Source organism: Solanum verrucosum, unplaced genomic scaffold (assembly GCF_900185275.1).
Source record: "Solanum verrucosum unplaced genomic scaffold, falcon-dt-bn FXZP01000267.1, whole genome shotgun sequence".
Classification (NCBI taxonomy): Eukaryota; Viridiplantae; Streptophyta; class Magnoliopsida; order Solanales; family Solanaceae; genus Solanum; species Solanum verrucosum.
This window is the reverse complement of record NW_026019869.1, coordinates 314,934-387,022: the sequence shown is the minus strand read 5'-3', so window position 1 is coordinate 387,022 and position 72,089 is coordinate 314,934. Positions and strand designations below refer to the sequence as shown.

At 31.3% G+C, this 72,089-nt stretch overlaps 4 protein-coding genes across 5 annotated transcripts; 2 read left to right on the top strand and 2 right to left on the bottom strand.

The window, feature by feature from the left end:
- Window positions 1-6,470: 6,470 nt before the first annotated feature.
- On the bottom strand, window positions 6,471-7,875 carry LOC125819027 (uncharacterized). The gene is made up of 2 exons (XM_049498546.1): window positions 7,746-7,875; window positions 6,471-6,876 (listed from the first exon to the last, which is right to left on the bottom strand). The coding sequence occupies exons 1-2, from the start codon at window positions 7,865-7,867 to the stop codon at window positions 6,648-6,650; spliced, it is 351 nt and encodes a 116-aa protein (XP_049354503.1). The 5' UTR covers window positions 7,868-7,875; the 3' UTR covers window positions 6,471-6,647.
- Window positions 7,876-37,015: 29,140 nt separating this feature from the next.
- Window positions 37,016-47,031, top strand: LOC125818883 (putative DUF21 domain-containing protein At1g03270). Of its 2 annotated transcripts, XM_049498406.1 has the most exons (14): window positions 37,016-37,125; window positions 37,301-37,552; window positions 37,650-37,726; window positions 38,192-38,275; window positions 38,367-38,480; window positions 39,002-39,085; window positions 39,259-39,330; window positions 42,870-42,937; window positions 44,167-44,254; window positions 44,352-44,425; window positions 44,494-44,872; window positions 45,135-45,181; window positions 45,317-45,389; window positions 46,664-47,031. In XM_049498406.1, the coding sequence occupies exons 2-14, from the start codon at window positions 37,303-37,305 to the stop codon at window positions 46,721-46,723; spliced, it is 1,470 nt and encodes a 489-aa protein (XP_049354363.1). In that variant the 5' UTR covers window positions 37,016-37,125; window positions 37,301-37,302; the 3' UTR covers window positions 46,724-47,031. The 2 variants fall into 2 exon arrangements, with proteins under 2 accessions (XP_049354363.1, XP_049354355.1); XM_049498398.1 differs by lacking the exon at window positions 37,016-37,125 and having other exon boundaries at window positions 37,158-37,552.
- A 2,111-nt stretch (window positions 47,032-49,142) lies between these two features.
- On the top strand, window positions 49,143-57,268 carry LOC125818871 (uncharacterized). The gene is made up of 9 exons (XM_049498388.1): window positions 49,143-49,303; window positions 49,795-49,865; window positions 50,590-50,743; window positions 50,889-51,754; window positions 53,210-53,383; window positions 53,480-53,596; window positions 54,443-54,622; window positions 54,716-54,762; window positions 56,609-57,268. The coding sequence occupies exons 2-9, from the start codon at window positions 49,818-49,820 to the stop codon at window positions 56,922-56,924; spliced, it is 1,902 nt and encodes a 633-aa protein (XP_049354345.1). The 5' UTR covers window positions 49,143-49,303; window positions 49,795-49,817; the 3' UTR covers window positions 56,925-57,268.
- Window positions 57,269-58,395: 1,127 nt separating this feature from the next.
- Window positions 58,396-58,610, bottom strand: LOC125819037 (small polypeptide DEVIL 14). Its single transcript, XM_049498553.1, has one exon. It carries the CDS (start codon window positions 58,591-58,593, stop codon window positions 58,447-58,449), a length of 147 nt encoding a protein of 48 aa, XP_049354510.1. The 5' UTR covers window positions 58,594-58,610; the 3' UTR covers window positions 58,396-58,446.
- Window positions 58,611-72,089: the final 13,479 nt, after the last annotated feature.

The following is a 72,089-nucleotide window of genomic DNA, read 5'->3' as shown; positions in this document are numbered from 1 at the left end:
ACCAATTACATATATACAATTATTTTGATAGATATACATATACAATTAGACAAATATACATATACAATTCGCATCTCTCCACTATTTGTCCTCTCTCGCTCACCTCTCCCCTCCCTCTCCCAATCTTGCTCGCCTCTCTCCTCCCTATAACATGTAACTACGAATCGTAATTAGCAAATTATAGCTATGAAGTATTATTAGGCTATTTTTGAGTGGCTATATGTAAAATTTCTCTTTTTTAATGTTGATGTGTGACCGTAAGGGGGTGTCAGTGATAGTTTCGGAAGATTATTTTATAAAATTTATATTATATTAATTTTTTAATTATTAAATTTTACAAAAATTAGTTCTTTTTAAAATATTTTCTTATTTTGTTTTTTTTTATCTGTAGGATTCGATTGATTTTTTATTTTTCTTTTAAAATATTTTACACAAGATTTATAAGTTCAAGTTAGAAAATGATATAATACTTATTTTCGTAGATTGTTTTACAATGATAATCAATTGACAATGAAAGACGACAAAAATAGAATTGTATTTTATTATTTTATACTAATAATATGAAATAAAGTTAAGCGAAATCAGAAAATTTTTAGATAATATAGGGGAAAAACGAGTTTAATTAAGATGAGATTCAAGAATTTAGTCTATTAAGATACCTATTTGTCCATAAAAAGTAGAAGTAATTTTTAGGAAAAAATGGCACGCATGTAATCTCTTTTTATTAATTGGCAACATTTAGCCCCTTTTAATTTTTATAAGAAAAAAAGGTTTTTTAAAATTAAAATTGGCATAATTTAGCCCACATTATTCCATGGGAAGTTATTTATATTTAAATTAATTATTTTTAAGTTTGGTGGCAACATGTGGCAATTTTATTGGGAAGTGGGTCTTTGTTCCTTTTTTTTCTCCTTTTGGGATCACCTCTAACCATTTTCAATGCTTTTAACTTTGCTTTATGTGTTTTTCAGTATGTCAAATCTAGTCCAAATTATTTATGCATATCAGTAATTATGTCTCTCGCATTGTATACAGCTTTTGGATCATGATATTTGTACTGTATTTCTCTTTCAAGTATAGTTGAGGTAGCAACTCGTTGCGACATTAGTCTATCCTTTGCAGGATAAGTGTTCAGCAATGAATCGTCTAACTTTGAATATTTTTTACTTATATGTAATGTTGAGCATTTTAATTTTCAAGTGCAATCCTCATTTACACACTGAAGGAAGAATCTGGAATGTATACAAAGTTGTAGTGAATGAATACACACACACACACACATATATATATATATATACATGAATGCATTGTATACATGATTGTTCATTCACATGATAAAAACTCATTCATGTGATAAAAGATTATTCGATTCAGTGTTTACATTTTTAGTGAATGAATACACGAATATGTATACAACGCATTGTATACATGATTGTTCATTCACGTAATAAAAACCAAATCATTTGATAATAGATAAAATATGCAATCTCCCAAGCATCCATGTCGTTATATTCAATTACATTCAAATTGTATGTATTGGTGTTACCATGAGCTATTATTTGGGTATTGACCTCCCCATATTCTTCTCCATTAATTGAAAGTGTATGATGAATATCTATAGCTTTCCAAGTTATGCACAATCGATAGTCTTTGAAGTTTTCTGAACCTTTCTTCAATTCGATGTATACTCGTAATCCCATAGTGTTTCGTATCAACATCGGCATAGATTTTTCATCAATTTTATAATGAAAATCAAACGAATTCAAGAAAGTTTCAACATTTAGATGGCTTGAAATCAAGCGAGTGAATCCGTTAAAATCAATGTTTGTTGTAATAACCACCCCCTCCATGAAATAATTTACAAAATTATTTGCGCTATTCCATTCTCCACTATGATGAATCAATACTATCAAAGATGCCATTTATTTGTTGATGTTTGTAGTAGAACCTCGTTGATTTTTTATATTGGATACATGAATTTTTATGAATTCATGGAGTTTATGTATACTGAATATGGGGAGTTTATATGATTTCCCACGTTCCGTTTTTAATGTTGTGTGGCGGTTAGTTTCATAAGAAGAAAAAAAAGAAGAAAGAAAACTCTATTAGTAGCCGTCTGTTAATATGAGCTAATTTGTGCTTCTTTTTTTTTTGGTCTATTAAATGCTATTAAATTATGGGCTATTTGTTGCTAATTTTCCATAACAGTTGTATATATATGTCATTTACACAATTTTTAGGGGGAAATTCAAAAGGTGTTTGGCTATATAATTTGTCGCTTTTTAATGAATATTTTTGAGCAAAAAAATCCAAATTCCCGAAACTAAAAGAAATTTAGATTTTGGACCAAATTCTATTTTTTGAAATATTTAAAAATTTGAAATTTACCCATAATTTTTTATATTTTATAAAAACACCCTACCATTTATTAATTCAAACTTGACTAACTTGAGAAACGCACCGTGAAGATACACATTAAGCTTATGTATTGTGTTTCTGTTTATGATATGTTTCTTATTTTGACTCTCGAATATCTAAAGTTATTGTTCAATAGAATTTGTTAAAAGTAATGTAAATATAAGGGCAAACTGCATATATCCCACTACTTTACATCCCAATTACTAGAAATCCCATTAGTTTTCAATATTACTTCCTATATCATTTTTTATTCCTAAGATACATGGGTAATAATCCTTAAGATACATGACTCTATTAACATTTAAAGGAGGGATACATGTTTAAAAGATAGGATACACGTTTCTTAATTAATTTGAATTAATCGTGGGAGATAATCCCTTAATTGAAGGAGTAAGTTATGGGAGATATAACAACCATAACGTATTTCATGGCTCCATTTCATCATCAACCGATTTGTATATCAAATTATTTTCTGAACTTCTTCATCTTCTTCATCAAATTAAGATTCTTTTCAACCTATAAATTATCGAATTTTCTTTTGATTATGGCGAATATCACAATATTGTTGAGGCATTCCGGTTCATGGGTATCTGAAATTGAATATGAAAACTATAGAATTGATGGAATACTTTTGAGAGATAATGCAAACTACAACAATCTAGTCGATGGTATATCAGCACAATTAGGAATCGATTGTACTTGAAAAATAATGGAGATCAGATACAAGATGGAAGGCAATCTAACTCCAATGGAAATCCGAAATGAGATGGGCATGAGGTTTTTTATGGAACTGAAAAGACGTCAAACAAATTGCGGGATGTATCCATTGTGCATAACAACAAAAGATCACAATTTTGGATGTGGTATTAATGGTGAAATTGGGTTTGAGCCAGATACATCAATTGTTCAAGTTGGAGGTGATGACATGAATGTATCTGGCGTAGCTCTTAAGAGATTCGTAGTGTAGATGCATTATGTATTTTGGATATGAATTCGGATCATGTTATTGGTGACTGTAATAAAAAATTTGTTCAAGTCAAGCAGTTGTATAAGGACAAGAAGACTATTCTGGTTGTTATGCAAAAATATGCCATAGACAATCGATTCCAATACAAGGTTGCAAGATCCGACAAAAAGAGGTTAGTCATGTTTGTTGTTTTAGTGGCTGTATCGTTTCTGTGTATCTGGTATTATGTGTAAGAGTCATAATTTATATTGTGTATCTCGGAAAAATAATATGTATCTCGGACAATAATTTATACCACATTATTTAAAGTAACGATCTAATGTTTAAAAGTAATGAAGTTTAAATCATGTGGATCTTATTATGCGTGTATCTAGTATAATAATGTTGAGCAGATATATGAAAATAAATTTGCCATAATTTTATATCTCGAGCAACTAAACGACCTGAAAATAATGTAGTACATATACATGAGAAAAATGTCTAGAGATTTTATATTGTGTATCTCGTAAAAATATTATGTATCTCGAATTTTGGTATCATATATGATTAGTTGGGCATGTATCCTTTTTTGTTATGAGTAGCATTATAGTGAATTCAAAAAAATGTTAAGTTCCATCAGTTTGTATCTTGTATATTTAATAATGTATCTGGTAGCCTCAACTATTGAAAATGAGTGCCTTTGTGTGCAGTTATTTTTTGAGATGTATGTCTGAGGAGTGCCAATGGGTATTCAAAGCATCATGTTTGAATGATACAACTATTTTTCGAGTAAGGTGTTTCAATAACGATCATACATGTCCGTTAAATGATAAAGTGATGTCACAACGTCAAGCAACAATTGGTTTAATAGCTGGAATAGTTACTCCAAAATATGAGAATCATAAAAGAAAGCATACTCCAAAGGACATTCAGGAAGATGTTAAACGTGACTTGGGAGTTGACATTAATTACATGAAGGTGTGGCGTTCGAAGGAGAGAGCTATTAAGATGTTAAGAGGAGGTCCAACTGAGGGTTACATTAAGATGTCAAGCTACTTGTATATGTTGGATACTGTGTATCCAAACTCTTACATCTGAATGCATAAGTCAACAGATAATGAATTCATGTATCTATTTATAGCGTTGTATCCTCTTATAAAATATTTTGAGCACTGTAGGCCAATTGTTGTTGTGGATGGAGCTCACCTAAAAGGAGCTTATAAGGGCACATTTGTTTCTGCTAGCACTCTGGATGGAGCAGGTGTGTTAATTTTATTAAAAGAATGAATATCTTATATGTGTATCCGTCTTTGATTGTATTTACTAATATTTAACAATAACTATAATGTCATGTATCTGTTTGTTTTACAGGGTGTATATTACCGCTTGCTTATGTGTAATTGACTCTGAGAATGATAATTCTTGGACGTGGTTTTTCGAGCATTTCAGAGGCGCTTTTGGTGAACGTGTCAACATGTGTGTTGTGTCAGATCGTCATGAAAGCATTATAAAGGTTGTAAGTAGAGTGTATCCTTCTGTGCCTCATTATGCTTGTGTTTGGCATCTTTGGCAGAATGTGTGTAAGTATTACAAGAAGAGCAAAAATACATTAAGCGATGTGTTTTATGCAATGGCAAAGGCATACAGACAAGAAGATTTTGATGAAATGATGAAGAAAGTAGAGGATATGGATCATAGAGTGAAGGATTATCTTATGTTGGCAGGATATGAGAAGTGGGCAAGAGTATATGCACCTGTAAACAGAGGTAGGATGATGACATCCAATATCGCAGAATGTATCAATTCGTGTTTAGTGGAGGCACGAGAACTACCAATAATTGATTTTCTGGAGCAAGTTCGAATTTTATTTGGAGATTGGAATTGCAGAAATAGAGAAAAGGCAACATATACATTTACTACCCTTGGAAGAAAATTCCAAGAGATGTTAGTTGTGAATGAGGCAAAGTCTTCACGTATGACGGTACGTATTATTTGTTATACTATATTTTTCTTTATATGATATTACTGTGTGACGTGTATGGATTAAAGAAAATTTAGATACATTACATCAAGCGTATCTAGATACATGAAAGATGTATCTAAAATGTTTTGCTTGTAATATTATGAAATTTATATAACTAATGGCAGTATTGCTACCTTTCAGGTGAGACCTTCTTCTGAATCATTGTACGGAGTTGATGATAACGGACGGAGATACATTGTTTGCTTGATTAGTAAAACATGTAGTTGTGGAAGGTTCCAATTAGACGAGATACCGAATTGCAGTTTTAAGAAAAAAAAAACATAACTGAGTTTGAACCATACTGCTCAGAATACTACAAGCCATCAACACTAATAAGTACATATGAGATACCAATTGGTCCGTTGCCGGATGAAGAAGATTGGAATATACCTGATAGTGTGTTAAACGAAGTTGTTTTTCCACCTAAATACAAGTGACCACCAGGGAGGCCAAAGAAGAGCAGACATAAGAACATGAGTGAAAAAATATCATCAAGTACAAATTGTTGTGGACAGTGTGGTCAAGAAGGTCAAAATCGACGTACTTGTAGTTATTTTCCAATGAAGAGATGAATTTTCTTTTTTTCATATACATTTGGATGTTTTTTTAGTCTTGTTGGTGAAATTTAGTATTTCTGGAATTTGGAATGACTTTCCATGGATTCTATGGCAAGTATGATAAAGTTTTGGCATTTTTCTGTTTTTGTTTACAACAAGTTATTGACAGAAATGATACATTCGATCGATTTTATCAATGATATTGATTAGGAAATCCTATTGAATACGCGTATATAAAATCATATGTAACAAATATGACTCACATTGTGTAAAGAGGTTGTGATATTGATAGATATAACATTCATGTAGAACAGATACATGAAATAGTAGCATATGAATACTATTTCAGCTCCACTACACTTAACGAACCATCAATATATAGTAGGTGGAACCGACCCACTTCTATACAAATTCAGCTTCTTTCCATGATCATTAAAATTTAACTAAATCTATATGTCATACTAAGCAAGATAAGTAATGTCATGAATTTAATACGAGCTATTATAAATAAACAAAATTACATGTATAATCTAAACAACCTTTTATATAAAGATAATCAAAATATAGGTTCATAACCTTACAAAAAGGACAAAATGGGAATGAGAAACGACTTAGATACGTTATAACCACGTATCTTAATGTATCTAATAAAAATAACCTTAGCAAGTTCAATAAAGGGGAAATCTAAAAAAACTTCAGATGACTAATCTATATTAATCTTTTCAATGCCATCTGAATCAACAAACATGTTCCTTGGCTTATAAGGATCTTCGTTATCACTGACTGAACCAGACGAGGCTTTTTGATTTCCATAATTCCATAAAAGTGCACCGTATCTCGAACGGTGTAGATTGACATCAAAATTTGCTAATGGTAGCGACTGTCCATCAGTCAGATACTCAGCATATGCAGCTGAATATAATCCACAGTCCCTGAAAAATCAACATTAAATTAATAATATGAACAATTATGACTAAACATAAATAAATATATATACAAAGTGAAGAGATGCACACATTGAACCACTGGACTGTTGAACAATATTACTTTGAAATATAATTTCAAAGGAATCTTGGACTGTTTTTCCATTGTACGCTTCAAGATTCAACCAGTCAACGCGCTTAGATTTGTCAAAGAAACCACTAAGAGTCAGATAAGAAGGCAAAAGAAATGCAATCTTAGCAATCTCTGCTTTTATCAAAGAGTTGTGACCAGCAGCCACATGCGAGTCATAAACTCTGATGCTGAGTTGCACAACTGCCAGCACCCAGTGAAATTCTTCCTTGCAATTAACAGGAATATACACCTCATCAACTTGATCCCAAGGTATACCAGCAGGTGTCCCAAAACCGTTAATGTATGAACAAATAGAATTTCCTTGGGTGAAAGCATTCTGACCAGGAACTTGAGCTTTATACGTGTGATAAATCTCATCCATGAGGGACTTAAAATGGCACATTGCAGTAGTGTATCTGGGATTGCCGTTTGATTGGAACTTTGACTTCTTCCTTAAATAGTAGAAAATAACATCCATGTGCTATAAAAACAAAATAATGAATTGATGAAGATGGTTAGATACATATTACAAAATAAAATCTGTTGTTGATCTTAATACATAAATAATTTTGTTCCAGATACATATTACAAAATGAGAATACTTATGTCTGATTATTGAGATCATATCATATTAGGATCATAACAGTAACATAATGAATTATATTAAGAGATACATCATGTATCTAAGTTGTATACACGACACAAACTAAAAAGCTATGTAATTTTTTTAAAAATAAATAACTACCTCAGCATTCCAATAATTGCCTGCAACTGACATGGTGTAAAACCAATTTTTTGTCTTTGCAAATGCGACAACAAAGTCGAGATGTTGATCGAGATCAAAATCTTTCTTCCTATAATGCTCATCCTTTGTTTTCCTGAAATGTAAAAGAAATTGAAATTATACTTTTCTAGATATAAATCAAACAATCAGCTTCTTATGATATGTGATACTCAGAAATAAATCACATATACGTACTTGTTGGCATGAGTCTTTAGAAGCCCAGCTTATAACCACATAGAATATTCTTGAAACAATTCAAGCGGATGGGGGCCAACGATGAAATATGATTGAAATGGATGAATTTGAGAAAAAGTATCTAATACAACTTTGGTGCCTGATCCAGATCCAAATTCAGTAACATATGGTGATTTGTTCCATCTTCCAGGTAGCCTATTCCTTTGAACTGGCGTCTCTGTGAACACTGTTGATGTACGTACAACAATTTTGGTTTTCGGTATCTGAGATGGAAGGGCACTGTCACTAATTAAAAATTCAAAATTGGTGTTTGTATCTGAAGGTACTGCACTCAATGGGAGTACACAGATTGGCTCCAACTGATCTTGCTCCTGTGAAGTTGATTTGCGAACTTTTGAATTGCTTATAGGTATGTAATTTGATACAACTGGCACGTCTTTATCAGATTCATGTAATTCCTTAAAATAAATATAAAATCAGTCAAATATACATCATATAGCTAGCTATCTGAATTACTTGTATTTCTTGTTAATTTGGTATACCTCATATTGACCTGCTTGATGTATCTCGTCTGTGAAAGCCTTTTGTGTTCGACCAGATACATTAGATTGAACCATGTAATCCTGATGATCATCCTTTGATATTCAAACTTACAAAGTTGTAATTTATTGACATTACGAGAAGTACTGTATCTATAATATATCATGCAGAAATGGTGTATCTGTGTATGGTAGTTGTGTATCTGATAACTAAATGAATAAAATGTGCATACTAAAGAATTGAAAACTTGTGTAATGATATAGACATATGATATTAATGAATAAATAATCATGAATACATGAATTATTGTTGATACCTTTGATACGTAGACACCCTGAACTTCTTCTGTGGTAGCTTTCTTTGTGTCACCACTGCCATTACCTTCACCATGTGTATTGTGTGGAACTGCATTATTGTGTGAACCATCACCATCACTACTTTGAATAGCACTTCCTGGACCCTAAAAAAAATTTAGATTACATTAAAGTTCAAATGTATTATGTGTTATATTTTTAGTATATTATACAGAATACTGTTAGATAACCTTATACTCCATATTTTTCTTTTCTTTGATAGCGTCAAATATGACTTTGAACATGTCTTGCATGTACATACGCAGATCAACAAATTGTTTTTCCACCTAACAAACAAAAGAATTAATGCATTTGTTACAAACTTAAAACACACACACACACACACACACACACACACATATATATATATATAAACTGAACACATTTTTACCATATCCTTTAAGTTGTTGATATCCTTCCGAAGCAAAGAAAACTCTTTTTGACTGGAACTGTAATCCTCTTCTGTGTTTTTGGACTGTGGACTTTGCACTTGGATGTTGTGAGTTAGCTCGTGATAAGAAGTAGTGCACTCCTTTTCAGCGGACTTATGAGGATTATCGAAAACTGAACTAATTAAAGGTTCTTTTCCCTCGCTGATCACTGTTTCAAGTGTATGACTACACATATCATGATTGTCAAATTTAGCAGCATGTGATGTGCCATCCAACTTTTGTTTCTTATGCGGCTGCGCTGATGAAGATCCAGACAAATTAGACACCATGTACACATTTGATGGAGGTGGAGTAGTAAAATCCTCAAATCCATCAGGAACAACAGAAGTGACAACTTGATTTGGAGCAATGTCAGATACATGAGTTAAGTCATAGACTGCCAATGCAGTTGGAGACGGAGAAATGTTACTAAATGAGACCTGAAAATTTACAATATATGTTTCAGATGCATATTAAAAGAATAAATGGAAACATAAAACAATAATAGCTACTAATTGTGAAAAATAACATCGCAACATATGAAATTTGATTAATACAAAAGGATACATGTATCTGACATCATATTTAATAGACATTACCAGATAAATATACTTACTTTGTCGCATGTGTTGATAAATATGCTTTCCATGATGGTGTTGAATTTGGGCATTGGATCAATAACACGTCAGTTCAGAATTCTGGGAATTATATTAGCATGACGAACAGCTAATGTGGGGGGGAGTCGCATGCAGCACTCGTAAATTCATACTTGTATAGCATAAGGCATTCCCGCTTGACGATACAATTGCTTTGTATAATTTAATTTGTGCCTATATGTTCTCATCAATTCTTTGAATGATATCTTTCCCCATGAAAACTGATTGTATGTCCCATTATCAACAATCACAAAATCTCTTATAGGGATAGTATCATTCTGCTATGAGAAGATAAAATTGTATATGAAGTACATTATCGCAATCTTTACAGCATCTTCATTGTTACTTCCCCACCTCTTATCATTGAAGCACTTATTAAGGTCCTCCTTCTTTACAATTTTAGCACCATAAAAATAATCGACTAACAAACTACTGTTAGAATTATCATCAACCTGGAAATCATTTTCATTACTGGTGCACTTGAGCCCGGTAATCAGAGCAAACTCAGCAATAGTGAAACGCAGGATAGACCCATTAGCACATATCCAAAATTCATTAGGATTATCTTGATCAACTTCAAGTGTCATTAAGCAACGATGTAATTGTGCTTGAAATGAGCATTCTGGAATATCTAGATACATCCCAAAACATGTCTGCCTAAATATGTCAAGTTGTTCAACAGTAAGGATCTTCTTAAAGTCTTTAACAATGCCATCCTTTATAGAACTAACAATACGCAGAGGATGAACAAGGGGGGTTTTAAGAAACAACTCATACTCCTACAAAAACACAAAAAATTGTATACTATGTGTTAGCATCCTTGTGTATCTCGAGTTTGTATTTTAAAAAGTATACAAGATATTTACTCTATATTGTATAATTATTAAGAAATTGGGAGATTATATAACTGTATAAATCACTACATTGAGATACAACTGACAGTCATATCAAGATATAATTCATAAACCCCAAATTCATATAAAAGATTCAAACATATGATAGACACTTGAAATATAACACTACTATTCGGGTAATATTCATCATATGTAATTTCCCAAATCAAAAAATGTTTTAAAATCTCAATATACACTAAAAAATAAAACATTTTGCATGTCATATCCATGAATCTTTGTTATAAAATAACAATATATTAAAAAACAGGGACCCATACCTGTATCTGGTTAGCATCCATTGCGTACTCTTGTTGAACTAAAGATTGATATCCTACAGCCATTACAAAATGGTTAATGAAAAGAAACAAATAAAAAAATCTTTTATGAGAAATTTATTGTTCATTAAAAATACTCATAACAATATTCATACTATTTTCTGAATTATGAGCCATTAAAATGGAATGGAGAAATAACAATATAAAAACCCTACAATAAATCGGCTAGAAAAAATCTAAAGCATCGAATCAAATACATGATACGATTGAAAACAAATATACAATAGGAAAAACTAAAGAAAATCTTACTTTGCCACTTTAATTAATGCTGATTATGTAGAGTTTGATTTGAATTTGGCACATGCAAAAGGGAATAAAAATGATTAAGGAAGAAGGGATACGTGTGGAGTGGGAATGAGATACAAACTTTTTTTGTGATAGGGGTAGGAAACGTTTAATGAAGAAGAAGAAGGGGTAGTGGTGGGATACGTGAGGTATCTATTTTGGGATTGGGGAGGGAAATGGCTGAAAAGAATAAAGAGAAATTAATTTGAATTGTTAGTGTCCTACTAATCGAGGAGATGTAATTTTAAGATAATTATACATTATCATTTTTAAAGGAATTGTGTATCTGATTATTTTTTTTTAAAATATGGTATATTTTTTAAAAGGTGGTATTCTATGTAATATTTTTAAAGTAGAGATAGAATATGTATATGTGGTAGTTAAGTATGTCTAGATAGGTAGTTTTTCCTAAATATAATGAATGGATGCTCCTTTGTAAGCAGGTTGGAGATTATAATCTATGAGTTTGATTTTTATCACGAATCATATTCAGATAATACAAATTTACGGATATTCTTAATAATTTTTAGAATCTGAAGGTATAAATCATATTTCCTTAAAAAGTTGAATATTTTTCTCAAACATTATGATTTATGATAACACATGATGAAATTTTATCCAAAACTTAAAAAAATGACTTGTCAAAAATAAATGAAAAATATCTATTATCTTCCAGTTTGCTACTTAAAACTATTGGAATACATTATAACTTAATATTTAAGATGTTAAAACTAATTTAGTTTCACTAGGAATAGCATAATATAGGTTTTAGAGTCGGGACTTAAAATAGTCCTTTTCATTACTCTAGATCAAAGACGAAATATTTATATTTCGTTAAACTTAATAGATAAAATATATTTATTAGTATATATACATATATTCAGTACTTAAGTTTGGCCTTTTTGAGTTAATCTTTATAAAATTAAAAAATCTACCTAATTGTTCAGTACGGTTCATTTTTTTGTGATTTATCTTTATAAAATTAAAAACCTACCTAATTATTTGATACACAACTGTCTTTTTTAATTTACTTTTTATAGAATTAAAATTCTACCTAATTATTTGATACAGTTAAAAAACTTATATAAAAACTTGTGGTTTTATTAAAATTAAATTAGCTATCAGTTTGGTTTGGTGAATAAATCAATTTTTAAAACAAAAACATTGATACCCATACTGATTGTTGTCATATTTTTTTTTCATATTCTTTTCTCCTTTGATATTTTTAGACGTATTATGTTACAATAGTAATAGTATGTTTGAAAAAATTGTGAAGTATTATTTTATTTATTGTATGCGCGTTACAATTTCTATTCAAATATGTGAAAATAATATGATAAATTAAAAATATGTTAATCCAATAATAAAATATGAAATATGTGACTATTTATAATTGCCATGATATTGTGTTTGAGAAAAGTACTTCATAAGTACTAATATGGGTTGTGGTGCACAGGGGCGTAGCTACATTAGTGTTAGGGTGTCCAAATTGGACACCCTTTATCGGAAAATTATATCATATATTAAAGTAAAACGATATAGAAAGTGGTTAAATAAAGTATTCTGGACACCCTTGACATAACAAGGTGTTATAGCCTAGTTATTTTAGGTGCCTTGAAAGAGCCAAGCCTTTACGCCTTTGTGAATTCGAATCTCGCTAACAGTAGTTTTAATTACGTAGTTTAATATACTCGTACAATTCTTGGACATCCTTCGTAAATTTTCTGGCTACGCCACTGGTGGTGCAGTGTGACACTGTTTCACTTTTAACATATCTAAGGTTCGAGTCATGGGTATGGAGAAAATCTTGTTGGAATCGTCATTCCGAATGAGCCCAGCAATGCGCAATCCGAATTTAGTTGAAGCTCCAATATAAACTCGGACATCGAATAGGAAATTAAAAAAAAGTACTTAATAAGTTCAAGCAAATCATGTATATTTATCTGGGGCAAAAATTATGATTTGTTTATGAAAATAATATCTTGCTATTCTAAAAGATTATTTTAATTCTAAAAGATCATTTTAATTCAAATAAGAACACTTAGTGTTATTTGTTGAAAATAAATAATTATTATAACTAACTGTATCATGAAAATTTAGTTTGTTTCTTCAACTTCAGCTAGTGCAGTTAGTTGAGAAATATTATTTAAAATATCTTATTTCATAAATCAATTCCTTTTATTTTAATTTAATGTGATACTACAAATATTACAGTAGACTACAAAATTATTATTACAATAATAAAATTGTCATGATCCAAACCGTCGTGATTGACACCCACACTAATGTTAGGGTTTTGCCCTGATTTTCTTACCTTATTTGAAGTTTATTTTTTTCTAAAGGAAAAGACAAAACGTTACCATAAATGTTTTTACTTTTCCTGAAAGGAAAATATAATATTCTTTCATATTTTGTTTATTCTTTCCTTTTAGGAAAAGGTTTTGGAGTAGATAATCCTTTTCTATTAATAAAAGGTTTTAGGACTATAAATATAGGTTTGTTTCTTCTAACACAATAACAATAACATATACATGTAGTCGTTTAAGAGTCTTGTTTATGGGGAGATTTTCTCTCTATAGTTTCTATGATTTTGATTAGTTTTTAATTATGTAGGTCAAGTGGTCATATCATATAATAATATATTTTCTTTAGTATAGTTTTATGTGTCGTCTAATTTATCAACCATATGATTTGCAAATTATAAGCTTCGGCATGACACCATAATCACCTTCAGAACCCAACAACTGACCCTCCGGTGGAAGAACCACTACTACGATCCAACTACATAACTTAACCAAATACTACGCATTTAAAGATATGGGAGCAAGTTTAAATGACAATAAAAATGGAGTCCCATAAACTCCAAAGGTTTAAACAATTAACTAACCAAACTAATGCGGAAATTCAACCCATAAAACCTGAAAGTCATTGTACCAAAACTCTACTAATGACAAGTCTAAGAACAAGGGGTACAACCCCGAAACTAAACAACACCTTAAACTAAAGTTTGAGTCCGAAAAGAGTGGACTTAAACATCAAAGATCCATGGCAGCCTGAAAGAACTGGCTCACCCTTGAATCCGGTCACGCTTAATAGCCACCTAACTGAGGTCTATCAATAGCCGTCTGAAGATGTCATGTACTCAACAAAGAACAAGCAAGTGTAGTATCAGTACACAACCACAGTGTACTGATAGGATCACGCGGCTATCCCAATAACTGAAACACATGCAAGTAACCACATCATTATAAAACATGCATATATCTAACATATTCAATATTAGTCATCTTTTCAGGATCAATGTAGCATCACACGTTCTCAATAATACACGTTGGCTATCAATTTAGAGCAACATACAGTCTTCCAATATCAATCATCATTAGATATGAACGTAATCATCACAAGTAGATACACAACACAATTCAATAGTCCTCTCACGGAACCCAATTCAATGGTCCTCTCATGGAACCCACACCCAAACTGTTAGCATACCAGAACGTGGTACTTGATCCAATTTTTATGCCGAAACATGGCAATCGATCCCATGTTTATGCCGGAACGTGGCAACTGATCCCATATTTATGCCGAAACGTGACAACCGATTCAAGTTAGTGTGTCGGAACGGAACACCCGATTCCTTCAACAAATCACAATCACAATGTATATTCTCACAATTATACAATAAGAGGTGATTCTTGGCATTTAATTATTCAATTATCCTCATTTCTGATTAGGGTGATCAATAATGCAACATTCGCATACATACATGTATTATAATGAGAAATTACAAACATATATCACACCAACATGAAATCACAACCATCACCTACCTCGAATCCAAGCTTGAATCCCCTAAGGCACTTGAATCTTCCCTTTCCGAATTCTTTTCGCTTGTTCTAGGTCTACAAACAATAATTTAGACGCAAGGATCAACAATCAAGACCCAATTACCCGGATCATAATCAATAATATCAACCCTATGTCAAACCTTGATCCCCATATCGAGATTAGGGCTTTTTCCACCATTAACTTTGGATCAAAACCTTTCCCCAATGATAATTACCCAAGAAACTACGTTCTACGGATCGAAAAATGGATTCGGGGAGTTAAAACCTTACTTTTAGCCTCAAGAATGGTGAAAAATGGTCAAGAACTCGTCTGGGGTCGTTCCTTAGCTCTCAAAGTCGAAAAGTGCAGAATAAAGACGTTTTGGGGTTTATTTACGACCTTAAGTTGCGTCGAACCCGCCATAGCAGTCCTCACCCCGCTACAGTAGCCCTGCCCTGGGGACAGAAATCTCGCCCCAGCGGCTTGCACGGAACCAGTGGGTTGTTTTAATAATTCCAAGAGCCCCATTTCACAACACATTTTTAACCAACGACGCTCAGAAAATACCGTTCACGCTAAGATCGATTTCAGGAGTTCTACTCACCCGAATTCAATTCTGTAAAGTCGTACAGATTCCTTAACGATTTATCTAACCACTCATGTAATCAAAATCACAAATAAATCGCCCGATTGTTACCAGATTTCCCTACACCTTAACAACTCTGATTTCGTTCAAATCTGGACTAGGTTGGAAACTCCAAAGTTACTACTCAAAAGTTTTCTGGCCCCAATTCTTTCCCCATTGAATTTTCTATTACGACGGGAACATGTCGTTACAAAAATGTAAACTCATAAGTAGAAAATACAGTATTGTAAGTATTGATTAGTGATATATCACTAATATTAGTTTTGGAAGAATCTTAGTGATTTATAGTGAAATTTTTATAATTGACATATATAGGACTAATAATTATAAGTTATGACATTATTCTTTATCTTTCAAGTTATAACAATAAAAAATTGCAGGTTGTAATATTTTAGTAAAATAAAAAAATGATTTAAAATAACAGTAAAAATTAATTAGTGTGAAAAATAAATAAGGTAAAAACGGATATATTAGTAGTAAATAATTTGAATTCATTAATGATAATTAATATGTGGGATAAAAATAGGAGATTCGTAAAAAAAGAAATATTTGTTTCCCATATTTAACTCAAAGCAGTTAAAATTTGTTCAAAACAGATTTCTTTTCTTTTTTTGGAACGTTTCTCTCTCTTCTCAATTTTTTCTCTAGTTAGTCGTCACTCTCATTTAATTCCTATTCGTTCTTTGCGATTTTTATTTGTATTGGTATACTAACCAAACATAAAAAAATATAATTAAAAACAGTGATATTGAAAAAAAATATTCAGATTTTGTTTGTGTATAATACTTAATTATGGCGTTATTGGAATGAACATTTATTCTTTGAAATTACATAAAATTTGTTTGAAAATGGTATATATTTGGTATGAACATTCATTTTTTTTGTATGTTTCTGGTTTTAAAAAATTACATAAAATTTATTTGAAATTGGTATACTGGTTTGTAATGACCCGAAAGGTCATTTTTGGAAATTTTAAACTATTTGTTTAACTTGAGTTAATTAATCGATAGTTAGTGGGCTAAAGTGATCATTTATTTAAGACCCTCTATTATTTGGCCCACAATTATTATAATAAGTTAGGGGTTTGTCACTTTTTAATAAATAACTAATTTAGAAAAGAAAGGGAGGCAGAAACTTACCTAGGCGGATGAACGAGATGAAAAAGAACGGCCAAACTTCAAGATTCAGGTAGGTACGCCTTTAAACAATGAATTGAGTGTATGCGTAAATGTGACATTTTGTTAATTTATTATTACTATATGTTAGAGGTAACAATTTAGTTTTCAAATTTGGTTAAGATCGTTATTCCTATTGGTGGGTGTGTCATGTTGGTGGGTTAATGTATGCAAGATTATTAATGGCTAAGGTGTTTGGTGGGTATAAAATGAGGAGGTTATAATTTTGTTTGCAGTTGGTGAATGGCGGCAGAATGTTGGTTAAAGGGAAGTGTGATTTGGTAGGATATAGTCATTCAGTAATTATTATCAAATTATAGTATAATAATTAGAAGGATAGGATGGAGAAAAGGATTTTGAGATTAACTTGTGTCAATTTGAGTTCTGGAAAGTTTTGGTTTTCCCCTAATCTAAAAAGCTATGTGCATAATTCGGGTTTTTAGTGTTTCTCCAATTCTTTCTTATAATTATCATATTATGATTCAAGTTTTGATATATTAAGGTAGATAATTGAATATAAGGAGTAATTTATAATATGAATACTATTATAATTATGATATTGGAGAAATTATGACTTAACCGTAGACTTGAAATTTGGAAATATAAGAGTTGACATGTTAATTGGCACCAAGATATAGGAACTTGATTTTAGGTTTGGGTGAGCTCTTGGGTCTAGTTGGACATAGAGTAATATGAATATTGTTAATTTCGAAATCTTATTGTGGTTATTTATTTGAATAGATTGTATTGATTTGGAAGCTCAACGAAAAGGGAAGGCTCAAGTCTCGGAGTGAATTGTGAATCCATTGAGGCAAGTGGATTTCTAAACCCTTGTTAAGCGTATGGAATTCGTGTATTTCCTTGTGGTATATGTTTGGGAGTAATGTGATCAATTGTTTGTGTAATGTGTTGAGAATTGTTTGAAAGACTTGTTGAATCATCGTTGAACTTGTGATTTGTGCAATGTTATGAAAATGGTCATCTCCTCATTATTTGTGTGAACATGTCATTTGCATTATTCTGAGACATGGTTGTGACAAGTGTTATGTGCATTGAGAAAGAATAAGAAATTAAGGAGGATGTACCATTTCGAGGGACGTATCGCGCGCCGCGATGGATACTATATTTCGAGGGACGTGTCGCGCGCCGCGACGGATATTATATTTCGAGGGACGTATCGCGCGCCGCGATGGATGCATGGACAGATATGTCCCCCATGGGTCCCGGACTGAGAGACAGCGGGTGTGTATCATTAGGTCAGACATGCATCACTATAATTGACATTGCATTTCATTGCATTGCACATTTTTATTATTAATGAACTTGATCTTGTGTGTTGTTGATCTTGTGAGTGCCTTTCTATGGAACTTGTGACTGACGAATATTGAGGTGTTATTGAGAATATATGACCTGTTAGAGTGCTATTGTTGAGTTGTATGCTTTGTAAATTGTAAATTGTTAGGTTGGGTTGGTTTTATGCAGGTTGTAGTTATGGAGGTTAGGATGGGGTGTAAGGAGTACCCGTATTCTGTACTCTTAGCTTGTGTTTAGAAGTTTGCTTGTTGAGTACCGTGTGGTTTGGTACTCACCCCTTGCTTCTATAATCTTTTGTAGGTTACGAGCCCGGATCTTCGTGATACCTTCAATTCTCTTCGTTTCCGAGGTTTTCTGTGGAGATCTGAGAGGTAGCTGTTTGTCATCTCAGCGAACCTTCTTACTCATGTTTATGATTTTGTTTTTACTTGAAAGACAACGTCATTTGAGACTTGCGTATTTTCTTTCAATTCTAGTATTTACATTAGAGGCTTGTGCACGTGACAACCAGGTTTTGGGGATTGAATTAAGTTGACTTGTTTTCGTAATAGTAATTGCTATTGAACTTTGCTTTATTTCCGCACTTTATCGAAATGATTGGGTTTTAGGCTGACTTGTCTTGGTGGGATACGACGAGTGCCATCACATCCATTTTTGGGTCGTGACTACCCTGTTGGAACGATTTTGACATTATATTGGAATGAATATTGTGTACTCATTATCTAATAAATGACAATTAATAGTTAGAATTAGTATTAATTTAGTATTATATTGACATAAAATGACTACTTATGTGATGAAATAGTTATAATTTTAGCATGATATGCATATGAAAAGTGTGCATAAAAATTGTATGAAATTAGTATATTAATTTCATACTTTTTGTTGTGTATAATAATTTTAATTATGACATTTTTTTAAAATGTATAATGTTCTATTTTGGTATGAAAATTGAATTTGTTTATTATTTGTCTGACCCATTTTTTATTTGATGTGTGACAATAAAAAAGGAACATGAATCAAGGTAAAATCCCTAAAAATGGGTAAGAGATAATTATGATTGATTCTTTATTTATATCGCCTAATAATTAAAATATAATTATAAAATTGTAATTATTTAATAAAGTGGAATTAAATTGATTTATAAATGAAAAGTAATTTGTTATAACCCGCAATTAAAATGTTATAAGTAATAATATTTTAAAAGTAGATTTAAAACCCGTAATATTGCCCCTTATATATATATATATATGTGAGATGATTTTTCCATTTATATGCTAAGGTATTTGCAAGAGAATGGTCTGAATCACATCAAGGATGCAAAATTAAAGCTCCAAATTTTTTGAGTCATATATATGATGGCTCGTAGAAATATACTATCATATTTATATTATTCTCTTTCTGTGATTTGAGTACTCATTGACTAATGAGTAATTTTTGAACAAGAAACATTAATAATATCATGATGGCTCGTAGATATATACTATCATAATTATATTATTCTCTTTCTGTGATTTGAGTTCTCATTGACTAATGAGTAATTTTTGAACAAGAAACATTAATAATATCACAACAATATTCATATACTCTTATAGTATCATTGGGCTAATGAGTAATTTCTGAACAAGAAATATTAATAATATGCATATACTCTTACAGTATCATTGACTAATGAGTAATTTCTGAACAAGAAACATTAATAATACCACAACAATATACATATACTCTTATAGAATCATGACTAATGAGTAATCACTGAACAAGAAACCCAAAAGATACCAACATATATATATCAGTTGAGCAAAAATTATCAGACTTAATGAATTGAGGGTATGGGCTTTATTTTTTATTTTTTGAGAGAATGAATATGTCTTGAATCACTTTGGATTGGGGTATGAACATGTAACTATTTTGAGTTTTATGACCCATTTATGTAGTTTTTTCCTTTAATTTTTGAAATGACACAATACTTTCATGGTCTTTACTTTCAACTCCTAAGTCATTTATGTTTTTTGGTATTGGCTAAAATATCATTCGATTCCTCATTTATTGAACTCTCGACTTACTTAATGATCAGATCAGAAGAACTCTTTGATCATCTATCTTATCAATATGGTCGAAGTATGCACTACCTATACATTGAGGTTTATATATTTGATATAAAAGTATGCATTGCCTATATATTTTATACATATTTGGTAAACTACAAATAATAACTAAATAAATTAAATGCATGAAGTGAAAAAAATGGCTATATAAATACTTAAATAATATTAAAAGTTTTAGTCCTTTAAATATTTAAGAAAATACAAATTAAATTAATAAAATACGTGGTGTAAGGTGTAATAAATTGATAGCATCTATAACAATATCTAAATATTATTATGGTTTTTTAAATCAAAATACCCGCCTGGGAAATAAATTAGGATATAAAAGAAACAAAATTGAGTGTCAAAAAAAGAAATTAGCAAGGTATAATGGTGACAATTATCTCAATTAACACAAAGAATCTTAAAGTACAATAAAAGAATGAAGAAAAAATACTACGCCCGAGTACTAGGTATAATTTTCATATCAAACCATTTTCTATTTTCCAAAAATAATTTTACTTTTCTCAATTTTCATATCCTTCCGAATAAGTAAGACAACTGTTTTATGGATTATATAAGTAAATATATACAAAATTTTCCCAATAAAAAAGAGATGTAAGTATTATATATGTTAGCTTTTGAATAACTTTATATTACTTCATAATGACTATAATTAACACGTATTTAGAGACAGGTTTTGTTAACTGCAAAATATTTTTATTTATTTGTATTGAAACAAAACAATAAAAGAATAACAAAATTAAGAAGCTACACTAGGAGCAACGTCAGAAACTTTTCATAATATTTCATAAATCACTTCCAGAAAAGAATCATTTATTCCTCTACTTTAAGAAATTGAATAAATTTGTCTTCTGTTATATACTTTGAGTCTAATTTTGTCCCCTAATTAGGAAATACAACTATTTTCCCTAATCGAGGATAATTTAAACCATAGTTAAAAGTTTTTTTTTTTTCAAATTATTTTAACACGTAGAATTTACTTATTGTAAACATGAACTCTAGTAATGTCAAAAGGTATAATGAATTCAAAGTATAATGAAAGGTAAACTTGGAAAAATTTATTTCTTTCTTTCTTTCTCTAAATTGACCTTAAATTTTTTCATTAATACTACTAGTTAAATCACTTCAATTTGCTTTATATACTCTTATTACACTTAAAAACCTGTTTGGATTAATTTTAAAAAATAGCTTTTAAGTCATATTAGTAATTTTAAGTCAAAAAATAAAAAGTAGAGAGACTTACTTTTGATTTTTAACTTATTTTAAGTCATTTTAAACTTATTTTAAATTATTTTTAACCTTGTCCAAATACTTCCTAACTCATTTTAAGTCATTTTTGACTTACCTTAAGTTATTTTTATATTTGTCAAACACTTTCAAAAGTCCAAAAAACTGACCTAAAAGTATGTTAGACCAACTTTTAAGTCAATCCAAACACTCTCTTAATATGCACAAAATTGTAAGTAACGTTTTTCAAAATTATTCTTCTCTATTTTATTAAACTCACATTATACGTGATTTATCGTAGAATTAAGCAGTGAATAGAATAATACAAGTGCCCAAAGAATATCTACATGCCGACTTTGACAGATATATAACTAAATAAAGATGAAAACTAGGGGTGTCAAAAATGAGCCCAACTATAGGTAACCCGCCTAATCCAGATTTAAAAAGTGTTTTTTGGACTTTTAAAAGGATAACCATCACATTTTCTCAAAGGAAAAACGTCCAATAGTCATAGAAGAGTCCTCCAAGATCTTTGAGGTAAGAAAACACCCCCTTCTAGCTTGATTCTTCATTGGCTCATGTTCGCAGTGGCGAAGCCATAAATTTTACGAAGGGTGTCTAAGAATTACATTAACTAAAAAAAATGACGAATGGGTGTACTGAAAAATTTGAAAATCAAACTACGTAATATTAATAATTAAATTTCTTTTATGAACAAATGTACAAAAAAAATTAAGTTAAACTACATAATACTTGGTTTTAATGTGTATATTTAGTTTAATATAACGTGATCGGACAGAAGAAAAAAAAGAGAAAATTCAACTTAGAATGACATCATTTTTATGCTTCAAGCGACGACAACAGTAACAACGAGACATGTAAAATAAAGAGTATAATCAAACAAGTTTTTTAAAAAAGAATTATATATGAAGCCTTTTTTGCTTTTAGTTGTTTTATATAAAATTTCAGGGCTGTTTATTAACTTAAATTAAATAAAAATAAGTTTTACTTTTTTAAAAAAAGTCAAATTCAAATCAATTAAAATTTTGATTGGCTTCTAAAAAAAATTTTCTTAAATTTTTAAGTTGTATTTAATTAAGGATTATTTAATCAAATAATATTAATTTTAAATTATTTCTAATAATAGATTTATTAACTATTATTTAGATTTAGAAAGTAACTAAAAAAAAGCTCTTTTTAAAATATAAAAAATGGCATAAAGGACAAATGTTGTTGGTGAAGATCGAACTTGCGCTCCCCCACTCCCCTGCGCGCTACTTTTCAGCCCCAAGAACCACTAGCCTATACATGCTTGATGGGCTTAGCATGTCCAAAATATATTAAGTAGTCATTTAGGGTACCATTTTACTTATATATACGGTATAATTTTCCGATGAAGGGGGTTCGGTTGGACACCCTGACACCATTGTAGCTCCATCCCTGCATGTTAGAAGAAATGTTCTCCTTATCGCAAGCTTTGTTTTGTGTTATTTCTTATCGTTTTTCGTTGTGGTTGAAGGATTTTCGTGTTTAAACTAGGTTTTAAGTTATCTATATGGTTGAGCTACTTTGAGGTAAGGTTATACACCTATTTTGCTTAGAAAATAATGGCTGGATGTTTGAAATCGACTCCTACAATCTTGGCTCTGATTTGGTGTTTTTTCTTAATGTTGTGGATTTGGTATGGTGTTGGACCCTTGAGGTAGGCTATTATGCTCGACAAATGAAATATTTTTGGTTAAGGTAAGTTTCCTCCAATCACCTCCCTCGTGTTTTTACTTTTTTGTCATTTTATCAATTTTGAGCCACGAGGAATGTTTGAGTGTCGTGGCTCCGTGCAACCTTATTGTGTAGTTTTGAGCTGTATAGATGTGGATATGATCCTATTAAAGTTATGAATGGATGGAATATTTGTGCTCCGCTTTAGATGTCGCGTATGGAGGATTATTAATTGAACAGTGTGACATGCACCTTGTTATATTTTCTCGGGAGCTTCCCGTGCTTGTGAGATGTTGATAGACTTGTATTGTTGTTAGCATCTATTGATTATTTTGATATTGTGACTTTGTTTGTTGAGTTAAAAGTGGTTTGGTCGTAATTATGACCTTAACGCCTTATTAATTGGTTCTGGCTCATTTTTGCAACCTGGTTGATTCTCGCATTATTGCATTACTTTTAGTTTGCCAAGCTTCATAGAGATACCTTTTGGGCTTTGGTTGAAAGGTATATTAAGACTGTTATTTCTCTTTTAGCATGATCCTAAAGGTCTAAGCTTGTTATGGTGTTATATTATCATTATCTACCAATAGCCTTATCTTATTGAGTCGGCTACCACCTTATGATATAAAGTTTATCGGTGACACTCTACTCCTGGCTTAGTAGTCTAGAAATGATTATGTTTTGATTAATTATGATTCCTTATTATTGTTGTGATATTTTAATGTCTCACTGCCGCCTATGAGCTTTTATTGGCCTCAACAGACACCGGCACTGCAGGGTTCTTGAACATATAGATTGATTCTTATGTCGAGCTATAAGTCAGGTAGACCAGGCCTATAGGCCGGGTAGACCTTTGGGTAGGCTGCACTTACGGTGTAACATATATGTATATCCAAACTCTTTAAAAAGAAAAACAAGCAAACCTCTGGGACTCTGGCAACCCCCGGAAGAAAAAGAGTTAACCAATTTGTTACATAGGCGACTGTGCTACTCGACATGTCTATCTTGTCGTCGCTTAGGACCCGCAGGCATGAATGCAACGCTCCTAGGCAAGGGGCATAGTACAAAATAATGTACCGAACATGTAAGGTAAAATGAAAGTTGAAACTGAAGTATAAGTACTGAATGAAAACGAAAAGGGTGAAATCGAAGTACAATTCCTTAACTCCCTATAACATGAGAATATAAGCACGTAACAAGCAGTAAACTGATCTGGCCCTCATAAGCCCGGTAGGTATAAACAACACACGATCCATATAGGTCCTAACGAGAACAACAGTCTCTAAATACCCATATTATTCCCCTTACCTAGATTACAATGATTATCTGATATGAACTGTCTGAATGTACAAGTGCCATGAATCAACGCAAATTTGGGGCTCTAAGGTACAATACATATATGCTGCCCCGTAGGTGTGCCATGAATCAGCACAAATCTGAGGCTCTGTGGTACAATACATATACGATATTCCGTAGGTACAACCTACCCAACCCATAGGCACGGTCTACCCAGTCCGTAGGCTCGATATAAGAATCAATTTGTATGCTCAAGATCCCTGCAGTGTCAGTGTCTGCTGAGGCCAAAATAAGCTTATAGTCGACAACTAGATGATAAAACATCACAACAATAACAAGTAATCATAATTAATCAAAATATAATCATAACATGCTTTTTTAGGCCACTAACAAGAAGTAGAATGTTGCCGATAGACATTATTCTATATGGTCGTAGCTAATTCAATAAAATAAGGTTCTAGGGTAGATAATGATAATGCACCGGTCATAAAAGGCTTAGGTTGTTAGGATCATGTCATAAGAGAAATAATAGCTTTCACATACCTTTCAACCAAAGCCTAAAAGGTGTCTCTATTAAGCTTGCCCAACCAAAAGTAATGCAAAGAACACAAAAATTGACAACGTAGCAAGAATGAGTCATGACTAATAAATAAGGCGCTATTTCCACACTCGTGATCAACCAACTCTAAATAATAAAATGAGTCCATAAACAATGATAATCAACAACTAAATTTATTGAAGACATTCCAACAACATCTCGAAGGAGTGACAAGCTTCCGAGGTAACATAACTAGGCGTACTTCACGCCGTTCAATCCAACAACCAGCATACACAACTCTAATAAGAATCAAACCAACCCCGAAAACCTCTAGAACCTTAATATCATCAATAAACTACAATAACAGTGAAACCAAATAAGACAAAGGGGCTGCCTATAACCATAATATCAAAACACCACCACATGACAAAAAAATCTATAAAAGTGATACTAGGATATGAAATTACGAAAGAGGGTTGTAAAAATAAGATTACCTCAATCAAAATGTCTGAAATAATAATACTAAGATTATGCCTCCTGGCAGCAACAACAACTGGATCCTAAATCAACAAGAAAATTATACCACAACGATGAGCTTGCGACGTAAAACAACTTCTATTATACTTCTGAGTTGAAAGAATACACACTCATGGAGGATTTAGTAGTTTGAGTTCCTATTTTCTCGATTTGTGGATCAGTTCTAATGAAAAAAATGAAGGAGATAAATGTATTTAAAGAATAATCGACTTAGGAGCTGGGGGACCCACTTTGAGGTGTCCGCTTGTGCAGTCTCACAAAAACGTGCCTATTTCTCAATTCTGAAGCCGTATGGATGAACAATTTAGTATGTTGAAAACTAGACTCATAGACCTCCGATTTGATAGGTCATGAGTTTTCTAACTCTTTATATATCATGAGAAAATTGCTGAGACATCTGACCCTAAATTACACAGAATTCCTTAACGACATTTACAATAACTTCTACCGACTTTTATTTCGCAATTTCCTTAAATTTAAAACTTAACATACAAACTTTGTTCAATCAAAATAACTCATATAACATCCTTCCTAATATGGTAGGTAGTCTTAGTATTATTACAAAAGTACGAGTTAATTCTAATGTTCAAATGGGCGGGGTGTCACATCATTCCCCGTTAGGGACATTCATCCTCGAATGATGATTATATTTGTGGCATCATAGGAAACAATACACGATCTCATATAGCGCATACGTAACATACCTCATACACTCAAATGTTAGTCTATTCATTTGAAAAATACCATATATTTGGACTTCATCTCCTCCTCAGCTTCCCTGTCAACTCCTCAACATTACAACTCCGCTACCACACTTTTACAGAAGCTATATCCTTATTTTACAATCTTGTTATTTAGCGATCTATTATGGCAATAAGGACTTCTTCATAAGATAGCTCCTTTGAAATCTGAACATTTATTATAAGCACTATACATGTTTGATATACAATACACTTTTGTAACATATAAATATGGAAACTGATGTACTGCATCTAACTCTTGAGGTAACTCTAGCTCATAGGAAAATCGGCCTAGGTTGTAAAATGCAATAAGACTCAATGTACCTATGGCTCAACTTGCCCTTTCATGTTTACTAAAAATAACTTATCCAAAATATTTATCAATTTTAAAAACTAATATATGGTAACAATTAAGTCCCTTTATTTTCCTTTCAACTTTACCCTTTGTATGAATTGTTCTTGAAATAACAATCATATGGTGTATTACTTAGCATAGAAAACCTAGAGATGAAGAGTACATACACATTATGTCGGGTGGAGTCCTACGAAATTTTGATGTATGCCGTAGTAATTTTATCATGTTATCATTTATGCATTACTCAATATTTCGATAAATCGTACAAAATGATGTATTCGATCGATACATCACGTAAAGTGATGTATTCAATTGATACATCGCGTAAAGTGATGTATCCGAGAGTAGGGATTTTTGTAAAATTTTCAAATGGTAGAAAATTTTAGAGAATATGGTAAAATAAATTGTGTATTTAGGTAATTTTTCCTTAAAAAATATTTTCAACTTATATTCACGGTATAAAGTAGATTTTGGAGATTTTGGTCTGCAACTAATTTAGAGTTGTTTAAGTTAAAGATCTCGTTGAAATATTATATCCTAAAATAGACAAGTCAAGAGTTAGAGCCTGTTTGGATGGGCTTTTAAGCTGGTCAAACTGGCTTAAAAGCCAGTTTTTGACTTATTAGAGTGTTTGGCAATTATCAAAATGACTTATTTTAAGTCAAAAATGACTTATTTTAAGCCAAAAGCTAAAAGCTAGGGGGGGGAGCTTCTTTTTTTTTTTAACTTAAAAGCACTTTTATGTTGACCAAGTATATTACCTTTTTGCCCTTAATTCTTTTATACAATTTCCAAATTGCCCATATTGAATTATTATTATTATTATTATTATTATTATTATTATTATTATATTATTATTATTATTATATTCTTATTATTATTATTATTATAATTATAATTATAATTAATTATAATAATAATAATTATTATTATTATTATTACTATTACTATTATTATTATTATATTATTATATTCTTATTATTATTATTATAATAATTATAATTATAATTAATTATAATAATAATAATTATTATTATTATTATTACTATTACTATTATTATTATATTCTTATTATTATTATTATAATAATTATAATTATAATTATAATTAATTATAATAATAATAATTATTATTATTATTATTATTACTATTACTATTATTATTATTATTATTATGTTTATTATTATTATAATAATAATAATTATAATTATAATTATTATTATATTATTATTATGTTTATTATTATTATTATAATAATAATTATAATTATTATTATTATTATTATATTATTATTATTATTTATTATTATTATAATTATTATTATTACTATTACTATTATTATTATTATTATTATTATTATTATTATTATTACTATTACTATTATTATTATTATATTATTATTATAATAATTATTATTACTATTACTATTACTATTATTATTATTTTATTATTATTTTATTATTATTATTATTATTATTATTATTATTATTATTTCTGAAATATGAATTTATATTCCTCTTATAAGGTGGTAAAGAAATATGTGAATGATAGAAAAATATTATTACTTATGGATGTAAAACATAAATTAATTTTGTTTTAATTTTTTTTTAAGTATAAAAACCTTAAATTAATCAACTTTTTATCATGTTAACAGCTTAAAGGGTATTTCAGACATTTTGATAAAGAAAAGTGTTTACCAGCACTTATTTGCCAAACACATCAACAACTTTTTTTTCAACTGCAGCACTTTTATCCAAACACATAACTACTTATTTTAAAAATAAGTTCCAGCACTTTAAAAAATTACTTTTTAAAAGTTACTTTTTTTAAGTCAATCCAAACGGGCTCTTATAATACTATATCAATAAAGATTATACCATAGCGAGCTTAAATCTCCTTAAAAAACAGCAACGTCTCATCTAAATATTTATTTATTAGTTTTGTTCATTTCATTTTCAATTGTAATTACGATATATTCACCAATAATTCGTGTTTGAATTCAATTTCAATTTAAGCTGATTTACATAAGCAATTTTTAATTCTAAATTGATTCAAACTACTCCCTTCATTTCAAAATAATTGAATTGTTCAGACATTTTTCATATTTCAAATTAACTTAATTGTTCAATCTTCAAGGTTATTTTTAGAATATTCTTCAATTTTGCCCTTCATTTGAATTTTCTATGTGATGAGTTCAACAAACTTTAATTGCTTTGAATTATTCTAAATTTGAATTTTCTATGTGATGAGTTCAACAAACTTTAATTGTTTTGAATTATTCTAAAGATCAGTTTGACAATACTTCGTCCGTCCAACAATAGTTGTTCACTATTGACTTTGCACACTTTTTAAGAAACTATAAATAGAAAGATAATTTTACTATATCACCCTTTGAATATAATAAATACAGTGTCTTGAAAAATGTAATAGAGAAATGACTATAATTAATGATAAGGATAAATTAGAAACTAAATGTAAAATTGTCCATTAATTTCATAAAGTGGACAAGTATGGTTGGACATACAAAAATAGTACTCCTATAGTGGACAACTATTTTTGAACGAGAAGAGTAATTAATAAGGGCAAAAATGGAAAATAATATCTAATTTATGTCCTAATCTTTTTTTCATAAAGGGTGTAAGAACTAAGACACCCCAACAATTCAATTATTTTGAACTAGAGGGATATTTTTAAACTATCTGCTGACTAGTTTTTAAGCCTATCCAACTACCATTTAAATGGCTTAATTTTCTCCTCGTGGATGGTTTGTAGTCATACATTTATAATACTCCTATAATACTCCTGCTCTCATATTAGTTGGTCATTTCTTTTACATGTATATTAAGAAATCATAAATAAAAAGATAATTTTATCAATTCACTCTTTAAAAAACTTCTTAAAAATTTTACAAACAAATGTGAATACTTTTAAAAAAGAAAATTAATTGCAAGAATAATATAGGAAAAAATCAATTAATATTTTTTTGATATAGTAAGATGATCAACTAATATGAAAAATTTATTTTTGATAAGATGATCAACTTATATGGGACGACGAGAGTAGTTGTTTAACAATACTATTATTAATGTCCCTATATGTAAAATTAATTTTTTTAAAAATAATTGAAATGTGGAAGTTGTTGCTATTATTATAAAATTATATCAGATGTAGGGCAATTTGCACGAGTTTCCATAGTTGATCATTTAATAAGATTTATAGTTCACATTTATTATTATCACAAGAGTTTATTTTGCTTTCATAAGCAATGACTCTACAATTCACCTAGAACCTCAATATTCATGTGATCTTAAGGACCTCAATCAGTCATGCTTAATTAATTTATTTTTGCCTTTCATGCATTTTTATTCAAATATTTAAAATTATTTTTATATGTTTATCAAAAGCATGAAAATCATTAACCCTCCTTATTTTTACTTTAAAATTCAATTCCCCCTTTCCCACTTAACTTTAAATAATAGACATTTTTCTCTCATTACTAATACAATCAGTCATTAGACAACTAGCCTAATGGTATATTTCACTAGAAAGTATATAATCAAATAACATTGTATAATGTAATAAATTAATAGAATAAAAACAATTATTTTATTAATAATAATGAAAATTACAATACCTATTTACACAAGTAATTATATAACAAATAAAGATAAATTTAAACATATTTAAATGCATGTAATACTTATTTTATTAATAATAATAAAAAAAATTAATATCTATTTACACAAGTAAAATATAACAAACACAAATAACTTTAAGCATGTTTAAATGCGTGTAATACAGAAATAACTAATAAAAATGCATATTTTTATAACAATTTTTAAAAAGTTTATGTATTTATATGATAAATAAATTTTAAAATATAATTTTATTTCATCAATGACAATCAAAATTTGTTTATCTAAATATACACGCACATATGTACTGAAGATTGAAGAAAAAGTTGAAACTAAGAAAAATAATATCTCATTGCGTAGTGAAAATTGATTGTAATGTATTCTAATTTTTAATCCTTTTTTATTATGTGTTTCTTTACCAAAATAACATTTGCTTAGAATTTTGACAGACACTTTGTTTTGAACGTTATTTATGAATTTAACGGTTGTTTTATTGTTTGAATTTATTAATGTAGTTTTGAATTTGATTATGGAGTTATTTACTATTTAATTGAAAGAGGAATAGTTTGTGAATGTTTTTATATTGTTTTATTTTATTTTAATTAGTGATTCTTCTAAGTAATTGAAAGTGCCTTTTAAATTATTAGTTGAATCAAGATAGAAAATTATTAGAAAGATATTTTTTTGAGATTAAATCAGTAATGTTTACATGCATATATGTTCACACAATTTTCATTAGTTTATTCCAGAGCATGTTTGGCATTGCTGTTAGGAGTTCAGAAACACTTATTTTGATGGGAAAAAAATACTTATTTGAAAAATTAGTTGTTTGACAAACCAACAAAACTGCTTTTAAATAGAAGCAGAAGCAGTTTTTCTGATGTTGGGAAAAAGTTAGAAATTTCTGGTTCTTAAAAAAAGTAAAAGCACAAGCAGAAAATTATTTTTTTCAAGATCAAAATAGCACTTCCATATATACATATTTACCAATACATCTCTTATTAATTAATTAGGATATAAGTTTGGTTAAGTTTCATTTAAGAATTTTATATTTTATTTTATAAAATAATTTTTTATATTTTATTTTGTGTTTATGAATTTTTATTTTATTTATTATATTACGTATTGTTTTGCACAATTAGAAAAAACATAACAAATTTTTTTTTACAAGATTAGAAAAAAAAAATCAAAGATTTCAGCCCTCCAAAAAAGGTATTTGAAGATTTGAATATGTACATTATAATTTAATAAAAATAAGAAATAAATTAATTTTTTTGTAATAGATATTAAAAATAATTTCTCTATGAAATAATCTTAATATTAAAAGTACATTGATACTTGCCTTTTTCCGTAATTTAACTCTCAAAAGCACTTTTAACAAATATTTGTCAAACACAATTTGTTTATGAAAAACATTTTAAAAATGAATTAGCCAAACATAAATTGTTTTTTTTTTCAAAAGCATTTTTTTAAAAGCAACAATGTTAAACAGACTCTAAGTCATCCCGAAGAAAAATCTTAACCTCAAGAATAATTTAAATAAATATTTGATTAATGCGAATCAATAGAATATTAGAACTGACTCTTGAATAGAGTTATATTCCAATAATTATCTTAAACCTGTCTTATCAATTACCTTTACTTCTCCAATTGATAATTAATTGTCGTTACTCAACTTTCAATTTTTATGTGCTCAATTTTACTAGTTTACAATTCTAGTTGATTAGTTGTGGTTTATAATCACATCAATCTAAATATTCTTAAGAGTATTAAGTAAAAAATTATTTGAATTAATTCACGTGGAGACGATATTTTTTTGTATTTAAATTTATTTTTGTGCAACATCTATATTGTATTATTTTTTCAATAGTAATTTGGTTATTTTGTGTGATTAGTAGTTAATTTATGAGTAATTTTAGTGACTTGGTTATATAAATAGATAACTATTTCAAATTGTGCGTAATTGGTGCATAAATATACTATATTTGATTAGCGAGTATTTTAATTATATCCATATTTTTTGCTTACCATAATTAATCTCATTTTTTTAATGTTTGTATTTTGAAACATACTTTGCTTAAATCAATAATATTATTTGAGATTTGTTGACACGATTTGGATTGAGACTGATAGGCTAGAGTGTGTTTCGACGTTGTTACACTAGATCTTGCAATTACAAAAATTTTAATCTAGAGCCATTCAATACGATTAGACAGATGGTGCCGCTAATATTACTATAATATTTTGCTTGATCGAGCATCATAATTACAAAAGTAACCAAATAATTTACCTGGTCAAACTTTAAGTATTATCGCAAAGATTTCATTGTGAGTGTTGTGAGTTAAAGTCTCTAATGTCGTGATCATGTACCACAAATTGCTACTATGATGAAGATATTGTAGGTGTGTGGTTATTAATAACTGAAAAGTAAAATATATATATTTTTAAAGAGATTTTGAGTAAGGTAATCTCGATTTTGAAATTCTAATAGATGAACATTTAACGTATAAAACAATTTAATGATTTCTTACACTAGTCTTAATATCATACTTGAATTTGGAATAACTTCAACCATGAGATATTGAGTTTGTATAATCTAAAAAGAGTAATTTAGACTTAGGTTTTAAAAACGAATTTGAAAAAATATGTCGAGACATATGAAAAAATGAACAAAATACATAATTTATTATTTCACATTTTATACATAAAAATATAAAATAATATATATATATATAAAGTATACATGTATTAGTATTTTGTTATATGGATTTTTAAATTACAAATCAAACATTATATAAATTTTATACATGAATAGCTTACCTTCTAACCAATATATATATATATATATATAATAAGTGGCAAGTGGGAATATCTACTACTTAGCACATGACAAGTGTTACATGTGCTTAGATAGTGTTGTACATTCTTCTTTTATGATTGTACCTTTAAAATTTATATTATTGGACAATTTAACACCATTAATCACAATAATTAATAAGTTAAAACATTTTTTTTTAAAATATGAAAATTTGGATGACTCTCCAAATTTTATTTGTGTCACATAAATTGAGACAACAAAAATAACATATATTGGGTCCATTTTAATTTATTTGTCTTTTTTTTGTGCTTTTTATATTTAAAATATGCGTATAAATACTATAAATCAAGATAATTGACAACATAAAATATGTTTTGAAAAAAATACAAAAAATTCCACTGATTCTTCAAGTGAATCTATCGTAAAAATACTATAAATCATGATAATTGACAACATAAAATATTTCAAAAATAAATACATATAAAATAATTCTATTGATTCTTGAAATTAATCTATCGTTACAAATTATGTATAAAATATAATAAATCGTGATAATTGACAACTTAAAATATTTATTAAAAAAGCACAAAAAAAGAAATTGACTGATTCTTAAAATTAATCTATCAATGTCATATAAAATGAGACAAAAGTAGTAATATGTATTATTTAATGTGAAATTATTGAAAACTACGTAAAATGTATTGTAAATCTTAACAATTAACAACATTTGATTGACTCTTGAAATTTTATCTATGCTACATACATTGACACAAACAGAGTAATATATATTAAGTATTTAAAATTACGTACAACCTTATTGCTTTCTGTAGGCTTCGAATTATTGTGGTCATTTTTTAGGCTGATACAAGTTTTGTACATTTTCTATTTAATTTTTTAATATTATAAATCGCAATAATTAATAATTTAAAATATTTAAAAAAATATATTAAAAATTGAGTTGGTTTTGGGAATTTTATTTATACTATATAAAATGGGACAAAGGAAGCAACATATATCATTTACAAATGACTTAAAAAGCATTAAAAATTACAATAATTACAAAATTAAAATATTTAAAAGCTATACAATAAAATAGCTTCACTCTCAGAATTCTATCAGGCTCACATATATTGGAACAGAAAAAATAACACATATCATTTTAAAATTATCAAAAAAGTATTATAAATAATAATAATTAACAACTTAAAATATCTAAAAGACATTTTAAAAGGGTTAATTTTGTAATTTTATCCATATCACGTAAATTAGGACAAAGTGACCAGTAATGTAGGTTATTTAAAAGTTACATAAAAATATTATAAATCACAATAATTAAAAACTTAAAACATTTTTAAAAAAAATATGAAAATTTGGATGACTTTCCAAATTTTATTTGTGTCACATAAATTGAGACAACAAAAATAACATATATTGGGTCCATTTTAATTTATTTGTGTTTTTTATTTTTAAAAATTGCACTAATTCTTGAAGTGAATCTATCATAAAAATACTATAAATCATGATAATTGACAATATAAAATATTTCAAAAATGTTGTATGTGGGTAGTCTTATTATGCCTTAAATAGTGTCAAAGAAAGTACAGGTTTGTGATAAAAAAAACTTATTCCTTTATCCACGCAAACAATCGCTTCAAAAACTCCGTTATTAGCCCCAAAACATACCATTTATATTATTGGGCCCGTGCATAGCACGGGCACCATTATCTAGTATATATATATAAGCCAACAACCAAAAGGACTAAAGTGGGAAAATAGACAATTAATTGAGGGCCATAACAATAATCAATGGTGGCTAATTTCCAAAGAAATGGGCTACAATTGCAATTCAAAATTAGGCCAAAAAAGCAAAAAAATAACTAACAATCCAAGTTTCCAAAAATCAGCTAATCCATGTGTGGTACAGAGGCAAACATATAAATTGTGCTTCTTCACCCTAAATTTAAGCCATTCAAATCCATCCAATGGCTATAATACAATTAACCTATATATATATATATATATATATATATATATATGACACTTTTGAGGCCAAATTGGCTTATATGACAGTAATTCAAAAATGCGTTAATTTGTTCGGTTGAAATTTGTCATGATCCCTGATTCTCTATTATGCCTTCTTCTCCAGGTGGAACTTTCTAACAATAACACACAATGCTTATGTCAGGGACCAAATACAAATGGAGAAAGCAAATTGAAAAAGCTAGAGTGGTATTTAATCGTTCCATCAGAGTCACTTAATTTTTATGGATTTAGACGAAAACTTTCCTCCTGAATCCTATTTTATTTTACTTTTTCTGAACGGTACAAATGTACCGTTGAAGAAGCACCAACATCCATGTGAAAAAAAAAAGCTTGAAAAAATGAAAGCAAAATTACTGTCAACGGTTGCAAGATCAAAACAAACTTTTTAGGATCTATCATTAATATTCTTACCATTGTTAGTACTAACTTAGTAGTGTAATTCTCAACTAAAAATTGTGTGAAATTACAATTTCCGTCTAATGGCAGAGATATTTTTTTGGTTAATTCTCAAAATTACAATTGTTGATGTAGATTCTTTCCCATGTAGTGTTTTTTTATGAAATCAATGTGTTCTATCAATTGTTGAAACATTTAGGTGTAGTTATTTTGGTTGACAGACGAACCTAACTATGCACCCACTATATCTTTTTGATGGTACTAATGCGTCATTAACTTGATGCTAATACAATTTGTAATCACAAAAAATATAAGGTAAGATATATCTTTTGGTCTATTTTTTTAATACTAAATGTTGCATATTTGAACACATTTCAAATCAAATTGTTGGGCTTAGGCCCCATGCATCGCACAGACATCACTTTCTAGTATATATATATTAGGAAAAATTATAGAAATCCACCTTTTAGCTTACTTATTACCATTATCCCCTATTAGTTTTACAAATCTCCAAAATCCCTCATTTTCGCGCATCAGATTAGTGTATCTCGCGCATCAGATTATTGTATCTTGCGCATCAGATTAATGTATCATGTATTAAATGGACATCAGATTAGTGTATCATGTATAAAATGTAATGTATCTTACTTAACGATTAATGTATCTCACACATCAGATTATTGTATCAACGCTTATATTATTGTATCCGTTTGAGAGATTTCTGTAAGTATAAACTTTTAAGGGATAAATTGTAATTTTGCCTTAAAAATATGTGATTTCTGTAATTTTCCCTATATATTATGTATGCATAACTCACCTCCAAACCACCCAATTGATTCTTAATAACTCACCTCCAAATCATCTACCACGACAAGAGAGAGTTGTTCAGATGGTAAAAGAGCAAAAGTGAAAACTCGTGAAGAAATAGGGTGATAAAAAAAAAATTCACTAACTCGAGACACCTAATAACTCACATTCAAACCAACCACCGCCTACCCGAAATGGAAAAAAAAGAAAGAGTTAGCTTTCATGAGTCGAAGCAAATGTCTTATTTGGCCCCACACTGAATATTTTCTAAGTCCTTTTCCCATAGATACCCTTTGTTTGTATATCCCCTGCAAAAAAAACTGATTTTGCCGTGTTCCCTTCTCACTGATTCTCTCTCTTTTCTCCTCGGGATTCTCACCAAATCCGACCGCCGTCTACGGTGGCCCTCACCTCACCCTCCGCCGTTACTTAATGCAGTAATGAAAATCCAAAACCAATTCAAGTAACGTAAGACTAATTAGTTAAATATTGACATTATTATATTTTCATTTCATATTTCTGTCATTTTCTTGCCGTTTGTCACCAGCTCAGTTTCTCCTCTTTTTGTGTATATTATAATTTTTGCTGTCACTTCTACAGAGCAACAACTCCACCGATTTTTTTTTTACCTGAAAATTTCCAGTGATGGGTTTGGTAATGAATGTGGTAGCAATAGCCCTAGCTGCTGGGCACAAAACGAAGAGACCCTTTGGTGTGGATGATCAGGATATTGAATTTGGAAACCCATGGTGGTTTGTTTATGCGGGTGTGTCTTGTTTTCTCGTGCTTTTTGCTGGAATTATGTCCGGGCTTACGTTGGGGTTGATGTCAATGGGACTTGTTGAGCTTGAAATTCTTCAAAGGAGTGGTACTATTACTGAGAAGAAACAAGCAGGTTTGTCAATTGATTTTGATTTTGATTGAAATCTTGAATTTTTTTCATGTGGGGTTATTGATTCAAGAAATTGATGTTTTTTTTTTGTTTAATTCAGCTACTATTTTACCTGTTGTTCAAAAGCAGCATCAGCTTCTTGTAACTTTGCTTTTGTGTAATGCGGCTGCAATGGAGGTGAGTAGTTGGGGGGTTAAGTCTTAATCATAACAAGGACATGCACGGGTTTCTCATAATTTGATCAGCTTTCTTTATCAAGTTCACTGTTACTTACTGTATAAATGTTTCCAATAGGAGTAGTATAATGAAGTACAATAACAACTCTGTCTTAGTCCCAAACAAGTTGTGATCGGGTATGTGAATCCTCATTCACCATGATACAGGTAAAAATGACAGTAAAAAGTAATTTTATATATAAATAGTAGTAGTAATAACAATATTAAAATTGCAATAGGTTCAAAATCAACGCGACATGACTAAAACCCATTCTCAACTAGTAGATATCACTTATATGAACCACATATAATACAAAATTTACAAAATATTTATTTTTGGCTCTTGCCTGGAATGTGTAGTGGTGCAGTTTCGATCAATAACATTTACTAAGTGATACAATTTCTGTTATGATCATGGACTTTGCAGGCTCTTCCAATATACTTAGACAAAATTTTCCATCCTGTTGTTGCTGTCGTTCTCTCTGTGACTTTTGTTTTAGCTTTTGGTGAGGTAATATACTTCCATCCACTGTATAACTGCTAGACATGTATTCTTGAACTGGGAACTGCGACAATGTCATTGCTTTTGCTTGCTAATTCAGATTATTCCACAAGCGATATGCTCCCGATATGGGCTTGCTGTAGGTGCAAACTTTGTCTGGCTTGTTCGTGTTCTTATGATCATTTGCTATCCCATTTCTTACCCGATTGGAAAGGTAATTTTTGTTTCTCTTGGGTCTCTACTAGCACTTGGTGTGTCGTCTATCCCTCTATTCCTATTTGATCTTGCTGCAACTTATTTTGGACAGTCTTCGGATGGGACCATCTATGGTCATAGTGATCAAAGTTTATAGTACTGTATAGGAAATGTAATAATTTTTTTTGGGTATCAAGAGTTTGTTTGTTCTGCACGTCAGAACAAATGATATTTCTATCCTTTACAACTGAGTTTTTATTAGTATTGCATGTGGATCTCTATCCAAAAAAAGAAAAGCAAATTGGATGTAGATCTCCTTCTTCATAGGCAGTAGTGTACTGGTTCATTACTTTGGACTAATCTATACAGGGCAGACTTGAAATCTTATATTACTGTGGCTAGAAAACCAATCAAGGTTTTCACTACACTTGATATATGGTCTCTAATTCAAGGAGTTCATGCAGTCAATACTGTTGTTTACAATTTAAAGACTTCTTTGTGAAGTTGTGACATTTAAATATTCAAATTGACATGGCTTAGGTTCTTGATGCTGTGTTGGGACATCATAGTGCTTTGTTCAGACGAGCTCAGTTGAAAGCCCTTGTTTCTATCCATGGTATAGAGGTAATCCCTCTAAATTAGTGTTCATTTTCAGAAGACTGAAGTTGATTTAGCTGGTGATCATGACCAAAGTGTCTCCTAAAAGTTACCACTATTAGGTGGCAGTTTTCTCTAGTATGCTACCTTAATAAGTGACTTAACATTGTTATAATAACACTCCATTTTTCTAAGTTTAGGCTGGTAAAGGTGGTGAACTCACACATGATGAAACTACTATTATTCGCGGAGCACTGGATTTGGCAACAAAGGTATGCAACAGTATTCTCCACTTTGCTTGTCAGTTCTTTTCCTTGTTCTCCTTTTTCTTTTTGATCTAGCATATCTTTTGATAAAGTATCTGCTTCTGGCACAAGAAGGCTTAGCAAAAGATGATATAACCTTCTGCCCTTTCTTAGAGTAGTTTTGCTTCAAAATGCTACTCCCTTTGTTTCAATTTATATATCTGTTACAACCCACACTACCCCCTAGACATGACATGATGATAGTACCCCGAGAGACCCTAAACAAGCCACTTGTCATAAGCATGACACTAAGATAACAACATAACTGAAATGAAGCATAACAGTGGAAAAGTAAAGTCCAAAACATCAACTCTTGACAATACCAAATAGAGTATGACGACTTCATAGGCGGAAAACATACTATGTCTGACAACAAGTCTCTACTAATGATAGGTGTGGCTAGGACACCCCTAGCTCACAAAATAGTCTGAAAACTAAGATGACTGGATGAATTCAAAACTGATAAAGTGGCCATGCCCTCGAACCATGAGGACTCAAACACTGATCAATCCACTACCCACAGCCGGATGGAGGAACGTCAGAACTCATAACCTATATTATGAGACAATATAGGCATAAGGGATATATGCATCAGTACTCGGAATGTACTGAATATGGGGAAAATGCATAAGTACAAACATGAAGCATGCAAGTTTAAAATGTGATAATGCATGACCAATTAAAACATATCAAATCTAGATAAGTTAAATTCATAAATCATAGAACAAGTTCAATGCAATATTTGAGAATCATAACTTAAGCTTAAACATAGTCTTTTGAGGAAGTCATAAATTGTTTGAGAAAACCAAATTCTTGTGTGGGATGTGTATTGTTAACCAACATAAACCATGTGAGCTATAACATGGAGTTCGGTGTACTACTTCCACATCGAAAAGAGAGTGTCCTACTTGCCAAGGTAAGGACCATATTCTTAAGCTTAGGTAGATCCACTAGCTAATGTCTTTCTAAGTCAAAGTCCTAGGGGGGCACGTAGTTATGAGACCAGGGGATTGCTACTATAGAACTCCGCCTCTACTAACGGGTGAGCCTCCATCCCAATGTCCACTCGGTGCTAAGTAAACTCCCAACCGAAACGTACATAATAATATCATAATCATAATAGTTGGAATGGTAAGAATCTAGTAATACCAACCCAATCATAAACTTCATATCATAGAATAACCCCTTTCAAAATCATGATTTCATAATATATTCATAAAGACACTTATTTAAAGCATCTAAATCATGATTATCTTTCATAATGAGTATACTTCGATTGGAAGAAACCTTTTCATAAAAAACATGTTGATACTTTATCTAAAAGCATCCTTGATCGATAAAATTTGATTTATGGATTTTTTTCATAATGAGTATACTTCGATTTATCAGAGGAACATAAAATTAGGTTTTTTTTTCACAAAAAACCTACCAACACTAATTTTGAAGGAAAAAAAAAGTACCGATTTTTTCCACTTTTTCTCTTATCATATATTTTCCTCTTTTTCTTTTACCATATATTTTAGGACTCTTTTTTACGTACACAAGGAAAAAAAACCTACCAACATCAATTCTCCATATATTGTCAACATTTTTAAGGACCTTCATACTTTTTATATAACTAGTTTCTCGTTACGTGCATTACACGTGTATATTAAATTATGTATGTCTTAACAGTACAGGGAAGAAGTGGCCGTTTCAAAGCAATGATTAAGAGAAAGTGACAAATTCAAGTTCTACTTTCCTTACTTATTCTTTAATTAGCAACCATTTATGGTTCATAAAATTTACTATCTATAAGTATTAAGATAGATGGTAACGACCTTAAATATATATATATATATATATATATATATATATATATATATTAATTATGTGTGCTGCATCTATGTTATGATTAGATATACCTAAATTAAAGTTCTTTTTGATAGTTCGTTCTCTTACCAAGGAAAATTTATTTGATGATATACATTTTGTATCACAAGGATAGTAGTACCTCAAATTCCGTTGAACTTCAAACTCACTCAGTGACTGCAAATCACACTTAAGTTTTTAAAGAAAAATAAGGGTAGAAAAACTTAGAAATTTCGTAGTTTAAAAATGAGAGGAAATCTCTCTATTTATAGCGAATAAAGGGTAGGAAGACATTCTTCTGGAATGATGTGTGGGTTGGACAACACTGTCTGAAACAGTGAAACAGTTGCATCCTGAGATTTATAATCTGAACCAACAGAAGGAAGCATCAGTAGCAGAAGTCAAAGACAACCAAGGATGGAACCTATCTTTTAGGAGAAGGTTGAATGACTGGGAAATAGACAAATTAGAAGATTTTTACAAGTCTTTGGAGCAGGCAAGTAACCTTGACGCAAAGGAGGACAGTTTACAATGGTTGAGGGCCAACAATGGGAAGTTCACAATAAAATCAGCTTATAGACATTTTGACAGGCCAGCTGAAATGTTGTTACCATGGCCTTGGAAGATGATATGGAAAATTAATGTACCTCACAAGGTGGCTTGTTTCACCTGGTTGGTAGTTAGGGAAGCAGTACTAACTCAGGACAATCTAATGAAAAGGGGAAGACAGTTATGCTCCAGGTGCTTTTTTTGTGAAATAGAAACAGAGACAACAAACCATCTTTTCCTCCATTGCAGAGTGACACAGAAATTGTGGCAGGTCTTTTTGAATTTGAGGGGAATCAGCTGGTCCATGCCAAGACACACCTCAGATTTTCTAGCATGCTGGAATAGAGAAGGGAATACATCAGGTCACAAGGAGAGATGGAAGATTGTCCCTGCTTGCATCTGGTGGACAATTTGGAAGGAAAGGAACCAGAGATGCTTCGAAAACAAGAGCATCCCTTTCCAGAGTTTGAAGTTGAACTGTCTTATAACCCTTTATTTTTGGTGTAATCATGTCCTCCCCAAAGAGATGGAGGCTATTACTCACTTTTTAGATAGTTTAGGAGGGGTATAAATGATAGATCTTTTGGTTTTGCTTACTGTATATTCCTGTTGTAATTACTACTGAAATACACCATTGGTGTATTGTTGTCTATAAAATGTTAACTTTCTCAAAAAAGAAGAGGAAATCTCTCTATTTTATAGCGAACAAAGGGTAGTATGAACTTGTGTTTGAATTTCTAGTTGGGGGTATTATCGTAATTTAACATTCAAGTTAGGGAGTTCATGCTTTTAAGGTATTATAGAATTATATATTATAGATAGATAGATAGATCATAGAAGATAGATAGCTACACATCTTAAATTTAAGACCACAAAATTCAAAAGTATTCCTTTCTTTCTTAAACTCGATGCTTGGTCAAACTAAGACACATTAAATAAAATGAGATAGAGGGAGTAAGAAATAAATAGTCAGCAACTTCTCGCATAGGCTACTGATATCATGTTACCAACCAAACTAATGTTTCTTCTGTCTTTTAGTAACTTCAGTCAGGCATGTTTTCACAACTTCTAAGAACAATGGTCTAAGCTTTCTCAGATTTGTGCAGACTGCAGCAGTGGCTATGACGCCTATCGAATCAACCTTTTCCCTGGATGTCAATTCAAAGTTGGACTGGTGAGATTATGATAGACTGGTCCATTTTATTTTTTAAATTGGCCTGGATACCCATCTAGATTGTATGATTCAAAGAACCTATTCAAGTTGATTTTTAAGCCTTAAAATCTCCCCAATGAAGGTCAGCCAGAGTGATCTTGTATTCTCATGCAACAATTAAAAGAAGGCAATTACAAATTAATCATATTGGGGGTGAGAATGAATTTCTTATATGAAATGACTCTTGTTCTGATGCTTTGTGCACCATTCCCGAGACTCTGCCAACACGGGATGCTTTATGCACTGGGCTGCCCTTTACTCTTTGTTCAGACAAGTTCCATTTGTGCTACGTGTATGCCTCTCCTTCGTAAAATTTCTTTTCCATATTTGAATGGTACATTGAGAAGGGGTAGAAGAATTCTGTTCTACCTCCTTTGTTGCTTAGTCCTACATTTTTCATGGGCTAGTCATCTTATTTCTTTAAAATATAGAGAGTGCTAAGAAAATCTAAGCAATTTTAATCTTCTAGAGAGTGAATGACTGAAATTTTTACTGTTGCATGAACTCCAAATGTCCATTTTCTTTTTAAATTGGCCTGGATACCCATCTAGATTGAATGACACAAAGAACCCATTCCTGTTGATTTTTAAGCCTTAAAGTCTTCCCAACGAAGGCCAGCCAGAGTGATCTTGCTTCTATTCTCATGCAACAATTAAAAGAAGGCAATTACAAACTAATCATATTGGGTGAGAATGAATTTCATATATGAAATGACTTGTTCCGACTCTTTGTTCACCCTTCCTGGAACCCTGCCAACACGGGATGCTTTGTGCACTGGGCTGCCCTTTACTCTTTGTTCAGACGAGTTCTATTTGTGATACGTTTATGTCTCTCCTCCTTCGTAAAATTTCTTTTCCGTATTTGAATGGTACATTGAGAAGGAATAGAAGAATTCTGTTCTACCTCCTTTGTTGCTAAGTTCTGCATTTTTCATGGGCTATTCGTCTTATTCCTTTAAAATATTGAGAGTGCTAAGAAAATCTAAGCAGTTTTAATCTTCTAGAGAGTGAGCGACCGAAGTTTCAAGAGAGGATTATAACTTTCATAGAGATCAGCTTAAGAAACTGTGGTCACTTTCAAGCTTAAGCTACTCTTGCTCTTTTTGGTTCCCCCCCCAAAAAAAAACACACAATCAATGTTTGTGGCAAGAGATGTACAGATTTCTTTATTTAACAAGCTCATCTATTCAGGGAAGCGATTGGGAAAATCCTAGCACGAGGTCATAGCCGTGTTCCTGTTTATTCTGAACATCCAAAGAATATTATCGGACTTCTACTGGTTTGTGGGAAATTTGATCTCAAAATATTTCATTGTGTATGTTTCCCTTGGTGATTTAATGAAGCATCAGCTTCCCTGTTGCTTCTATATGGGACAGGTAAAGAGTCTTCTTACTGTACGAGCAGAAACAGAGACCCCCGTTAGTGCTGTTTCCATCAGGAGAATGCCTAGGTACGTTATGTGTTAATTTTTGACGTAGACTACACTGAGAATATAATTTCTCATACATAGTGTTTCAGGGTACCAGAGGATATGCCTTTGTATGATATTCTCAATGAATTTCAAAAGGGAAGCAGTCACATGGCAGCTGTAGAGAAAGTAAGCAAGAAAGACTGCAACCTTGTTTCTGATCGAGCTGGTGTCAAAGGTGGAGAAAACAAATTTTGTAATGGGGACTCACAGTTAACTACACCATTCCTGTGCAAGAATGATGAAAAATCAAACACTCTTACTATAAATATCGATAAGGTCTCGTTGCAGAATCAAGAAATTAAATTCCCGTCGTTGCATCAAAATGGTGTTACGACAAATAACTCAACATATTTAGCAGAGGATATTGAAGAGGGGGAAGTCATTGGCATCATTACTCTGGAAGATGTTTTTGAGGAACTCCTGCAGGTAATCTGTTTCTTCACTGTCTTTCCCAATGTGTTACCTTATGTATCAGTTCGTATGGGTTTTATCTTAGTGCTTGCAACTCATTGCAAGTTTCCAAGTGGGGATTTTGAACATCCTGTTGGCTAACTTCCAAAATTAATTCAAATTCATTATCCAATTAGACTTATATCTTCCTTTTACTGAATGCTTTTTGCTTCAGCTTTTATCATTTTCAATAACTGAAACCACATTCTACTCATGACTGGATTCATCATGGATGCAGGAGGAAATTGTGGACGAGACTGACGTATATGTAGATGTTCATAAAAGGTCTTAAGAACCGACTTGACTTCTAAATTGTCTTTTTTTGTTGATAATCATGGCTCGCTATTATAATTATTCCTAGTGACATTGTTGTAAGATTCTAAGTTGTTGACTTTCATCCTGGTACAATCTGTACTTCAGAATATGTGTAGCTGCTGCTTCATCAGTTGCTCGGGCACCTTCTGCTAGGAAATTGACAGGTCAAAAGGCTTCAGTGAGTCTCAAACAATTTCTTCTGATATTTCCTATGTAGAAATGAAGTGCTTTTGCATGTTGAAATCTCTATCATACTCGTGCTTGTGTTGTGTGGTTTATTAGCAAGGTCTAAGATAATACTATACTGCTGTGATGTCGTAAGTCTTATTCTTAGAGTTTCATAATTTGATATTAAAACAGGAATTTTTAAATTAGAAGTGTATTTATTTCTGTTTCCTCAGACTAAGCTGGTTGTTGCTGCATAATATTCATGCTTTTGTAAATTATGATGGGGTGAAACAAATTTTGTCACCCAATCATCCTGGTAGCTTAGGTGCCAATTTGCTTGGTACATGAGCGTCTTTCTTTCACTATTTGAGGCCTACAAACTTTTTCTGGATTTTTGACCATTGAGTCAATTATGACTCTATTTTGCTAACATCAAGTAGTGCATAGGTGACTTCATGCTATTGCATGTGCACGGTGTAACTGTCACAAATCTTTGTTCCGTTCTTTCTTTGAAGGGCAATTTCTTATCCACACATCATTTAAGAGGTATTTTGTTCGTCATTTTCATTTGTGCTTGAGCATAATGAATATTAAATATACTGTTTTGCCTTTTATGTCTAAATTGATTGGCATTCTGTATGTTAATAGAAGCTGATAGAGACAGGGTATTTTGTCAGATAGTGTAATTTTAAGGATGTTAGGCTATAAGATTTCGATGTTAACCCAGTGAAAAGGGAAATATTTCTGATTCAGCACATTCTATGTTTGAATTACATGTCTTCAGGATATGTTGCTTTGTTTTATAGAAGAAATCCAATGACAAAAATAGGAATAGGTAGTAGACGTGACATAGATCATTGTATTAGTGATATAGGCTTTCAAATAGTGTAACCAGATGCTGGTTGGGTGCCATATTCGGAAGGGTGATGCAATTTTGGATTCTTCTTGAATGGAAGTGCATAACTTAGAAAATCTTTGACAACAGGGGAGGAATTACATGGTCTGGAAGGGGTTCAAATTGAACACCTTTGTTGGAAAATTATACTGTGGAAATAGGGCAAAACAATGAGTACTATATTTGTATACAAATTGTTTAATTTCCTTGACATAAGGGAATATTCTAGTTTAGTAGCAAAGGTGGCTAAATAGTTGTTTTAAGTTGCAGGTTTATTTGAATCTCCTTGTTAGAATACCCGGCTTCATCGCAGTTCAGCAAAAATGGTCCGTTGTGTCTGATTATTTGCTGGAGCTAACATCATAAAATTTATCCAACTTGTCATGTAGGGCAAGGGAAGCAAGGACGGACTCAAAAGAAGTCAGTTGAGCAATGATTGCAGTAGATAATGTGGAGATTGACCTTTCTTTGGCACCAATGTGCGGCATATTAAGAGTAAATGGACCATTCAGGTTCAGTCTGTATAAAATTTTTGTAATCGTTTTCAATCAACCAAGCAATGTAAATTTTTGCAGTTTCGATTGTACTCTTGGTATCACTTGTATCAAGCTCGAGTATAGTGACTTAGACTGTAATAACAGCATCATTCTATTTTTCCCCTAGAGATAACTTCCCCCCTACACTTCTCTTTGTGCCCAGTTTGTGTAAAATGACATCTTCAATACAGAAAGAATGCAACTGAGTAAAAGGTTGTTGCAACATACTAAGACATTTCATTTCCTGATTGAGTTCTTTTCTGCAAAAAGTAGTTCTTATCAATAGCTGGTGAAATTCTTCTGAAGGAGAATCTTAGTAGCTTAGTTGGTTGGCTACCTGAATTTTCACTTTGTTGATGAACAGGGGCGGAGCTACCCTAGGGCAAGGGGTGTCAAGTGATACCCATTCGTCGGAAAATTACATTGTATATATAGGTCAAAATTTGATTTAATGAATATATATACAAGTGTTGACACATCTTGATATGAGTTGAATGTTGAAGATTTAGTGTAGTGGTTAAGGAGTTGCAAAAGTTGTTTGAGGTTGTGTGTTCGATTCTTGATAGTTGTATTAACCTTTTTACTTTATATTTTGACATCCCCTGATAAAAATTCTGGTTTCGCCACTGTTGGTGAGGGTTTGATTTCCCACCTCGTAACCCCATTCCCATTTTCTATTTCCCCAACCCCCAATATTTTTAAAAAAGAAGGTGAAATTTCCTGAAAGAGTAGTGATTCATCATTTCTTGCAACTTGCATGACTTAGCTGTTACACTTGACTTAACATGGTATTCTTGCAAAATAGTTTTCATCCTTAATCTTAACTTAGCCTATTTTGAATGAAGTCCGGGAGCAATGGTAAATTTGTCTCCATGTGATTTATAGATTATGAGTTCGAGTTGTGAAATCAACCTATGATGTTTATGTCGGAGTACACTACTTACATTATACTCCATCGAGGTGTGGTTTTTTCTTGAACTCTGCTTGTGTCCTTAACTTGAGCCTACGTGTGTGCACGTTTTATTACTCTTCACATTAATTTGATCAAATTTTGATAATATGATCTTTAACTATTTTTAATTTTTGGTAGAAATTTTATGTCAAATTTAAACTTTTTTCCTAAATAAAATATATGTCCAGACGTAGTTTAAAGTTTCAAAAAGTAAAATTCAAAGTTTATAATGTCTGAAGAATCATTACCACAATGCATAAAGAGGAGGTCATTAGCATTTGTACCGTAAAATTGACTGATTTTAAGTTTCAATTTTAAAATTTATGACCTAGAAGAACTCAAATATAAGAAAAAAGACAAAAAGGAAAACAAAAGATTTGACGAGTAGCTATTAGTTAACGTTACATTTTTGGGATAGCAACATTAGTGTACTAAAGAGAAAAAAACAGCCGTGATCATTGAGTGGCTGGTTTCTTGGTAGTTTCCTCCCTATTTTAGGAAGAAAATGATCAAAATAGTCCTTGAAGTATAAAGATTGAATTATTTTGATCCTTGGTATGTCTCTCTTTACTGAAATAGTCCATCATATATATTTAAATAAATAATTAAAATTCACTCTGAGAAAATAATAGTCAAATCTAAATTATTTAGCAAAGTTTCGGAGTGAATCTAGACTCTAGGACCATTTTGATAGTTTAAAGACGAATTTAACTATCTAACCTTGTAAAATAGATTCATAGTATATTATAAAATGTATGTGTTAATCAATAAGGACAAATCTAACTCATTTTTTGTAATGGAAAGAAAAAAATATAACATCAACTATCAACAAAAAGTAGATAGAGCATCATTTTGAAAAAGTTTGGAGGCAAACATTTTTATGGTTGCCTATTCCAATTTAATAGGAAAGTAAATTGAGTGTTCTTTATTTTGAAAGACGAAAATATCAACTTTACTCTCGGAAACATTTAAATAAATTAACAGAAATATATGGTTCTTTTGATTGATCCATTTATAAATTTTAATTCTATATTTTCCCAAGTCACATGAGTTGTACATACATTAAAAATGTTTATTAAAATCAATATGGAACCCTTTTATATGTATATGAGGGACTATTTCTGTCAAAAGGTATAAATTGAAGATCAAAATAGATCAACTTCTATACCTTATGGACTAATTTGATTATTTTTTCAACTTTTAGGAGCCCGCATTGACGGATAAGTGGGGCCTAAACATGCATTAGAATGAGTTCTTTATCAACCCGCCATATTAAATACCCGCAAGTCTAGAGTCGCACATGTATATTTACAAAATTATCCTCACATCAATTTCTAATTGACATTATCATCCTTTTTGTGGTTCCTTAGCGGCGTAGGTCTCCTCCTTGTATTACAACTACAAATACGACTCGCTGTTTCACCTTCTCTCACTCTTTCCACTCTCCGCTGCGTTCCATAACACATAATTTTGCTTGCCGTCGGTTACCGACTCACCGCCGCGCCGCTCCTCCTTCTCCGCCGTGCATTCTAAAACATAAGGTAAGAGATTGAATTCTCCCGTTTCAAAATTCTGATGAATTTGATGATTTGTTAGGGTTTTACCTTTTTATTGTACGTGTAATATGGAATCTGAGATTGTGACCTTTTGATTGATTTACTTTTCTCGCTTCTGAATAAGAAAGCAGCCGGAATTGTTAAGTCGGTGTTTTTGTCAATTCCGTCCTCTGACTCTGTTTTGGATACGAAATTCTCGACGTTTGATATCTCTAATTTCGTTTTTGATGATTTAATGGAGTGTTAGGGTTTTCTTCGCTTATATAAATTTGGATTTTATAATATTAGAATGAAAAGAGCTTGATTATATAGAATCTAATTAGTTTAGTTTGTGATTGAGGTGTAGTTAATTGATTTGATCTCTGCGTTTTATTATAACTTCAGTTATTTGTGTTATTACATTTTGTTGTCAATCTGAGCTTTTGTGATTTCGTTTAGTAGCACTGATGCTTACTTTTCCTTATCTTTCTGAGCAGAATTGCATTCATAGCTGTCGGAGATGGGATTTAAGAAAGTTTATAAGGCATTGCAGGAGATTTTTCCTGAGGTATGATGATGTTTTATATCAGTTTAAGATCCTGTAATATGCTTAAGTTTTCTTTTGAGCTTACAGTGAAGTGGCATAATTTTAGCATCTGTGAAGCATATATCTTTAAAGCAATGTAGAACATCAATTCACATTCGAGGGCATCGAATGAACTCTGTTATTAATTTGGTGAAAGTCACAACTTGTTACAAATGTAGGTTCCCCTATGAAATTATGTTACATAATCATGCAATTCTAACACTATTACTCCCTTTGTCCTCTTTTAGCTCCAATTTATATGATAATCATCTGATAGTATTCTACTAATAATATTATTCTATACAACTTTCACAAGTTTCTAGAATTTAAATTTGTTGAACCAATAATTCTCTATATGATGTTTCTCCTACGTAAGAAGTTTTCAATTATTATTGTTTATATTTTCTTCTACCTCTACTTATATAATCCAAGAATAAAACTAGTATCTTCTACTTTATCCCAATTGGTTAGTTAAAAATGTGTCAGAGTGCATATTTGATGTTTTTACTCCTTGGGATGTTTGAAGTCTTTTGTCTTTGAGTGTTTTTGAATCGATTTTGATGATAGTAAATAAAAATGATTTTCCATCATTATCCTCTGAAAGTGTCTTTCTGAGTTATCCATATGAAGTTATTTTGAGATTTGCTGCAACACATGTACCAAGAAAAGATAAAAGTTTGAGCGCTCTGTTTTCTTAATTGGTCAGGTTGATTCTCGAATTCTTAGAGCTGTTGCTATTGAGCATTGCAAGGATGCTGACACGGCTGTCGAGGTGGTCCTTAATGAAGTTATCCCCTGCTTGACTAAGCTTCCCTCAACTTCTTCGGAGCATAGTGGGGTTACCGTCATATCATCTGAAGGTAAGGCCTAATTTTGGTGAAACTGCCATCTTTTCTCTGGTTAAATCTGAACATTTACCTGAGTTCTTGAATTTGGAAGCTCTCCATATTCTTTACTGGATTTATCAAACTGAAGTATTTTTTCCCCATATGCTGCCTGCCTCAGCTGCAGTAGATGCTAATGGGGCTCCACAGCCTGATGCTTTTCTTCTTCACAATACAAAAGACTCGGATGAAATGCAAAATGCCTCATCATTCTATGATGCTGGTTGTGGACATCATCAAACAATTGAAGATACTGATGGTGAATCCCTTCAGAATTATCATGATGCTGTTGGTGGAGATCATGTACCGCTTGAAGTCAATGGAGGTAGGACACTGGTCTCCGTGGAGAAGTGTGATAAAAGTAAAGATGAAGTTACTGCCTACGAACCCTGCCAAGTCATGCATGTCATGTCAAATGCTGAAGGTGAGGATATTGGTGATGCACACTTGCTAATTGCAAATGACAAATGTGGAAACTCTGCAAGTCCTGAAGCAACTTCTTTCACAGCAAACAAAAACAATGGAGCTGAAGTTGCTGACAATCAGCTTTGTCTGCCTACGGAATGTGTTGTTCTGCATAATACCCTTGAAGGAACTGAGAACTCATCTTCTGATGATTCTACTGCACTTATGCACAAAAGGATATATGAAGAAGTTTCTTCAGTGGACAATCAGGACATGAAAGATCCTGAGAGTCAGGTTGCGCCCTTGAGTGTTCAAACTTTATGTGGTTCTGAAGATAGTATAGAGTTTGTGGTTGCACCAGATGTGCATAACTTTGAGCTAGAAAAAACAGAACTCAGTCTTCATCAAAAAGAAAAAACAGAACTCAGTGATTCAGTCGATGTTACATCTAGTGAAGATTTGGCGGGTGTAATTCTTGTAACTAAAGAAGAGTCTATGCCAAATTCAGTGGTCACTGCATCAGGTCAAATTTGTAGTATTGACCTTCTTGAGGATATGATGACAGAAGCCAAAAATAACAAGGTACACTTTATATAATTTTTCCAAACTAAGTATTCCATGGAATGTGAACGACTAACAGAAACTGTGCTAAATATGTTAGTATCCCTCTAGATTACCTAGCCAGTGTAGTTGTGCAAAGTTGGGAGTATTAGCTGCTTTCAAGTGGAAGTCAACAGGCGCTCTTAGGCATAGTTCGGTTGCACATGTAGGATTTGCTTTTAGTGGTATCTGTTATGGTTTATATATATTATTTGGGCTTCAATTGCATTGAGAAGTTCCATTGTTGCTTATCTATGCCAAATGTTCATCAATTAGGTTATACTACGGTATATATATTTTCTCCTCTCTGTTACCGTAAACTGTTGTCAGCAACCAATTCACTGGAATTAGGGATGGCAATGGGGTGGTGCGGGGAGGGCGGGTCAAAGCCTTAATTTTTTAAAATTATGCGGGGTAGGTCTCCTCCTTTCTTGTGTTCTAATTATAAACTCTTATCATAAACTTAATTTTATACACCATCTTAGAAGAATTGTTTTTATGTAAAGTTTAACAGGTAGATCCCTCTAATTTATACATTTCACAGTGGTGTTTAATATACAGATTTTTCTTTTCTCGAATTGTAATTCCAATTTCTTTTTATTTTCCCAATATGCTCCCACTAGGCCACTAGTAAGACAGCTTCAGGTAAGAATTCTAGGTAAAAAATTGGTTGCAGTTATGAACTTTGACAATTTGCAATTGTTTGATTTAAGTTTATTCTTCTTGCATATCTTTGATTTTAGTTTATTCTTCTTGCATATCTTTGATATTAGTTTATTTTTCTTTCTAATTTTAAGTAGAAAATTGGGGATTAATCCACTGCAAACAATAAGTTAGTCCTGGAACTAAGGACGCACATGTGGCAGTAATAACTTCAAGTGGGGTAGGGGGGTTCGTGCGGGTTTATGCGGGGCGGGGTGGAGCGGGTTAAAAATAAAAAGAATGTTATGCGGGGTGGGGCAGGGCGGGTTGAGAATTTTGTGGATTTGACTACACCCGTCCTGCCCTAGTGCTATCCCTAACTGGAATAGGTAGCATTGGCTTGTTGTCCATAATAGATGCTTGATCAATTGCTTAGTTATTTCTGATATTATAATCTCTTTGTGATGCAAATAGTCTGTACAAGCACATCCACTACCCTTTATCATTTGTTTATCAGTTGTGACTCTTCTTTAGCTTTTAATACTTTGGTGTATGCATCAGCTTGGACTTCTATATTTCTGCAAGGGATAGGTCAGGGTTGCATATATGTTCTCCATATTTAGAGTCTTCCCCGTATTTACTTTATTCTGGTCCTAACACATGCCAAATTTATCTTTAATTCATTTAAGATGGGTACCGAGAATAGGGAAGGGCCTATTTTCTGAATTATCTGAACAAGGGAGGTTAGCAATTTTCTTCGTGAACTCGTGGAACTCTAATTAAATCTTGGTGCAGAAAACACTGTTTTTGGCTGTGGAGTCTATTATCTGCTTGATGAGAGAAGTTGAACTCCAAGAGGAAGCTGCAGAGCAGGCAAAGCTTGAAGCTGCTAAGGGGGGACTGGATATGCTTAAGAGGGTAGAGGATCTGAAAGAAATGTTACGACATGCTAAGGAAGCAAATGATATGGTTGCCTTTCTCTTCAACTGTGTGTTTCCCTTTGCCACTGTAATTTTATTATTTCATCACTTGTGACCTAACAACTATGCTACACAACCATTGCAGCATGCTGGTGAAGTCTATGGTGAGAAGTCCATCTTAGCTACTGAAGTTAAAGAGCTTCAATCTCGCCTGCTCGGCTTGGCAGATGAAAGGGACAAATCTCTCACAGTTCTTGATGAGGTGAGGGGATGTTGTAATCTTTGTTTGTAAAAGTGGGGAGCGGTATAAGAGACTCTGTAAGGAGAGTATCTTATACAGTCTTCTGTATCTTCTCCACACCTTGAATGTGAGACAGAAATTGCTGTATGCGAGTTTTTTTTACCTGTGACATCTTTTTTTCAATTTACTAATGTGTGTGCGCGTGTGTGTTTCAGAGTTTCATATTCTTTCTGTTTATTTTCTATTCCTAACACAATTTTGTTCCATTAATTTCATTAATACCTGGAATTGTCAAAGAGCTAATGAGCATGACTTGTGTCATACAAATATTGCATGTCAGTAGACTGTCACATTGTCTGCCTTTCATTAACTGTTTCTTTCCCTCGATATGACGGCGTACTAGAAGTCTTGGACTTGCTGAATTATTCTCAAACATGTACGACACTAGGACTGCAGACTGGCTCAAAAAGATTACCTATTAGATTGTTTGTGAGAAGGTGAGAGGACACAAGTTGAATATTGGAAAAAATTTAAGAAAGAAAAGCTTAACTAATGTGAACATTTGTGTTGTACCTCTAAGAGGAATAATAAAGGAAAATCTTCATGGTCAAACAAGTGCATTCAACATGATATGGCACCTTTGAAAGGGTATTTTGCCTTCATTAGTGAGGTGGGCAGAGTTCCTTTATTCTTTATTCTTGAATTTTATTTTTTTTTTCGTATTGCTGGTTTAGTGAGGTGGGCAGTATTCTAGCTGCTAAATCACAGATGCTTTGTTTGTACTTATGGTTTAGAAGAAAAGGGTGGATGTAAATAGTAGTATGATATTCTTCTTATACCTGATCATCTAAAGTACCCTTTGAGTAGATGCGTCAGACACTTGAGGTGCGAATGGCTGCTGCTGCGAAAGAAATGAAAGCTGCTGAGCAAGAAAGAGTAGGCAAGAAAGAGGTTGCACGTAAAGCGCTTGCTGATCAGGAAATCATTATGGAAAAAGTTGTGCAAGAGGCAAATGTTCTGAAGCAAGAAGCAGAAGAAAATGCTAAGGTAATAGCCCTCGCTATTTAAATGGATTATATATGCATAGTAAAATGTAATTGTAGTCTTATGATTTTATCTTCTTGTTCTTCTGTTGCACAGTTGAGGGATTTCCTGGTGGATCGGGGGCGTGTTGTTGATACGTTGCAGTAAGTATAACTTATTAGGTCTCTTTAAAAATTTGATATTTGTGCTCTCCGAATGTGGGTTATTTGCTTGGAAAAATGGAACTTTACTTGGTTGGGATGCCAAGGTAAAATCAGCATTCTGATTCAAGCTTGTGTTTGCTTAAATTTAATAAATGCAACTGCAAATTGTAGTTACATAGTATCCGGGGAGGGGGGGGGGGGGGGGGAGCTCCTTATTCAGTGTGTTTTTGTGTTATGATCTGTTTTCGCAGGTTTACCCTGTCCATCATACAATATCCTCATATTTTTCTTTCTTTGGTTTAAAATTCCTTTGAGCAAAACCATTGTATTTTACTACTATTAATCAGAGGTGGAGGTAGAATCGCAATTTTTATTTTTTTGACTCTCAGATACGTCTGTGCCGAAGGTAGGGAGGGGGGAGGTCTCTCTACATCCTACCCTCCAGACACCACTTGTGGGACTACACTGGGTATGTTGTTGTAGATGATTCTGTGCCATGGCTGTTGCATCTGTCCTTTCCCTGCATATTCCTTGTTTCTCCCTCAACTGTTATTTAAGACCAGAGAGGCCCATGTAGTTGATGTCTGTCGTCTCTTTTGAGAGCTTCTTTTTGCCCCTCATTAAGTCACTTTTTTTCACATTATTTCTCCTGTAGTTTTAGTAAATCTTGACAACTTTGAAGGCTCTTGCTTCCAATCCCCTCTTACCATAGCATATTAGTTCTTACCATATGTTGTGTCAAGTTCCTATCCTACATGCTGCTCTCCATATTCTCTCTCCCTTTTTTTTTTCAGACCGTGATACTTTTCCTTCTCTGTTGAGCTCATGTGTGCTTATAAAAAGCCTTAATAATTTTGAGGCTTATTTTTAAGATCTTTCTACTTTAATGATGCCTTGTAAAACTAATGGATTTATTTGTCCAAAATAACTTAATGGATATTGAAAATTTGAAGTTATTGAGAATTTTCTTGGGTTGATTAGTTTATCATTGAGGAGGAAAACATGAACCTTTGCTAATAGAGGTGAAAAGAGATTTACTTCCTTGAACTCTTGAATGAGTTTAGATAACTATAAAGTGACTTCAGTGCATGTCCTATTTTCTTTTTTTTTTTCCTTTTAGAATTTTCATCAAATATTATTTTTCTTGGGAAAGATGTTAGTACAATGGTTTTTGGTATACATTAACCTAGAGTGATCATATGTTTCAAGAATATTAATGTATTAGCATATTTTGGGAAAAAGAAGAAAAAATAGCATTTAGGTATATCTATGAAGAATCAACGAATTTAGTGGTTCCTTGAATTTCGGATGTACTAAGCTTATATTCACCAAATTTGACTAGCATAAAGCCATAAACTGTTTTCATATGAAGTACGAGTGGGGTCATAGCCAATTTGAAATTATATTTCATACTTCAATATCTCTGTAGTTTAATGAACATCGTGTCATTGTGTCCCTTTGAAATCTGAATATTCTTATTCTCTGTCAGATTTGCTACATTAAAATTATTTTTTCTAAAAAATATACAATAAACTTTACTAATGACAAAGGCTTATTTAATGATATCCTGTTAACATGCCACCATTTTATTCAAGCAGTGTTTAAATAGAACATGACATTTGATCAAAGTTATTACTTTTTAATCTTGAGAGCACGGGCTTTCCACAATTTGTATTGTCAGACAAGACTAAGTTATAGAACACAAATTGGGAAGGTCTGCATTACTTTTCTAATCATGCTGGCAATTGTTTTCAGTTTTTCCCCTCCTCCCAGATTCTTGTGCCACTATTTTGCTCTATTTGTTAGTCATTTAAAATACTCAATAGATTGTTGCACCCTTTTGCAGAGGCGAAATCTCTGTCATATGCCAAGATGTGAGGTTGTTGAAAGAGAAATTTGATGATCGTGTTCCTCTTTGCAAATCTTTAAGTTCCGGGCAGACCAGCTGTATCTTAGCCTCATCAAGTTCATCTTCGAAGAGTATGATGTCAGATGAGGTTGCTGAGCCTGCAGATTTGTTGCATGCTCCAGAAAAGATGGATAGAGTGTCTTGTCATGAGGAGGAGCACAAGGCATCTGAAGATGTTAAGTCAGTGATCCATAACACGGATCTTGTGGATGATGGATGGGAAATCTTTGACAACCGCGAGCTATACATGTGAATCAAGTGGGTGTAGAGAAAAATCATTGACTGGTTGCTTTAGTTCGAAGATATGTCTCATCTTTTAAATAAGTTTCTTGGTAGAAACAAACATGTTTAGAATTCCAGTTTGTTATGCTCATTTTGCAATGTTAATTGAGAGCTATTTCAAAGTAGTAGAATCCTATCCTGGTATAGAAGTATTTGTACAGAACAAGTATATAAATAGCAGCTTATCATCTATAGTATAGAGAAGTGCAATCATGTACTGGTCCTAAATTATACTTGTAACCCCCCTCCCCTGACCCCTTTCCCCACCACTACTGAACTTAATTTCTTTCATTGCATTACTATTTACGTGATAAAGGAAATATCAAGTATATGCAAACACATGATAACCTAAAAAAGGGATTTTAATATCTTTTTCATTTGATTCTCTCGAACACAAACAATTACCCTCATCTGCTCTCAAATCCTTCGTTCATTGTTACGGTCTCCATTTCTATTATTCTTTTCTAAGTCACTTGATCAAATGGTCGCTCTTCATATCCCTTTTGTGTTCTCTAGATTTGTTCTTTATTTGCTATTCTAATTTGGTCTAAACAGAGAAAGAAGGAAGATGAGTAGGGATGGCAATAGACCGGGTGGTTGCCGTTGTGATTTCAACCACACCACCCCATATCATGATTTGTTGTTTTCAACCCAATCTGCTCCGCCTCCATCCATCCCATCCCACATAATTTGTAAAAGAACATTTCAAATAATAGGTGCATAAGTTTTTAACTTAAAATTTTTAATTTTCTTTTAGAGTAACTGTTAACTACTAAATTAACATATTAGCCTAGCATTTAAATGCAATTTTATAATACTCTTCTTTTACGCACGTCAATAACATTATTTTTGATAGCTTTGAATTAGTTACATTTCATATAATTTTAAAAAAAAAATCAAAATTCAAATAGTGACATAATTTTTTCTTCTTTCTAGTTTTTTTGGCGATTCAATTTTTTTTTTCTCATAAATCAGTTTCAATTTTACTTGAAACTCATCATATGACTAGTGAGTGGTACCCAAACATGTGCAAAACTGATACAGAATTTGTGTGAACAGCGAATTAAAAGATTCTTTATCCCTAATCCGCAATCAACCCCAGTAAATTTTGAAAAAAAATATATTTATACCCGCCCCGCTCTGCACCAGCAAAAGCTCACCCTACATAGACTGTAAACCACCCCACGCCATGCCATCCCATATTCATTTTCTTAAATCAAATTGCAAAAAGAAGAATAATGGTCCATAATTATGGTCTATTTCCACATAAAAAAAAAACATAAAACACCTTGTCAATTAGTAATAAGAAAAGTGTCCTTGAGTATTATTCACTCATAAACTCTTTGTATACATTGTACATGTAATTTAACTCTACTCCTACACAAAAGTTAAGGCTATAATCACAATCCTTCAGAAACAAAACCTATACAATCGATCCATCGTTCATCACAAAACTTAACTAGAAATTAAGCCTATGACAACGATTATTATAATTAATCGTGCCAACATAGAAGCAAGACAGTACATCTCCAAATAATGTAAAGTCTCGCCCTTTGTTGTCTAACTTGCTTCGAACATCCTTGCCATTTCCTCATTTTCGAACTCCTTAATGATGACATTGAACTTGCAAGAGTAGCCATATATAGAAAACTCAAAATATTTTGAAGAAATTATAGTGTTTGATTTTGATGAGTAATGTTTAAAAGACTTGGAACATATATATAAAGAGTATAAGATATGTGAAAGGAAAATATGTGGTGAATAAAGGTTTTAAGAGGGTACATAAAAGGGACATGTTATGAAGTTTGTGTCAATAGATAAATTGGGGGCCATTTATGTCTTGTCTTTGTATTGTATGGATACCCTACATTAACGTATCTATCATACAGGTTTGCTGTATCACTAAATTATATAAATGTGAAATCATTTTCTTGTAGCCCCATCATCTATTGTTCATGGTGTTACAAAATAAATAGTGTACTTGTACAAGTGTATTTAATGTGAAAATGGACAGAGCAATAAGAGACCAAAGGACAAAATTAATAACATTGCATGGCTTCAAATTTTTTTTTAAAAAAGATACCAATAGTTTTGGAGATTTATATGTGGTGGTAAAACTTAGCATGACTTAGTCAACATGTGCTAATTAAGCAACGAAAAAAGGTAAAAAAAAAAATGTACTCTTAACGTATTATAAATGGTTTTAAGATGCTCTCCTTTCACCTATTAGATTAAAAATGTCTTCAACGTTTTTTTTAGGTCTAATAAGATGTAATTTGAGACTAATAAGATGAAACCACTTATTTCATTAAATGATTCATTTGTTGTGATGTCATTGTGATGTTAAAAAAAGACATTATTAGACCTATAAAAACATTGAAAGCATTTTTAATCTAATAGGTAGAAAGAGAATATATATTATATTTTAAAATTATTTATAATACGTTTTGAGCATTGTTAACCCTTTTCGATTAAACGATGACTCATAGTTCAATTTCCTCAACTTCAATGACCTATCATTTTTACAGTTCTACTATGTTAAATGAATTTTGTGTGTTCAATATGTTACTGAATTCACTAATTATTTGAGTTACTAAAGTTGAAATTTAATACTTATATATATATATTTTTTAATATTTATACGAGCATTAAATTAAAATTATTGAGTTTGACCAAATCTATAGAAAATACTAATTAGCTACGCTTTTCTCTACTTTTTGTAGCGATACTAGTTTGAAAGCTCACTAGCGTAAAGATCATTACTCATTAGTAACATCTTTATGACTTTCATTCTTTCTTTACTTGCCAGGCGTTTGGTTATAAATTTTATTTTATTTAAAAAAAAATTGAAATTTATAAAGCTGGAGTAAAAAGATAGATTGTTGTGTTTGGTTATAATTTTGTTTGCAAAATGATAGAAGAGATTAATTTATTTAAAATTTATAAAGATGAAATTGGAAACACATTTAAAGTACTTTTTTCAAATCTTATGACCTAACACTTATTTTGAAATAAAATGATTTTTTATTTTTTTAAAAAGTGAATAATTTTCTAAAAAACTCCATAATTGTCTAATTATTTTTCCACTTAATACTTCTACTATACAATTGTGTGGTCGTGCCACGTTAATATACAAAATTATTGTCTTCATAACCTACGACATCAAAATCACATACGCACTACACAATACTAGTAGTCTAGTACTAGCTTGGTTATGTACCAAAAAGTCTAACATTTTCTTGGTAAAAAAATGTGAATAATATTAATATTAAGAATATGAGACACAACCAACCAACTTGAACTATATTATATACATACATACAACTCTTTCTTTGTATAAATTCAACTCTATAGTAGACGAATGTTTGACATAATACCAACCATGAGATTCTAGTGTTTTCCAAGTGCCTCTTTAATTATATATCAAAGAAGAAGGAAGAGGGGCCAGGTCAAAGATATGATACTCTTCTCAAGTACATTAATTAGTTCAAATTCAAAAATATGTGATATCACGTGCACTCTGTCTCTTTAGGTAATAGTAGTAATGTGTACCATCAACGGAATAGTACAATAGATAAGACTGTTCATCATTTAATCAGATGTTTCAGGTTTGAGTTTTGAATATGAAAAAATTCTTGATAGGAAGCGTTTTCCCCCTGAATGGAACCATATACAATACAAATTTAAAATAGTCAGACTCTAATATACGTATATCAAATACCAAATGAAAAACTATTGTGTAGTGTGTGTGACCATATAACAACTTATATTTCATGTGACAAAAACAACATAAAAGGGATGTATAGTCAATTATCAGTTGCCGGCCACTTGTGATCATTGCCGCCCGAGAGGCAAACCAGTTCAATGTCTTTTCAATCAACACTTTGAAATTTATAGTAAGATAATATTCTTCAATTCAATTATTCAGAGTATAGAGTCAAATTTAGGGGTCAGTTGGTTCAGTTTCATTTTATAGATTATCGAATTTTGATTTTTAAATATGCTAAATCAATAACTGATTTAATAAGATATTTTTATCGGTTTTCAGTTTTTGGTTTATCGATTATTTCGATTTAATCAATAAGAAAATGCTTATAAAATACTCCCTCCATCCATTTTTAGTTGTCATATTGTGTTTCAAAAGTCAATTTGACTATTTTTTAAAGTTAAATTAGATTACATTATTAAATCAATATTTTAAACAAAAAAATAAATATTCAAAAACTATACAAAAAGTACTATAAATTATATTTTTTGCATATCAATATGATGAAAAAAATACATTATAAAATGTTATTCAAAATTCTTATCGTTTGACTCTAAGAAAAGAAATCATAACAACTAAAAGTGGACAGAGGGTGTAATTGTATGACTTCTCCAACAATTTGGTGTGACAAGACAATAATGTAATTTACAGAATGCACAGAAACTAGAAACAATAGTAGTTAACATGAAAACAACTATACAGTGCAACACAATAAAAGAATTACGACAATAATGTGAATTGAAGGTTAAAGGGCAAATGTAGTAACAAATAAGGTATTAATATTAATATTTAATATTTATGTAGGGGTAAAATAGTAAATTACTATTGTCTTGATGAGTTATCAATTTACCCAATAACATAATATTAAAAAATCAATATCGAACCAATAATCCAATATATTTTTTATAAAACTATAACAAAACTCAATATTTTTTCGGTTCGATTTATCGATCGATTCGACTTTTGCAAACTTCGTGTCAAACCTCTCTATAATAATCATCTGATATTTTATACTAATATTTCATTACAATAGTCTAATTTTCTTTGAAAATGATTTTTGTATTATGTTATATTATATATTTTCTATAACAATATCTCATTATAATTTGAATTTTTTAAAAAAAATTTCGAGACAAACATTTTTATAAATAGATTTGACTATAAATTTCCATCATCCTTTGCCAAGGACATAGTTCACATTTTCTTCACCCAAGTTGACTTGGACCCTTGATTTTAATTTTTTAACTATTGGGTTTCTTTTTAATTTGTATTGTGATTCTATGAATTTAATGTATATCGAAAAGTACTCTTATATTAAAGATAAAGCGCTCTCTAGCAAAGATGATATTCAGGCTTGAATCAAAATGTAATATCCCAGAAAAAAATTTCGAACTAAGACTCGAACCATCCTTCGTTGTGAGTAGGCTTTTACCGAGAAATTAAAACTTCTTAAGTGTTAAGGTCACTAGATGTAGCGTCTTGAGTTCCAAAAAGAATTAAATTGGAAATAGCAAAATCTGAAATTTTGCAAGTTAAGCTAAGTATGAGTTTTGGGTCGACTTCAAATGATCATAACTCCTAGCTCAAGATGAGTTAGGTGTTCTACCAGATACCGTAGGAAAGATCTTTGAATTATCTTTCCAACGCCGCTGAGTTTGCTAAGTTTCGAGGTCGGATAAGTGAGATATGGCCTTTTGAAGTTAGGCTGTCAAGTTAAGGAAAGTTAGCCGAAAATAGTGAGGGGTATTTTGGCCTTTTCCTTACCCAATCAGATTTAATTCGTTTTTAGTAATATTTTAGGGTCTAATCCTATTCGGTTCAGTTTTATAATTCTAAAATTAGCCTAGGGTTTTAGTTGAGAGAAAAGAAGAGAAAAAAGGAGAAAAGAGGAGAGGATCAAGCGTCCGTCGAGATCCTTGAGTGTTGTAGCGGATTTTCGCCATGGGTTTGATCCCTAAGAGGTATGTGAGATCACATAGCATTGGGTTAGTTCACCCACGTGCCAAGCATGCTTAATTCAGCGTATTTTCGTCCTAAAAAGATTGAGAAATTGATGTTCTTGATAGTTGTTCTTGATTTGATTTCGTTCTTGAATATGAGTTGGGATTAAGGAGTTTCTTGTTGATTAAGTGTTGTTTCCTTGAGTTGTTTGGGTTAGATTTTGTGTATATGATTTGAGTAGATGAATCTAAAGTGAATTTGAGAAAAAGAATCAGATTAAAACGATTTAGGATCAGAAAACGAGAGGAAAAAGGTTCGTCAGTTTTGCCTGGGGCAATGCTGGCACGACGCGCCCCCGTTGCGCCAGGAAGGCTAGGGCGACGCCCCAGCAGTGCGCCAGATTTGAGCCCCAGTAAGTTGGGGTAGGCGCGGCACACCCGGGATGCGCCCAAATCGTCTTTTTTTCACCAGTTTTCGTCGTTTAGCCTATTTAAGTCCTTCTAAAGTGTATTAACACTTCCTATTGATTGTAACTACTCTAAATGACTTCTAAACATCTAGAAATCATCCAAAAACATGAATCATAACCTTGAATCCATAAATTCAAATTCAAGGAAAGTTAAGAGCCAAGTTTAGGAAGTTTTTTGAGTCTTTTCAAGAAGTCTTTTGCAGATGCTTTTAACTTTGTTTGAAGACTTACAGTTCATGTTGAGTAAAGAGTAAAGAGTAAAGATTGAAGTTCATTTCTTCAAAAAGTATATGGGGACTAAGTATTCCCAAAAAGATTTTAAATGTTTTCACATTTAAATAAGAACGGAAACTGAGATTTTCAAAGAGCCTTCGGGCTAGTTTTCAGAAAAGAGAAATAGCTTTCTAAATGAAACAAGCAGGGAAACTGAGATTTCCGAGATGACCTTTGAACTAAGTTTTTGAGCACTAATCTCAAATCACAGAAAGAAGTATGATTTTAAAACATAAAGAGCTAGTATATTTTGGGAGTAGTATTGAGCACCGATATGGGGGAGAGTTCAGATAACTCACAGCCCCCATAAACCATGTAGCCATCATGGGTAGAAAAGGGTCATACTTTTTAGATGAATCATTTTCGCATAGACTAGTGGATCCACTTAGTGAGTTAGCTTTCTATATCACGACAATGTATAGGATGGGCTTCGGCAGCGTGAGGTAAAGTGTTGTATCATCACTATTGTTCTTAAGTGATGGTTGTCGGTTAGAGAAACTCCCACAACAGTAGTAGCATGGTTCCTCAAGGGTTTTGCTTAGTGTGAATAAGGGTATGGGACTTCATTCATGCATTGCACAAGTAGACTTTGAAAGGGAGCATGGTTTGTCTTTTTAAGATATTATGATTGTGAATTGACAACATGTTTTCAACAGTTTTTCTTTATATTGAACTTGTTTTAAACTGCGTTATAATGAAATGAGTTTATTTAAGTATTCAAGAGTTGAGAAGAGCCAAGGTAAGTGTTTCTTTCACAATCTCTTTCGAGCCTATGTTGTTTTAGCATTTCAACTCGCATTCTCGTACATTCAATGTACTAATGTCAGTTGGCCTGCATCGTCTTATGATGCAGACACAGATAACTAGGATCGGCATCCGGCGCATTCGTTGATCCAGTGAGCAGTTCAGAGTCTGTTGGTGAGCGTCTTTGCATTCCAGAGGACTCCTTCACATTGCTTTCAGTTTTAGTATTAGTTCATTAGGATGTCGCAGGCCTGTCCCGACATCCATCTCAGTTGTTTAGAGGCTTCATAGATAGTCAGACAGTCAGACAGTCAATTAGTGAATTCAGTTGCCTTTACTTTTCATTTCATATGTTAAGACTTAAGTTGTCATTTTGGCCAAGTTGAATGTTGACTATTAAACATTCTAAGTTATTTCATTAGCTAAGTTGAGTAGTGTTCTATTGATCTTTATAAAGATGCATATAGTCTTCCGTTGAGTTAGTAAGTCAGGTCAAGGGTTCGCTTGAGGCCAGCAGTGGTCTTCGAGTGTCGGCCACGTCCAAGGTGTAGGCTCAGAGCGTGACACAAAAATCTCTGATCTTTGTTTGAATACATTTATATGTTAGTATACTTTCTTATTTCTAATTTATATAGCATATAATTTTTTTTATAAAGATACATTTCTATATTAGGAAATAATTAACTTTTTACTTTCCATCTTAAGCTTAATGAAAAACTTTTATAACATGCTTAATGTCATTGCCCATTAGTTTATTCAACAGCATGCACAATTGTATTAACATATTTTAATTAGATTATAAATTTCAAAAGTTCTTACTTCTCATATATCTTAAATTTCCCGTCTATTTAAATTATGTCAATTTATGCTCTTCATTTGCTAGAAAATCAGCATATAATTAGTTTGTCTATCTCCAAATGCATGTGTTTGAAACATGTCGTTATTTTGCTACCACCTATAAACCGAAAAAATCGGAGAAAATTATTAAATAGTATATCTAACACAAAAAAAATTATGTGAAAAATTTCTTGCTAAATAAAAAGGCAAATTCATGGCCAAGTACTTTAATTTGACTAATCATTTGAGAAATAATAACGAGATTATCGTTACAGTCCAATAATTGCAATTACACCATATAGATTTTACACAATATTAGTGTAACAATGATTCAAATCATTAAGTCCTCATGAGGTGTTTAGTGCACTTTTCATTTTTACTTAAATTTTTTAAAATTCAAATCTTAAAAAATAAAATTATTTTAAAGTAATTTTTTGAGATATCAAACAATAAATAGAAAACAACAAAAAATAATTGTACATGTCAATACCTTATTCAAAAAAATAAAAAATAAAATCACATCTTCTTAATTATCTCTCCTTGTCATGAGTCATGACTCACCCCCTCCCAAAGGAAAAAAATTAGATTTTTTATTCACAAAACTAAAACTAAAACTAAAAATAAAATAAAAAATTGAATAATTGCATCCCAATCATAATGAAAATATTGAACTTCCATACTAGATGGGGCTTATAAATCAAAACAAACAAATAGGGAACATAGAAAATAACTTCACATGGCATGTGACTTATCATAAAGACAAATATTGGCCAACTAATTCTAAAGATAATAAATTGGCTTTGTTTTGTGGTAGTGACATCTATTTTATTTTTAATTAATTAAAAGAAGAATATAATTCCTAAAGTATATTAGTCCAACATGCCCACGAGGTATGTATATATTACATACTTCTCCCTTTGTTGAATGTTCACTTAAAGACAAGCAAGCATACACAAGAAAACTCCAAACCTTATCTCAATGCTATGATTAATTTTTTTTCAATTGATGTTTGTTTAGATGTGACATTGCTTAATTTGTTAGGCCAATGTTGGAATTTGAATTTGAATTTTATGAATATTAAAATTTAAAAGTTTAAAGAACCCTCAATTGGTTATCTAACTGATTTCTTGTTGATACTTAGGTAAAGTTAATAAATCTTCTTGTTAGTATAGTTAACTAGTCTGTTGTATTCCTCCTTTCATTTCTTTTAGTTGTCATGATAAGATTTAACACAACATTTAAAAAAATGTTAATAAGGAGTGTTGTTTGACCAATATCTCTCTTATTAATTCTTTAATATTTATCTATATATATATGTCTCTTAATTCTAGAATAATTAATATTAAGCGTAAAGTTAGAAAAATATAATTAGTTCTCTCTTGATTGTTTAAATTAACAACTATTTTGAAACAAATATTTTTAATATACATGACTATCAAAAAGAAACAGAAGGAATATCATACAACATCTTTTCCGCCATTAACCTCAACCATTCAAACATACGTGATACGTTCATGACTATTAATAGTACAAAATAAATGTACAACTTACATCTGATCAATTTGTCACAACTATCCGCACCTAAAGGTGTGAATGAAAAATGAAGAGTTGAGATTTTTCTAAAGAGTTGTGATTTTTACGAAAGGTTGTGATTTTTTTTTTAAGGGTTTTAATTTTTTGGAAAGATTGTGACTTTTTCAAAGGGACTTTCCGATAAGGCACAATAAACATTTGTTTACACTACCCTTTTATTGTCTATAAATAGAGGGGTTCCTCTTTCCAAAACAACGATTTTTTGAACTTTTTCTTATTCTGCAGAAACAAATTCTAGTGTACTTTACTATCTTTGAGTGAATCGCTCACACCATGATTTTAGGTACCAATACATCGGTGAGTAAGATCGATCTATTCTAGGAGGATATATTACATTAGCCTCGAGTACTTGAGAGGAATAATTTTCTTAAGGATACACTGTGTATTCAGCGAACTCGATTTTCTTCTTTTCAATATTGTTTATGTTTTCTTGTAGATTATATTTTCTTTACTGATGTTAACTTTATAGTTTGAAAATATACTTTAAACTTTGTTGTTTCTTACAAAATTTTGCAAAGTTATTCTTCTAAGTATCTTAGTATAATACAAATAGATAGCAATATCCACCACAATATATAATTATCCAATTAATATAAATCATAAGCACATTTTTTAGAAATACAACAAAACAGTAAAATCATGTAAATCATATTCAGAAATACAATAAAACAATATAATCTTCATCTGGCCAGAACCCTCTAACACTCCCTCAATAATTATATGTCTCACTCTAGTCTGTACGCACATGCTTAAGGGTCTTAATTTTATCCATATAATCATGGCCTGAAAGGTGCCTAGGTGTTCATGTACTGTATTAAGTGATACACAAATTCATCATTCATAAGATCATCACAATATACAATTAATATGGTAAAAAGATACAATGGGGGATAAGTGTAACTACTCGTCCCTTCGTCACATGAGAACTATTTGTGAAAGAAATCAAGCTAGAAAACTTTTTGAATAACGACTTGAAAATTTTAGCCTAGGCTACTCTCTGATGGAATATGAGCGAGATAGAGTCGAGGACAATCCAGAAATGGATTGGATAATATTTCTAAACTTGAATTAATTTTTCTATTTGCTAAGATATTAAGGAGTCTATAGGTTCAGAATCAAATTCAGGTGAGTAAAACTCCTGAAATCAAACTTGGCATGAAGGAAATAGTTAATTTGGGACATTAAGGGTCAAAGGTATGTTGCAAAAAAGGGTTTTTCAGGAGATTCAAGTCTCTGGAGTTCATGTTATCTACTATAGCAAGCGACAAGACGCTATAGTAGGCACATGTAGGCGCTATAATGGGATGAGAACCACTATAGCAAGGTAAATCGAGATTTTATGCAGAAAAAGTTTTAAAACCTCCTATTTTCTAAAACATTGTTAATGTGATTATTGCATGTTGGTCCATGAGTGACCGAAATTTGTGTTTAAATGTTGGGATAGTTCTTGTGTAGATCGGATTTGTATGTTAAATATTGTGGATGGTGTTTTAGGGATCTTTGGTGGTCCAGATTATTTGAAAGGTGTAATGAATCAGGTATGGCTTGTCGTGCTAAGGTTGTTCATGTTTATTGTTCATATTAACTCAAGGTGAGGAGACTGAAAGTTCGGACTATGCTATACTTGTGATTACAATTGTATATTATTTGTTTTGTTAAGTTTTGATTACAATGCATGGCTAATGACCCGATCTGATGCATAGTTTTATTGTTGAGACTATCTATGATTGTTCAGTGTTTAGAACATATAAGGCAAGGGATATTTGAGTCAAGATGACCGAGTTGGTGTAAGGTGGGAGTTTCAGGTACTGGTTCAAAAGGGCCCGATATTAGCATGAAAACTTGAAAGAGAGTAGTAGGTTGGTTAACAGAGCTAGTTGTGGCCTTTCATTCGGAAATCTCTATGTGATAGAAGGGTTAGATTATGATTCAATATGAGAGTGACATAATAGGTAGGCTTGGGAAGCCTTAGGGTGATATAACATGTAGGCTTGAGAAGCCTTAGAGTCGTTTAACATGTATGCTTGGGAAGTCTTAGGGTGGCATAACAGGTTGGCTTGTGAAGCCTTAAAATGACATGAAAGGTAGGCTTGAGAAACCTTAGAGTAACATAAAAAGTAGGCTTGAGAAGCTTAGAGTAGAAAGATGGTCGATTGTTTAATGGTAGAGTTGGCAACGAAATGTATAAGGTAGGACGCTGAGATCAAAATGTACTAGTTTATGGGTGTTATACCTAGGATGGTGAAAGCATGTAGATAGAGACTTGGGGTGGTGTAACTTTCATATTTCATGTTTCCTTCTGAATGTCTACTTTCTATTATGTGGTCGATTTGGATCGATCGATGATGCCTACTAGTACGTGTTATTTGTACTAATACTACTCTTGCTATGAAATTGTCATAGTCTGATTGTAGAATTCAGTGATGTTTCTTAGGTGAATGCGATGGTAATATCTGACAGCTTCTACTCAATGTTCCTTATGGTGGGAGTTGTATCTTATTTTCTTTATAAACTATATCATCTTAGTAGCTTTTATACTTGTTTAGTCTAGTACCTTGGGGAGTTAGTGTGTTCTTTTGTAAATAACCTTGAGTTTTAAATCTAGTTAATAGTAATTCCATAATTGCATAGGGTGTTAGATTATGTTTTATTCATTTTCCGCGTGTTATAATGAAATTTGTGATTGAGGGTTCTCTTATCTAAGTGTAATAGTAAACGTCCTCACGATCCAATGGATTGGATCTTGGATCGTAATAATAAGTCTCCTCATTATTATACTTAACATAGTAAAAGAAACTCTGCATTAAATATTTATATAAACATCAAATTATAATTGCTTAATTCATAATGTTACTTCATTAAATCACTTAACTACGATAACTTGATGTATTTTGATTTAAGAAGGGTATAGATATAACACTTGTTGACAATGTATGTACAGTCAGTGGCGGATTCAGGATTTTCATTTAGGGGTTCGAAAAATAAAAGAATAAACGCGTGAATAAGCCAACAAAATATAATTCCAAGGAAGTAGTAGTATATAGTTTATAGGTACAAAAAGTTAGTTTTGTTATAACATATCTTTAGCACGTTTGGATTTTTTTAGATTTAAATCTTCTCTTTTAGAATTATTTTTTTTAAAAAAAAAGGTGAAAAATTGGTCCTGAAACTAAATGAAGTGAAGATAAAAAATTAAAATGTTAACAATAAGATTTGAACCCTGAATGCAAGAGTCAATTTAAAAGTAGAACTACCAATACACTATAACTTATTTCTTGTTCATGAGAGGGTTCAAAATTAATATATCTATATAAATATAAAAGATTTACCTTATATATACCATATAATTTTTTACCAAAAAATTCAGGTGAACTCCTAAAACCCATATGTATCCGCCCCTGTGTACAGTTCTAAGGAGACAAGAAAATACTAATGAGCTTTAACTCAAAACATTGACATCGAAATACTACTATTTTTAATACAAAAACCTTACAAAAAACAGATTTTTTTAAAAGAAACTCTAAAAGCAGGCAAACATCTTGAACAATCTGGAAAAAACATAAAGCAAATTATAATAACACTGTGATAATTATAATATTTCTTTTGACATACTTTATTTGTCACATTTTCTATATACACGTTCCTTAATGAACTATGTATTTTAACTATTATGTTAAGTCTCTTTTCAATGAATATTCTCTTTATTTACTAACATGTTCTCTTCACTTAGAAAATCATTTATTTTAAAAATAATATTTTTTTTGTCTCAATTTATGTGACACTTTTTATTTTTTGAGAGTCAAACAATTCAAGTTTGATAGGAAATTTGCACGTAGAATCTTTAATTTTTTTGAAATGAAATTTATATATTTGTTAACTACGTAAAAAGTATTATAAGTCATAATAATTGACAATTTAAAATAATCAAAAGATATATGAAACAATGACGGTCAAAGATTCACTTGTTTGAATCTCGAAATTTAAAAAGTGTCACATAAATTAAAACGAAGGGAATAACATTGTTTAATTAATAGAAAATCTAAGTGTAAATGCAAATAGTTCTCTTCACTTAGATTTTAAATATTCTCTCATTCTACTTAATTATATTTTAAAATAATAACTATTTTAATATTATTTATTTTTAACAAGAACGACAAGTAAAATAATCCATAGGATATTACATAAAGTTTTCAAATAGTAGATAGTATATAATTTTGATTAGATGTGACATTGTGATTTGGAAGGAGCTACACATAACTAGCACTTTTGTTTGCATTGACACGTTGACACTTATATGATTGAGTGCTCATGTATTTCCAAAAATACCCTTATAGGGTACAGATTTTTGTGGGATATAAATGTTAATTATATCAAATTACTTGCTAGATAATTACTCTAATAATTAATTTATTTAGGAATTAATTTATATATAATCATACTAAAAGAGAGAGAGATAAAGAAACAAATCAAAAGGTCTTTACCAAAATACCAGATTGCATCATGACAACAAGTAGGTACGTACATAGGTCGGTTTGGTTTGATTATTCATTAAAAAAAATCTAAACCAATTATATCGATTTATTAAATTTAAAAATAAAATCAAACCACATAAAGTCAAGTTTTTTTTTATTTCGACTTTAGTCGGGTTTTTTCGGTTTTTTCAGTTTTTTATTATACGGTATTTGAAAAAGAGATCAAATATATTTTCACTTACCTGTGTGATAAGCCAAATTTAAAAAATGTTAAATTAATAGAAATTTTAGAAAAGACAGTAAAATTCACATGAGTATAAAATATATTTTTTTTGAAATATCAACGTTCATTATGTTAAATTAATAAGATTAAAGACTACAAGCAAACTGAATACAAAACAAAATATTTACAAAGTAAATTGTTAACTTCGAATTTGAAAAACTATAACGATATAATTGTAACTTCGGATCTTAATACAAAATAAAATATTTACAAATTTTACAAGCTCAAATTTGAAATAAAATATATAAACTAACTAAAAATATATTAACAAAGTAGATTATAAATAATATTTTTTATCTATATATATATATGTTTGATTTGGGTTCGGTTTGACATTTTTTCTTTTAATACCAAACCAAACCAAGAGTGATTGATTTTTTTTCCGATTTGATTTGGTTCGCGGTTCGATTTGGCTTGTACACCCCTAATGACAAGTATATTTCATATACAAAACTTGTTTGCTTCTTAATAGGTAATATCAATTTACATACAAAAAGATACTGAATAGGGGTGTCAAATAGACAGGTTGAATTAAAATTGAAAATATTAAAATAAGTTAAGAAATTGGATTGGATCCTAACCCACCCAAATTTACTTTGGACTCAAATGGATTAGGCTCAAATGGTAAAATGGGTTAGATCTTGACCCACCTAATTTGACCTGCTTAATCTCAATAATTTTAATATATTATTATTTAAATTTTATATCAACAATTTGAATTTTAATTCAACAATTTTTTTAAAAAAAAAGTTACAAAT

Coding starts and splice junctions, on each gene's coding strand:
- LOC125819027 (XM_049498546.1), bottom strand. CDS start 7,867: ATGAGCATTATAGGAAGAAAGATTTTGATCTCGATCAACATCTCGACT. Junction 6,877..7,745: donor GCAATTATTGGAATGCTGAG/GTAGTTATTTAT, acceptor TTGATTTTTCAG/GGACTGTGGATTATATTCAG.
- LOC125818883 (XM_049498406.1), top strand. CDS start 37,303: ATGGGTTTGGTAATGAATGTGGTAGCAATAGCCCTAGCTGCTGGGCAC. Junction 38,276..38,366: donor TTGTTTTAGCTTTTGGTGAG/GTAATATACTTC, acceptor TTGCTAATTCAG/ATTATTCCACAAGCGATATG. Junction 44,255..44,351: donor ATATTATCGGACTTCTACTG/GTTTGTGGGAAA, acceptor TATATGGGACAG/GTAAAGAGTCTTCTTACTGT.
- LOC125818871 (XM_049498388.1), top strand. CDS start 49,818: ATGGGATTTAAGAAAGTTTATAAGGCATTGCAGGAGATTTTTCCTGAG. Junction 49,866..50,589: donor TGCAGGAGATTTTTCCTGAG/GTATGATGATGT, acceptor TTAATTGGTCAG/GTTGATTCTCGAATTCTTAG. Junction 54,763..56,608: donor CGTGTTGTTGATACGTTGCA/GTAAGTATAACT, acceptor ACCCTTTTGCAG/AGGCGAAATCTCTGTCATAT.
- LOC125819037 (XM_049498553.1), bottom strand. CDS start 58,593: ATGGCTACTCTTGCAAGTTCAATGTCATCATTAAGGAGTTCGAAAATG.